The following is a 72,089-nucleotide window of genomic DNA, read 5'->3' on the forward strand; positions in this document are numbered from 1 at the left end:
AATGTGACCTGATTGTGCCATTTTGGAACATGATTCGGCAAGAATGCAATGAAGTCCTGGGGGAGACACCGGGATGGTCAGCAGCCTTATCGCTGCTACACATTTCGGAGATGTCAATAGCGAGATACAAGAAATCGATCTTGCGCCACATACTCAACGCGGCGAAGGCCCTGATCCCGACCTATTGGAAAAAGAAAGAGACACCTCGACTTGAGGACTGGATCTGCAGAGTGGAGGACATTCGGGGGGCAGAGGCCTTACAAGCATCCCTGTTGGGGAGGGGGGACAAACATGCTGAGAGGTGGCAACCATGGGTTGTCTATAGGTCTCAAAACTGATAGACCGTTAGATAGAGTAAGTAGTCGGAGGAGGGACTCACGAGGTGGCATGGCCGTTCTACTCACCCATTCCAACCGTATTGCCCTGGCGACAATACTTTCCTTTACCCTTTCTTGCCCCTTCTCTTCCCTACTCCTACTAGACCCACTACCTTTTCATCCTACTCTGCACATTACGAAACACCACGACAGATAACGTTATACGTGACCGGCAAGGAACCGAGCCGGATAAACATGGGTAACTTATCCCAACACTCCCCCACTCTTGAAAGCCATATGCTCGCCCATAGCCCATTGGACACGCCTAGACACCATGAGAAATACCACACTGCGGATCCATATGGATCAAGGGACAAGCCCAATGTCCTAGTGGGGAAGGTGGGAGGAATCAAGGGTAAGCGCTCAGACAGTGTGAGCAGTGTCACGACCTTTGAATGATCATTGTACATATACTTGATTAGCAATCACCTGCATTACGTTTCTACCCACCCAGTACATCCACGACAGGTCCTCCTGCCCTACTACTGAAGCGGGCTTGCCTGCCCGTAATTACGTATACTTCTGTTATGTCTCGAATGCATTCTCTGATCTCTGACATGCTAACTGACATCAGAAACACAGGGAATATACTGTATATTTAATTGTCCTTAAGAGACCTGCGTGTCTCCACTTGCTAAGGGTACCAGAGAGATCTGCGCATCTCAATTGTCCTGCTGTTATATTACTCTACCAATTACCTGAAACCTGCGCGTTTCTAAACAGTGATTTTCATGTTTATCATATCTTTCCCTTGTATTACCTAAAAACTCAAATAAAAAAAAAAAGATTCTTTAAAAAAAAAAAAAGATTTTTACTAAAACAAGTTATGAAATCATTTATTTGGAAATCCTCTTCTTTTTGCTTTGTTTTAAATTTGCTAATGCCTTTAATAGTTCTATTTTTACTGCATTTGCATCCCGCACATTTCCCACATGAATAGAAGCCATTTTTATTATTTTTTTAAAAAAGTAGTAGTTACTTCAACTTTAGGGTGGTTAAAAGTTAGCATACGTTTAAAACTTGGTGCTCCTCTAAAAGTAATAAAAGGTTTGTCAGGGATCACTTTCAATAGCTCTTTATCTTTTTTAAGAAGGTGCCAGTGTCTGTTTATAATAGATTTCACTTTTTTATTATCATTATTAAAATCTAGGACCAAAGGCATTAAAGTTGAATTATCAGATCTTTTATTTGTATTACATTTGGAAATTAATTCATGCTGATTTAATGTATTGGTCTCTTCAAATGCTTTTTTAAGTAATGTGTCAGGGTATTTCTTTTGTGCAAATTTGTCTAAAACTATCTTAGCTTGTTCTTTAAAAATATTATCATCAGTGCAATTTCTACGGATCCTTTGTAGTTGTCCTTTTGGTATATTGTCTAACCAAGGCGTATAGTGTCCGCTGTTATATAAAACATAGCTATTAGCGTCCACTTTTTTAAAGAATTTTTTTTGTTTTAAGGGTATCCCCTTCTGTATATATCTCCAAATCTAAGAAATTAATACTCTTAGTACTAAATTGGCTATTTAGTTCAATACCCCAGTTGTTATTATTAATACTAATTAAAAAAAATTTCAGATCACTTAAAGTTCCCTTCCATATAAAAAAAAGGTCATCTATATACCTATGGTATGTGACCAGGTTCGCTCCCCATGCCGTACTATTAAAAACAAATGTGGCTTAGTAGAGAAGTAAAACAAGAGATTAAAAATAAGAAAAGGGCATTTAAAGCATTTAAATCGGACAAATCAGATGCATCTTATAAAAGATATAAGGAAGCAAATAATGCGTGCAAAAGGGCAATTAGATTTGCTAAACTTCAAAATGAAAAAATGATCGCTAAAGAGAGCAAAACCAACCCCAGAGCATTTTTTTTAACCCCTTAAGGACACATGACATGTGTGACATGTCATGATTCCCTTTTATTCCAGAAGTTTGGTCCTTAAGGGGTTAAGTACATAAATTCTAAAAAAAAAAACAAGAATGAAAGTGTAGGTACACTAAAAACTGAAACGGGGATGTTAGTTAATTAAGACAAGGAAAAGGCAGGAATTTTAAATAACCTTTTCTCCTCCGTATATATTAAGGAAGAACCCATGGCTATAGATGTGTAAATGATTGCTACTAAAAACTTGCAGAATAATTGTAATTGGTTAACTCAAGACAAGGTGCTGCAGCAACTAAAGAAAGTTAATATAAACAAAGCTCCAGGGCCTGACGGTATCCATCCACGGGTACTTAAGGAACTAAGTGTAGAAATAAGTGAACCTCTGTTTTTAATCTTTCAAGATTCTTTTCTTTCAGGAAGTGTTCCGGAGGATTGGAGGAAGGCAGATGTGGTTCCTATATTCAAAAAGTGTTCAAAATCCTTGCCTGGAAATTATAGACATGTGAGCTTAACTTCTGTGGCTGGGAAAATATTTGAAAGGTTATTAAGGGATAATATTCAAGAATTCCTTGAGAAGAACATGTTTATCATCAAAAATCAGCACGGTTTTATGAAGCACAGGTCATGTCAAACTAACTTGATTGCGTTCTACTCAGAAGTAAGTAGAAGTATAGATCAGGGTGTTGCAGTGGATATGATCTATTTGGATTTTGCCAAGGCATTTGATACAGTTCCACATAATAGATTAGTGTTCAAACTCAAGGAAATCGGTCTAGATGAAAATGCTTGTTCTTGGGTAGAACATTGGCTTAAAAACACAGTACAAAGAGTTGTCATTAATGGTAAATTTTCAAGCTGGACAGAGGTGGCAAGTGGTGTCCTTCAGGGGTCTGTTCTGGGACCCCTTCTATTTAACATGTTTATAAATGATCTTCAAGACAGCGTTGAAAGTCATGTTTCGGTGTTTGCAGATGACACAAAACTCTGTAAAATAATACAATGTGAGCAAGATATTACTTTGCTGCAGAGGGATTTAGATAGACTGGGGGACTGGGCACTCAAATGGCAGATGAAATTTAATGTTGAAAAATGCAAAGTTATGCACTTCGGCGTAAAGAATACACAAGCAACGTATACCCTTAATGGAAGCGAATTAGGGAGAACACGAAAAGGACTTGTGAATTGTTATAGACGACAAACTATGCAACAATGTGCAATGTTAATCAGCAGTGGCCAAGGCCAGTAAGGTATTGTCATGCATGAAAAAGGGCATTCATTCTCGGGGCAAGAATATAATTTTGCCTCTTTATAAATCACTGGTAAGACCACATATTGAATATGCTGTGCAATTTTGGGCACCTGTTCTAAAGAAGGATATTATGGCACTAAAAAAAGTGCAGAGGCGGGCTACAAAATTAATAAAAGGAATGGAACATATCAGCTATGAAGAAAGGTTAACAAATTTAAACCTATTTCGTTTAGAAAAACGTCGCCTGAGAGGGGATATGATAACAATATACAAATATATTTGGGGCCAATACAAACCATTGTGTGGAAATCTATTCACAAACCGGACTTTACATAGGACACGAGGTCATGCGTTTAGACTGGAAAAAAGACTATTTCGTCTAAGGCAAAGGAAAGATTTTTTCACTGTAAGAACAATAAGGATGTGGAATTATCTGCCTGAAGAAGTGGTTTTATCAGAGTCCATACAGATATTCAAACAACTACTAGATGCATACTTGCAAAAACAGAATATTCAATGATATCATCTTTAAATGTAGGGTAATAACTGCTTGATCCAAGGATAAATCTGATTGCCATTCTGGGGTCAAGAAGGAATTTTTTTCCTAACTTGTTGCAAAATTGTGCTTCAAACTGGGTTTTTTTACTTCTTTTGGATCAACAGCAAAAAACAAATGTGAGGAAGGCTGAACTTGATGGACACAAGTCTCTTTTCAGCTATGTAACTATATAAGAAGACGCCAGCGTCCATAGGAAAGCATTAAGAATGCGCATTCAGCCGATGACGGGGAAAGGAGGAGTAGAGTTCCCCGCGCCGAGGGACCCTGGCGCTGGGAAAAAAGGTAAGATTTAACCCCTTGCTCTCCATCCAATGCGGCAGGGGCATCCTCAGAGCACTATAGTGCCAGGAAAACGAGTATGTTTTCCTGGCACTATAGTGGCCCTTTAATTGGTAGGTAGTAAAAAGAAACAATGCTAAAGAAAAAGTGAAAAAAACCAAGACAAAAACTACCAGCAGGTGTCTCCCAGGAGATGCAATTAGTAAGTAATATCGAGGTGAAGCCTTTTCACTGTAACATATAGTGATTATAAAACTTAACTTATAAGGTTTATAGTTAAAGGGATTCTCCAGTGCCAGGAAAACATATCTGTTTTCCTGGCACTGGAGGACCCTCTAGTGCCCCTCTACCTCCCACCTTGTCTTGAGTTAACCAATTACAATTATTCTGCAAGTTTTTAGTAGCAATCATTTGCACATCTATTGCCATGGGTTCTCCCTTAATATATACGGAGGAGAAATAGTTATTTAAAATTGCTGCCTTCACAAAACTCTTCACCAAAATATTAGCCACCCGACTTAACAACCTGATGCCTACACTAGTGCACCCCGATCAAACAGGGTTCATACCGGAGCGAGAGGCTCGAGACAGCACCCCGAGAGTCCTCGCTATACAACATTTAGCGAGACAAAACAGATCCCCACTCCTTCTATCCACGGACGCCGAAAAGGCATTCGACCGAGTAGACTGGACATTCTTGAAAACGGTGATACGTCTCTTGGGGTTTAACGTCAACATACAGAAATGGATCGGAGCGATCTACAGCACCCCGACGGCGGCGGTACGCGTCAACGGAGCCCTGACGGAGTCCTTCCCAATTCGAAACGGTACGAGGCAGGGCTGCCCCCTATCCCCGCTATTGTTCGCACTAACATTGGAACCCCTGTTGGAGGCAATCCGACGAAATATTAATATCTCAGGCTACACTGGGAAAACCGCCACCCACAAGGTTGCAGCGTACGCTGACGACATGTTATTCTTCATTACACGCCCAAGACTCACCTTACCTTGCCTAATGGACGAACTTGAAAAATACGGGCACCTCTCGGGCCTCAAACTTAACCTAAGCAAATGCGAACTGCTCAACATCACGGACCCGACGGGGGAACACAGAGATATAGCCTTGACCTTCCCGTTCCGGTGGTGCCAAACCCAAATGAGATACCTGGGGATATGGGTGATGGCGCACCCCAACACCACCTACCAGAAAAACTTCCTTCCACTCCTCACGCGCATCCAACATGATCTCCGAACATGGAATTACCCACACATATCGTGGTTCGGCCGCATAGCGGTCATCAAAATGAATATACCAGACCTATATTTGTTCCATACCATCCCAGTGGCATTGCCGATGACCTTCTTCGCAACACTAAAAACCGCATTCCTGACCTACGTCTGGAGAGGATGCAGACCACGACTAAGATATGAAATACTATGCAAGACCAGGAGACAAGGCGGGCTGGCACTCCCAGACTTACGCAAGTACCACCAAGCGACAGCCCTACAACGGATACTGGAGTGGCACACTAACCCAAGATACAAACAGTGGGTTACCTTGGACAAGGAATCATGCGGCCGATCCATTTTCGCATCCCTATGGAATCAGAAAACGCCACGAAACAACTATCCCAGCGCACCCTCCCCGGCGAGCCAAACCCTCCGAACATGATGGTCAACAATGAGGAATACGGCGACCATCTCCCCAACACCCAGCCCGATGACCACGCTAACGCACAACCAAACACTAGGAGGAGGACTACCGATCAAGGCCTGGGACTTTCTACAAGGGGCGGACTTCATCCCACTCGCTAACCACCACTGGACTGACCCCCCTGGAACAACTGATGGAAGGCCCACCAACGCCCATGCGCAGATTCAGATACTCCCAGCTGACACATTTCTATCACACACTACTGAACAAACAAGAGGTGCACAGAACCCTCACGTGGTTTGAGGACATCTGCGACAAAAAAACACCAATCCAGAAACCAACGGCGACGCTCTACCAATACCTAATCACGGATGGTCAGCAGGCAACACGAAGAAAATAAAGAAAAATGGGAAAACATCACCGACCAAGTCTTCACCGACGCACAATGGAAAAAAATCTCATCCTTCATCACAAATCTACGATTAGTTCAAAATACCAAGAAATGAACTATAAGCTATTGACATTCTGGTACAGAACCCCACATCGCACATACAAACAACTCAGCTGACTGAATTACACAAAGCTAGGACATAAGACACATGAAGGAGAGGAGGGAGAACAACATAACTGGGATGGACCTGGGAGCCCATCACACACTGAAAACAAACGCCACTCGCTCCAACCACCCACGACTACAAGACAACCTTGTCACGAGAGCTACACCTACATATCAATTACTGTTTACCCAAAAATACACTGCGCAGAATGCAGTTTACAAAGGAGCACAAATTAAGGGATCGGAACCTCGGAGCCCTTAGGAACCACCGACATATGTGCCCATATGGATATTTCATACACATCACTAATACCTTTATATGCAAACCCAACATAGGACCTACGTAACCCACACGATCCATACTGCGAAAGCATATTACAACGAGATAATCCTAAACAAAAAACACAACAGTGTACCCCACCTGAGAAGACCTAATCTCCTCATGAGAAGATAAACCTCTATTAGGACCTGCGAGTCCACTATATTTCAGATATATGCTCTCATATGTGACCTGTGTGTCACCACACTGTATTAAGATACTCAATAATCCTCCTAATTGAACGAAATCGCAACACTCATATGGGACCTGCGAGTCCACACTGCTTTTCGAAGTAATGATGAAAAATATACAATAAAAATATATTTACGAAAACACTTGGGAAAGCCACAAACACCAAAAAAAACAAGTTGCTCACTGCAGGGTACCACAAGCAATTAGAACTGAAAGAGGCAAAGCAACAATACCTAAATCTGACTCCAGATGCTTAAGAAGTATAAATATACACAGTCCTGTAAAAATACCCTGTGGTATTACACTTTGTATAAGTGAATAATAGGTTTCAACTCTAATCTCTGATTATTAAACGGTTAATTGAAATTGCTGCCTTTTCCTGGTCTTCATTAACTAACACCCCCGTTTCAGTTTTTAGGCCGCCATTCGACAAACGAACATGTGGCGGCGACCATTTTAATTCAGCTGAAGTTTTACCTTCTCCAGACTTCAATGCATTCGACAATTTGAATGCCGTTCGACAATTCTAACACCATTCAACAGTTCATTCGACAATTCGAATGGTTGGCGTTCGTCTGTTTGAACTGACTTTAACATGGAAAATAGACTGGTGTTCTATCATTTCACTATAACTTGTCAGAATTCTATACCGGAAGTGACGTTTCCCAGCTGGAGGAGGAGGAGGAGGAGGCGTAGAAGGTCAGGTAGGTGAAATTTTCAGCCACAGTACGGGGAGAAGAGGCCGCCCATTGCGCATGTGAAAAACCGGGACACACTGTGCCTGGACCAACAAGAGGGGGTGTGCGGTAGGGGATGTAACGGGCCAGTGTGCACGCCGGCTAAGTACTCCCGTCATGCACACAGAGCGAGATACACCGCACGTGCGCACCAGCGTCCAGGGAGAGACGAGCATTTATCCAATCTCCCTGCCCCACACTGCAGACGCGCCTACCCAGCAAGGACAGCCTCGCGCACAGACACCGCACGTGCGCAGTATGGGGGTAGGGAGGTCTGATGGTCCCTTTCACTGTCAAATCTCTATACCCCATACTGCGCACGCGCGCACAAAATCAGCTGTGGCTTGCCTGCGGACACCGCGCGTGCGCACTTAGGGGTATAGATATCTGATGGCCATTTGTGCTTCTGAGAAATCTCCTACCCCTTAGTGCGCATGCGCTGTGTCCGATCCTCAAGTGCATCCTGACATCTATCAGGTCAGTCTCGCTCCCAACACTCAGCCATCCGGGGGAGGGGGGTCTGTGCAGTATGGGGGGGGGGGGTTGTGCAGTGTGAGGTGGTCTGTGTAGTATGGGGGGTCTGTGCAGTATGGGGGGGTCTATGCAGTATTGGGGTGGTCTGTGTAGTATGGGGAGGGTTTGTGCTGTATGGGGGGGGTCTGTGCAGTATGGGGTGGTCTGTGCAGTATGGGGGGGTTGTGCAGTATTGGGGGGGTCTGTGTAGTATGGAGGGGTTGTGCGGTATGGCAGGGTTTGTGCAGTGTGGGGTGGTCTGTGCAGTGTGAGGTGGTCTTCTAATTCTAAAATTATGGGGGGGGTGTGCAGTATGGGGGTGGTCTGTGCTGTATATTGGGGGGTCTGTGCTGTATATTGGGGGGTCTGTGCTGTATATTGGGGGTGTCTGTGCTGTATATTGGGGGTGTCTGTGCTGTATATTGGGGGTGTCTGTGCTGTATATTTGGGGGGTCTGTGCAGTATATTGGGGGGGTCTGTGCAGTACATGGTGGGCTTTGTATTAGGGGGCTGTGCGTTAGATGTAGGAGGCAGTCTATTAGGGTGCTGTGCGTTAGTTGTGGGGATGGGTGGTTGTGTGTTAGAAGTGGGGGGGGGAGGGCAGTGTACTAAATAGGGGGCTGTGCAGTATGTGGGGCCTGTGTGTTAGATGTGTACAGCCCTAATTTGACTACAAAACATTTATTTCAGAGATCTCAGACGCCATGGCCTGCTTTTTGCTACAAAAGCCCAGCCATCTAGTCACTCAGCAGGGGTGGATGAGAAACTGCACCCCAGCCAGAGGGACTGTCCCACATCTGCAACCAAATCCGTCTGTCACTGAATTCTGTAATCTCCGTGTCTTTGTGCATTATGTATGTATAGTACTCCCAATTCTTATATTTAATACGGTGTGTCTCTCACAATCTTTGTGTCTGTCTGCTGTAAATATGTGGCACGCAAGTCTGCATGCACTGTGTCTGTTATGCCATTTTACTCTAACCATTATATTTGTGTGTATGTCACAACTTTGACAAGCATGTTCTCCTATGGGGCACGAAGTACATAAAGAGGAATGAAGAAGCCCATGTTTGAGGCTCGCGTCCAGGGTGGATTATTGAAGTGGCACCTGTCATGTGATAAGTTTCTCCTGTTTGCATGGCGATATCAACATTGTGTACTGTGATCAGAGGTAGGTAACCTTAGGCAGTCCAGATGCTGTAAATTACATCTTTGCCAGCATTATGGGAGGTGTATTCCAAAACATCTGGAATACCGAATGCGTATGAGGTATGAGGTTCGTTGCCTCACTGCGTGCCTCGTCGTTCTCCTACTACCCAGCCTTGTTAAAAACACAATATGACAAATAACATTTTCTATTTCGGGTAGTATGAGAGAGAATTCAGTAGCACAACTCTTTTGCTCAGACGTTGAAAGCCTATGATCTTCCCATCTGGCCCACTTGGGTAGTTAACCTTGTGTGCCACAGGTAGCCAAATCTGACCTACTGCGTTGTCAAATGGCCAAGCAACAGTGTTCCTGGACAACGTAAAGTTTTTGTCATGATGATTATTATTATTGTTAGAGGTACATAATAGAGAGAAGAAAAAGGTATGGGTCCCTTGATAATGGACCATCCAACTAAAAGGGCCTAAGCCTAATTATAATTACAGAAAGTTGTTCCCAAAGGATGTTGGATAGCCTTGTTTAATTAAAGAGCTTACGTTTAATATAAGTTTACAAAAAAAAACAAATAACAATTAAAAATGTAGGAACAACATATTGAAACAAGAACTTAAAGACAATGCCCTCTCATGTTTCCAGTGCTAAATCATATAGGGAAAATCATTTATTAGTTGCTAGGGTATTAGTAGAGTGGCATGTCCACTAAAAGTCTTAAAGTAGGAGCAAATTTGTCTCTACACAGGAGGTAGTTAATATAAGTCTACCTGTATCCACAGAGAACCACAAAATGTTGCAACTAGTGTTAACCTCTTGTGCCTCAGTGGCAACACTATATCGATAGTAGTGTTATAGAGGAGAGCTCAATATTATACAGTGAATGGAAGTATGAAAAGTGTAATTCAATCTGGATTGTGCACACAGCATGCACGTTTACCCCCAAGTTACCCAGACACCCTGAAGGATATGACTCCCGACTACACTCTAATGGAACTATGACATGCTGAAAAATATATAGCCGATGTGTAGTTATAAGGTACAAAATCCTACAGGTAGTAACCCAAAATCTGGAGGAGAAAACCACAAACCAAAGGGCGCACAGAGGGTTTGGAGGGGGTTAGAGGTGCACAGAGGGCTGGGAAAGGGGAAAAAGACACACAAAGTGTGTGGGGACGCGTCTCCGAAAAGGGGTTTCAGACGCTCGACAACCATGTACCACTGCCTGCGTTAGGGAGACAAAATGGCCATTCACTAGAGCACGTGTGTTCAGTTAAACAAATCGCAGCCACCAAGGGAAAGCACTTGAGCTAATTAGTTCTTTGAAGTTAACAAGCCAGGGGATGGTCGGGGGGTAAAAAAGAGAGACTCTCGTCATTATTCAGGAAACAGGGGGTGGGGGGAGATGGATAACCGAATGGAGAGGGGAACAAGTCAATTCAAGAACGGACGGTTCACTTGCTGCCCAATAATTTCCACCCCTTGACAAGGTGCCATTTTAATGATATAATCAATGTTATTCACTTCACCAGTCAGTGGTTTAATTGTTGTGGCTGATTAGTGTATAGTGAAATTGATCCAATTTTTGATTACTGTTCGCAATGTATGAGACTCATACAAACACCCTTTCCAGGAAGGCATGTTCCCTTTTAACATTTGCTGACTTTTTTCTATTTTCTTTCTTACTTTTCCTCTATCTTTATTTCTATTAATCAATTGATCTTCATGCCATCTATTATGCACATTATCCACAATTAGATACTGAATCAATTGGAAATAATAATACTTTTATTGGAATAAATAACAATGCTAATATGATGATTCCAGCGAAGTCCATCCATGTCTATCTCCAGCTTTAAATCCTATCGGAAACCCAGTCAAAATCTTTGAATAGCTCCAGCTCTACATCAGATAGTGACTCAGACTCGCCTGGCGGTGTCAGAATGGGGGCGCATGATGTGTACATTCTATTAAAGTAGCGGACGTCGTCTGGTCCCTCGATGGATGGTACGCATGGCGGCCTGACACTCTTAAACAATAATGCGAACCAGTCTATTTGCTGTTAAAAATTCAAAAAGTTTAAGGGAAAAGGATGAGGAAGATAAGTAGTGTGTACTCTTATACAATCAGTAAACTAAGAATATAGAATAATAGATATGAAAATAGGGGTGGCTTTTCCATAGGGACAAGGAGATGCTGGGTATAATTTTCCTATGATCCCTGAATGATTAAATATAAAATACCGTATTTATCGGCGTATAACACGCACCTTATTTTCAGAAGGAAATTCCAGGAAATTTCCCCCCCTTCATCCCATAGTGTCCCCCCCCCCCCTCCCATAGTGTTCCCCCCTCATCCCATAGTGTTCCCCCCCTTTCCATAGTATTCTCCCCCGCTCCCATAGTATTCTCCACCCCCTCCCATAGTGTTCCCCCCCTCATCCCATAGTGTTCCCTCCCCTTTCCATAGTATTCTTCCCCCCCTCATCCCATAGTGTCCCCCCCCTTTCCATATTATTCTCCCCCCCCCCCACCCATAGTATCCCCTAGTGCACTTTCCCTCTTGTCCCATATTTACTTACCTGTCTTGAAGCGTGGGCCGGCTTCACAGCGTGCACCGCGGTACTGGAACTTCAATTTCAGGTACCGGTTTCCGGCGGGACTGAAAGGAAGTGTGCACACAATGTGCACACTTCCTTTCAGTCCCGCCGGAATCCGGAACCTGAAATTGAAGTTCCAGTACCGCGGTGCGCGCTGAACACCGGCCCACGCTTCAAGACAGGTAAGTAATTATGGGATATCGGCGTATAACACGCACCCACAATTTTCCCCTATTTTCAGGGAGAAAAAGTGCGTGTTATACGCCGATAAATACGGTACATGAACTCCAGAAATATTGTATATTTGGTTAAAAATCTCAACTAAAACCTAATATTTATTTAGCTGCTAGAATGTGTCTTTCTATTTGACATACTTTAAAAAAAGGGTGGCTCTTCAGATCCCAGGCATCATTCTCGCTGGCTCCTAGACGGACTTTGGGATCTTTATGCAAAAGCTGTAAAAGAAAATTTAGAAAAATGGAAAATTCTATTTTAACTGAAAAAAACTGAGAATTAAAGGCATTTTCTTGCAGGTTCTGTAAAATCTTCTTTTATGAGCTCAGGCTGTATATGTTAGTACAGAGCTCAATGAACAGAAGGCACCATATCGCCATGGCATCGTGTTCTGGTGCCCGGACATAGCTCTGCCCTGATCGATGGTATTAGTCATGCTTATTATTTCATTCACCACATGGAATTCTAACCGGTTTTATTCTGTAACTAGATCCATGTGTTTGTGACTGCTTGTTGTTCTCTGTTACAATCTAACACACCGAATATTCACACAGGACCAGCTGTGTTTCCAGAGCCTTACAAATCAAACTGCCTGAGCCCACATTCACACACAATGGAATCATTATAGCATGATAAGCCATAAGAGTAGTACTGCTTAGAAGCAGGAACTTTAATCTATCTAAATTAGAAAGCACTATGTGTTGGCAACTTACACTTCTTAATATTGATCGTGCTTCTGCAGTCAGGAACCTCGGATAGTGCGGCGTTGAATAGACAATATTATACCTCACCTCTCTTCTGTTACCTGAGAAGGGATACTAATAGAAAAACTACAGTTAGAAAAAGTGCAGGGTTGGCATGGGATCTACGGTGGGTAATGTCTAATGTAAATGGTTTGCCAAAGCAGAACCAATAAATATAATATAAATAAACTGAGAGAGTATTATAGGGTTAAAATTAAACAAAGTGGACAGCACACTTGTGTGATATGAATCTAGAAAAAAAACATTCACCACAATAGTTAACATTCTAGTGGTGTGTGCGGATAAATAAATAAGGACATGGGCATGTCGGGGGACACAGAGAGGGGAGGAAGGTCAACAAAGCACTGGAGCCAGTGTTCGTACAAGCCCTGTCAGGGAGAGCGGGGAAGCAGGGCAAGAGCACAAGCAAGAGTGTTTGCTGAGAAAGTCACCCAACGATCGTCCAGACACCAGGTGAACCTGCAAGACAGTTGACTCCAGGGATATTTCCATCCCACATATGTTGAATTACCTGAGCCAGTTGCACATAGGCTCATTAAGTGTAATGCAACAATAACATTATTTTTTATATTTATTTTATGTTCAAACTGTATTACACTATTTGGAGTATTTCCCCTTACAGAGACATTTGGGATATCATATACATGGTATATTCCTTATTTTTTTACCCTTACACACCACTAGTGCTCACTATTGTGCTAAATGTTTATTTCATAGATTGATATCACACAAGTGCATTGTCCACTTAGTTTAGTTTTTATGTCTGAATATATTTGTAAAATTGACTGATTGTTTTCACTGTGGAGATTAGCAGCACTTATCGTTACATCTACACAGCGCCTGTTTGTACCATACATCTGTTTTTTTTTCTATAGGGTTAAAATAAGTTTGGATAAAGTGAAGAGGGAGTTATTGGGTTCTGATATTTAGATACACAGTATAATGAGCTGTAGTAGTTATGGTGCTCAGGTTTCCCTTTAACCCCTACCAGTCTACAGTTTGAAATGCTATCACTATTATCAATGGACTGTTTGACATCACACAAGGTATTTTGGTTTATAAACGAGGAATCCTACAAATTGGTAAAAATGAGCTATTCTTACCATTCCACACAGCATTATATAAATAACTGCACCGAGACTCCACCAGTCAATAGATGTTGTGTATGGTTTACCGCAAACCATTTCCGGTGCCATGTAATGCAGGGTGCCACAATATGTTCTGTCTTGTTCTCCATATCCCATCCCTCAGAAAAAGAGAAAAGATAAATGTGCATCGGTAAATATACTGATAGATGTTGACACTTCCTTTCAGTCCCGCCGGAAACCGGAACCTGAAATTCAAGTTCCAGTACCGCGGTGAGCCCTGTGCTGCCGGCCAACGCTACAAGACAGATCTGAGACTTTAACTTATAACAAAAGACTAAGACAACATCAGATGGTACAACATCAGATTCCCAGTAGACAGGAATAAGCCCTATGAAGTATTGGTAATTTTAAATATTTTAGAGTGCTCTCACCATTTTATATTTCACTTTGTTTCACTTGTATATGTGTTGAGTGGTGCACATAGGTGATAGCAGCACCAGATTTTCACTTTTCCCAACACTCTGTTTCTATTGTATGATACAGATAGATGTTGCTGATATACAGTATATGTTATAAGTGATATTAGAATATTGCTGCAAGGAGTTGGTGCATTGCAGCTGCAGATTCTCTCTGTAATTTTGTATAAAGTTTTACATGGTGTTTACGAATCTGTGGCTGACAAGCCAACCAATCAGAGTGCTCTAATGAGAATTCAATGTGTGGGAAAGCCTTTATAAAGGCAATTCCCACTTTAAAGCTTCATATTGCACTAGCCCTCGCAGGACAAAGAAAGATTTATTTAAGTTGTGTCAATTTTATAATTTTGTGGGCAGGTTTTAGCAATTGGGATTTGTAAGTGTTACATTGCAGGATGATGGATACTAAAGTAGCCTTTTTGGGGCTGAAGATAAGATTTACAAGAAAAAAAGACTTCAGAAGAGAAGTATAATTTATTTTCTTTCAAAGATATTAGTTTTAATGCCTCCCTCCCAATTTTATTATAATGAAAGGGGTTGGTAGGTGTAATTCATTGTAAAAGAGGGGATTGGGGACCCAATAGTGACAATCAATTTTGGGGGAGGGTTGGACAATGGCATGTTCAACCCCCATTGTTTAAAGGGACACTATAGTCACCAGAACAACTACAGCTTATTGAATTTGTTCTGGTGAATAGAATCAATACCTTAAGGCTTTTTGCTGTAAATACTGTCTTTTCAGAGAAAATGCAGTGTTTGCATTACAGACTAATGATAACTTCACTGACCTCTCCTCCGATAGCTGTTAGAGATCATTTCTAGGTCATGGCTGCCTAAAATGCATCCAAACATTCAGTGTCTTCTCCCTCTACATGCAGACACTGAGCTTTCCTCATAGAAATGCATGGGTTCAATTCATCTCAATGAGGAGATGCTGATTGGCCAGGGCTGTGTTTGAATTGTGCTGGCTCTGCCCCAGATCTGCCTCCTTGACAGTCTCAACCAATCCTATTGTGAAGCATTGTGATTGGCTCTGGCAACAACTTCTGATGATGCCAGCAGGCAGCTTGCTAGTCTGAGACAAACATCATATGCACAGCTACAGCTTCAGGCTTGAATACAAGTAAGATTGTGCTATATTTAGGGAGGCATGAGGGGCCCAGGGGGGCTAGATGGTGGTTTTAACACTATAGGGTCAGGAATACATGTTTGTGTTCCTGATCCTTTAGCGCTCCTTTAAATATTTAGAGCCCCTACCCAGCACTAATGAATGTGGTGGGGACATTAGGTTCTCCCAGTATAAAATGAGTAGCCTTCCACCAACTGTCGACCTGCATTATTGATTTTTAGCCCCCCACCAAATGCCTACAGGTGGGGATACAAGGGACTATGTGCTCCCAATTATTTACTATGGACATTGGCTGCCCAGTCGCTAGTTTTAAACAGTCCCTATGGCAGTTAAGGGAAGGGGGAGGTTTTAAACTTCCTTATAGTCATATGGGGATCTTAATGGTCCCCACAGGGTTTTTATTTATATATTTTGACCAACTGCAACATAATTAACCCTTGCAGTTGCCAAGGCTTTAACTATTTTCATTCTGGTTTCTATAAATGCCTAGGGGAAAGAATTTTGGAAAATTTGGCTGCATTTCTGACAAAATTCAGTCAGATGGGTTTGCCCCATTAAGTACGAAGCCAATCGGACTTTAGTGAGTAACGGTTTGTGTTTCATACATACTTTTAATTCGGTTTGCAGTTGGATGTTATCTGAAGGTCAGGGGTTGTATTTACCACAAGGCAAACAAGGCATTTGCCTAGGGCGGCACTTTCAGGGGGGGGCGCTAAAAAATGCCACCCAAGCTCCCAGAAAAATGCCTTGTTTGACTCGTATTCTGGAGCTGTCCACCTTATTGTGAGTGAGTGAGTGAGTGTAGCTGTCAGTGTGTGTCTGTGAGTGATAATGGGTGTGCCTGTGAGTGTGTGTGTCAGTGTGTGTATGTAATTTTATGTGTATCTGAGAGTGTGTGCCTGTTAGCGAGTGGGTGTGTGTCAGTGTGTGTCTGTCAGTGAAAGTGTGTGTTGGTTAAACAGTGTGTGCCAATGACTGTATGTGTGTGCCAATGACTGCGTATCTGTCAGTGAGTGTATATTAGTGCATGTATCAATCGAATTGGGGGGGCAAATTTAGATATTAGGGGTGGCCGAATTTAGTCGTGCCTAGGGCAGCACAAATCCAAAATACACCACTGCTGTAGGTAAAGTAAAATTCTGCAACTTTGTGAGAAATGACTTTTGTTTAATATAAACAAATTTTTACCTTGTTTACTAAGACCAAAGTCTGTAATTTTGGCAAATCCATCTATGTCAATTACAATGTTTTCCAATTTGAGATCTCTGGATTTAAAATACAGAAAAATAGTTTTTATTTTTTTCAATATCACTAGAGGCACTTGAATTACATGGTTTTTTTTTTAGCCTTTTTAAAGATTAGATTTAAAGACTTAACTATTATAAGACAAACAGTTAACATAATAACATAACTAATCAATCAAACCACAGACATCATTTTGATCACAATACATTAAAATAACACAGATAATATTTATGGGGACACTATGTATGTATACATTTGTTATACACCTACCCTTAGAAGGGTGACTTGATGCTGTCTTTACAAAATTGTGTCCAATTCAGGTACATATACACATAAAAAATACAGAAGATATAAAATCTTTTACCTGAATTGGACGTACTACACGCAATTTTGTTAAGACAGCATCAAGTCACCCTTCTAAGGGTAGGTGGATAACAAATTTATTGAATGATCCATTCCTAAGGTGAACTGCTGTTAGCGTTTTTCCCTTTCTATTTTACTATACAAATTTGTGGTGGGTGAAAGGGACAGAGTGTTGTAGCGTTTTGCAATTTACCATAATCACTACCTAAGCGCCTGCAACACACAGCTCTTTGTTCACTATGTATGTTTAACTTTATTTTTTCCTGTACACTTACCTGTGAACAATATCGTTTTGATGCAAGAAATCCAGGCCGAGCACACAACACGCCGCATAAAACCTGTAGAAAAGAGAATAAGTTAGTTTCATTTTAGGGAAGGAAATGAAGTTTTTGTACCATTGAAAATTTTGATTCCACCAATCCTGTGTCAATCTGTGCTCAGATATATTTCCTGCAATGTCTTGTATCTTCTGTATTAACAGTCAGCTTAATCTGTTTTTGATTTTGTTTTCAAATTTCTAGTCCACCTTAAAGGAACACTATAGGGTCAGGAACACAACCCTGTATTCCTGACCCTATAGTGTTAAATCCACCATCTAGCCCCATGGTCTCTCTAAATAGAGTAACATCATACTTGTATTCAAGTCTGCAGCTGCCTCTGACCCTGATCTGCCTGCTTGGCTGAGACTGTCAAAGAGGCAGATCAGGGCCAGCACAAGCCAATCACAGCCCTGGTCAATCAGCATCTCTTCATAGAGATGCATTGAATCAATGCATCTCTATGAGGAAAGTTCATTGTCTCCATGCAGAGGCACTGTACACTGTACAGCACTTTCCCATGAAGCACTTCCAGCTGCCATCTTAGGAGTGGCCAGTGAAGTTATCACTAGGCTGTAATGTAAACACTGCATTTTCCATGAAAAGACCGTGTTTACTGCAAAAAGCCTGAAGGGAATGATTCTACTCACCAGAACAGATACAATAATCTGCAGTTGTTCTGGTGACTATAGTGTCCCTTTATTACATTTGGTTAGGATGTCTAGCTTGGTGTCACGAGTCCATGAATATTGGCTGGTTTTCTGATCTCTGCAGTTTGGTGCAGTACCTCATACTGCCAACACCTTTCTGTGGTGCTGTTGCAGGCTGCTGTCCTCAGACTGAAGAGAACTGACTGTCCCCAGCAGGCCTTTCCTTAGGATGATGTTCTCCCTATTTAGTGTAGCCCAGCCCTTTCTGTGTCAATTCATTGGATTTGTTCTGGAGTTGCTCCCTGTGTCCTGCTCCTGGAGATCCTGTGTCCAGAAGGTCAGAGACCCAGAGGCCTCCAGTTTCCTCATATTAAATTTCCCTTTTCTCTTGTTTTGCATTTGTGTTACCCACTTGTTTTCGTGTAGCTAACATACTTGTTATCTTTCCTCATTGCTTTGTATTTATATGGGTATTAATTTCCTACTTACAGTGATTGCTGCTGCAGTCAGCACCCTTTACCAACCAAACTGCGACAATCCGTTTCCATAATCCCAAAACTATTGTTACTTACACAGCTCTGGTTGTGGAAAATGGCTGAAAGTTGTTGTTCCTAATATCGGTCATTAAGTCCCCACCAGCGGCATACTCCATTAAAAAACAAAAATGACCCTGAGTCTGGAAACTTGCCAACATGTTAACAAGGAAAGGATGCTGTACTTCGCTCACAGTCTGTAGGATTTCCTTTTCACATATAAGCCTTGGAAATAAAAATGGAATAATTCAACTAATCACTTTTTTTTTTTTGCTGTGCAAATAACAACATTCATACTTGTAGTGCCACGACAACATTTACAAGCCTAGCAATAAGAAATTGTATAAAGCTTCAGCATGGCATGTAGAGTAAACGCACATTTTTAGAATATAGTAATAACAAGCTAGAGTCATGTCTGGGTATATATTAAGATAGAGGCTTGCTAACGAGTAGCTTGTCCAGACACGGTGACAACTGATGAAGTAACATAGGGTAAGAATGCCAAATCACATGCTAAGCCATTACCCAGAGGAGTACTACTGCATCTAAAAGCTCTACCAGAGTGTCTCATCCACGCAACATAAATTATACGAAAAAAAAAATACAAAAAAAATGTAAGACTAAAGTAAAGTCAATGATAACATTTTTTGACTGAACAGCTGAAGGCAGAATGGGAGTTGGAGTCCTTCAGGAATCCCAGCAAAGCTCATACAGGAGGTGTAATGGCTATATGCTGTAGTGAGTCCCATGTTTAGCCAATTCCCAGTCTCTGGATACGAAGAATAGCTGTAATAGAACGGTGAGGCAAGGCAACTCCATAGCCCCAGGCCTTTGTGTAGGCCTGGATCCCTGATCCACGGGCTTGAGAAATGAAAAAGTTGAAGTCCTTCCCATCTAAGGGACAGCAGAAGAGTGGTATGGTTTATCGCTGATTGCTGGTGTGGTTGATGCAAGGTGAGTAAGCCCTTATTGACCTTCAGCCCAGGAGTATCGTGGAAACGAGGAGCAGTTGCTTGCGGTTGAGTAATGCCCACAGGGTCCTGTCACCATCTCGCGTCTGTCGCCTCTGATCTCGAGATCGGGAATTCAGCCGGGACAGTTTTTCTCGGGCTGTTAGCTTAGGCCAGAAGTCGTTAAAGATAGCTTCCAATATTATCATAGAGTGCTCAACGGGGTCACTCCAGGGCTACTCTGTCATATTTACAGCATGCCCCTGATGGGAGAGTACCTCCACCATCCTGCATTCAGAGTTGCGTTCCAATACACTGCTGTACGATTCCAGACAGGTGACAGGTAGCGCAGTGGGGACCGGGATAACCCCCACCAGCCCAGGGGGGACACAGTAGGTCTTTGCAAGAGAGTTGTGCTTCACAGGTCAGAAGACTGGCCGCCTCTCCTGCCTGGTGCCTTCACTAAGCCTCATCGGCTCCGCCGGAGATAAAGGCATCGGCACCTCTAAAAACCGGACCGTACCATTCAGTGTTAGCAGCTGGTAGGGCACCGAATGTGTTGATTGTGAATGCAGATTGCCTCAAGAATAGGCTTAAAATAGGAGTATTGTGAGGAGCACTGTCAAGATGCAAATAGAAACATTGAATGTGACCAATAAGAACCATTCGGCCCATCTAGTCAGCCCAATTTTCTAAATACTTGTATTAGTCCCTGGCCTTATCGTATGGCTAGGATAGGATTATGCCTATCCCATGTATGCTTAAACTCCTTCACTGTGTTAACCTTTACCACCTCAGTTGGAAGGCTATTCCATGCATCCACTACTCTCTCAACAAAATAATACTTTCTGATTTTATTTTTAAACTTTTGTCGCTCTACTTTAAGACTAAGTCCTCTTGTTGTGGTAGTTTTTCTTATTTTAAATGGCAACCAGCTACCATGAGGCATAGGCCTTGCCCCCAATTAATCACTTTTTTAAAGGCAACTCTTGCACACAAATAAAAACTGACAAATAGTATCACCATCCAAAAAAATAATCAAAAAATTAGGATGATAAGTACCCTCCATTTACTGACCTTGGGACTCTTTTAGTTCCAGTTATGTCTTGTTTTTTTTGGGCTTTTAAAGCAAATTTGCTCTTTGTACGCTTGTACTCAACAAGCAGAACCTGAAATGCAAAATACACATATATATATATATATATATATATTGTTACCTAGCATTTATCTTGACACCTTTTATATTGAAAGTGGAATTCACACCATAACCCACCTTTCCAAATGCTCCTCTTCCCAGCACACAGAGACAATCAAAATCCTGAATGCTCAGCCGAGCTTCTTGCTGAATACTGCAAAGAAAAGAACACGTTTTAAATATATTTAAAATTACATACAGTCCCCTCCCCCATGAAAAAACAAAGACCCAAAACAAAATTCTCCTATAACACACAGTATACGTTAACAGCATTGATGAGAAAGATGAATATCTCAATACCCAGCTGATGATGATGGATTTTCCACATCTGCTTCTGCCAATGGAACAGCGTCACGAACTAAACCCTTTGGTGGTCCAGTGGTTTCTTCTGCAATGTTATCAATATCAATAACTGCATCTTTCTCTGTTGATGTTTGGATGTTTTTTTCCATATCAGTAGCAGCACCAGGTGGTGATGATTCCACTTTCTTATTGTCCACTGCTGACACTTGAGGCGTGTCAATTACTACAGCCTGCTCTGGAGCTGGTTGGATTATCTTTTCTGTATCTTCATCGTCAGCTGGCAGCAATGGCTTCATGCTCTCAGAGTCCTCTACTGGTAGTGATTGAGGATTAATAGCTGCATCCTCCTCTGGAGGTGGTTGGATTGTCTTTTCTGTATCTTCATCGTCAGCTGGCAGCAATGGCTTCATGCTCTCAGAGTCCTCTACTGGTAGTGATTGAGGATTAATAGCTGCATCCTCCTCTGGAGCTGGTTGAATTGTCTTTTCTGTAATTTCATCAACAGCTGGCACCGATGGCTCCACGCTGTCCGTGTCCTTTACTGGCAGTGGAGCATTGTCAGAAATTCTAGCTTCCACTGGAGGTGGTTGGATAGTTTCTTCACTAATGGTGTTGATAGCTGGTAGTGTTGAATCCACATTCTCAGTGTCCACTACTGGTACATTGTCAATAGTTGTAGCTTCCACTGGAGGTGGTTGGAAGGTCTCTTCTGTAATGGTATCAGCATCAGGTGTTAATGGGCGCATGCTCTCAGTGGCTACTGGCAATATAGGATTGTCAGTAACAACATCTTCTTCTGGAGCTGGCTGGATGGTCTTTTCCGTTTCAGTATCCACAGCCGGCGCCGATGAATCCACGCTCTCAGTATCCGATTCTGGCAGCGAATGAGCATCAATAGCTGCATCCTCCAGTGGAGCTGGTTCGGTGGTCTCCTCTATAAAAGTAGCACAGAACATAACTTGAGTATTGTATATGATACACAGAGATCAATAATGGATTAATTGCTTACATCATAATCCAAAAACTCTAAAGTAAAAAGCATAAGAAAAAAAAGAAGGAACACAATCTCCAAGCCTAGAACTTTATTTGAATGTATTAATTGTGAGTTATGGTTTATAATATTACAATAACCAATAATACCAATGTCGTTAATGGGAATGGCATCCAGTGAAAATGATGATCTTCAGGTAGGTATAAGTAATTTAATCTGTGTATACTGTATATGTTATAAGATGTACATCCTGCAGTATGGTTGTTAGAATGGATGTATACGTATCAGTTTCTCTACCTGTAAGATAATGAAATGTGAAATCCCACACTGGTTACTGAGTGCATTCACACTGCTTGACAAGCTTGATGTGTTCTATCACACTGGGGGCTAGTACTGGGGTACAAGGGTTCGCCGCTTGTCAGTAACCAATCAATAATCATTTCTGCCTGATAGATGCCTTTAAAGGCCCATGGGCAGTTTGCTATTTAATACGAGGCATGTTAAACATACACTTACCTTGTTTTGAGGAGATTAATTTCTTAATTGTTTGAAGCTTTGGCCTTTTCTGGGTGAAAGGACTGGAAAACGTCACCTATTCCAAAACAAGGTGAAAGAGTTAACTGCAGGAAGTAAATGATAATATCTTATTTTGCCAAACCAACATAAAAACAGACACACAAATGGAAAAGTAAACAGCTTCAAATCTGTTCTTCTACAGCTAATCACAATAAGTGAAGCCCTTTGTTTAGACAGTCTATAACTTAATATAGTGTCCTTTATCTAAAAAAGTCAAAGATTGCTAAAGATGCTATAAGTGGTAATGTAGGTAATATGACGTATATACAAAGGTTTATTCAATAAATGGCAAATTGCATGAATTGAAAACAGAGTCCCTTTAAGCTAAAAATCCAAGTTACTACTATTGCTGACTTAAGGAATGCTTTCAAATCCCCTATTGTTACCTAAGTTGTGCATTTCAGTTTACACTTCAGTACAGTTTGATTTATATTTATACACTTATTCACTAAGTGTGAAAATCCACTATCTTTTAATTGTAAAGTTGTGTAACGTAATCATTCTTTTGTTTTCTGTATTATTACATTAAAATATAACTATAAATTTATCGTGGCCAGAGATTGATTCTCACCTTGATGAAAAGGGTGCCCTGTGGTTCCAGTTGTAGACACAGTTCCTGTTTGGGGTTCAACAGGAATTCTTCCAACTTCAGAGTCTTTGTGGCACACAGTGATCTCTGATCATGCCAATATAAGGATATTTCTAGCTCCCGAGACTATGTAAAAATTAAATGAACAATAGATATTTAAACAAAAAAAGTTTTTGGCCAATCATGTTTTCGTAAGGAACCATTTCCACACATTTAAACCACATTTTACCATTTTCACATTAAAAAAAAACAAAATTATTTTTCATCAATATATTGAGGTTAGTAAATGAATAGATATAAATTTGTTTAAAGTGTTATATTCTTTGCCCTATTACTAGCCACACTACTAGTCTTCCATGTGTGTGCTTGACACAGCAGGACTTGCTAACTTTGAGAGATTAATCGCAGTTCATTCCAGGTCAGGTGTACAGAGCATTAAGCAGACCCAGACGTGGTGGGTATGTAAACATAAAATCAGTTTGCACCTATACATTTTCTATCCACATGGCAAGCTTGTGTATTGGGGAAAATAAGCAATTAAACAACGTGGTTAGTTAATGCTTGACAGAATGCCTTTAACTAAAAAGTTATAAAAAGTCAAGGTGGCAAATGTTTTCTAAAATATGCAATATATCACAGATTGTTTAAAAAATCCTTTAACAATATCTAGAGAAAGATAAACTAACCCAATGTTAAACAACTCTACATTTTAACTGTCTGACACATTAAGGTCCTAAAAGGTTTAGAAATAAGAGTTCAATTAGACAACTCTTTACAGGATTTGAAGATTTATAACGTATTAATTCTACCTGTGGCCAAAAATGAATTCAAGCTAAAAAAAATAATACACGCATGCCATATGTACCTTATCTAAATCCAGTTTAAATGTCTTATTCCAGGATGGGTTAGAAACAGTTTTCCAACTTGTTGAACCCACTGGAATATGATCGATCTTCAGCTGAGTACGGACTTCACCTGTAAGGAGATTTCAGGAACTAAACTTAAAAGGCTAAGAGTATTTTAATTTAAAGAACATTTCTACGTAGCTTTGGTCAATACACAGACAATATAAAGGCTCATCTATTAGCTTTACACAAAGCTCTAGAGGTTTGCTTTCATCAAAGGAGTCTAATCTCCTGTATTCTGTAAAAAAAGCAAAATAAAATAAAAAAACTAGACAACTTTATAGTCAGCCAGGTAATACAGTCTGAATATAAGCAAAGAGATATATGTGAAATAACACTAGAACCAATTCACTAAAAACATGTTGAAAATGATGTTCCTGCTGTCGGTCTTTTTTGTCTAACAAATAATGTAAAGAATGGAGTTTGTACGATGAGTGAGTCCAAGTTTATATGTGGGTAGAGTAGTTTGGTGTTGACCTGCTACAAATTTTGAACAGGATATAGATCGATATTGTGGTTTTGATTTTCATTTGGATAGCGATGTTTATTGTAAATACATATTGGCCACAGATTTGGAAGAATTGTTTTACAGAGGTGTCTTCAATAAATAATTTGTGTAACCAATCCAATAGAATCAGGTAAGTGAGTTTACGATAAATAAGGCCATTGTAGGGCATAAGGCCCGTCTACCAACTTAAAATGTAGTTTGTGAGCTGCTGTATAGAGTAATGTTAAAAATGTCTTATTATGGAACAATGGCCATCAAACGATCTGAACAGGTGTTGCAATGTATAATAGTACGGCAAAGTAGCAGTAAAAAGCTTCTTTTTCTTTTTAAAACTACTTTGCTATACATTGCAACACCTGTACAGATTGTTGGCTGACTAAAACGGTCTACTTGGTTTTTACTTTGGAGCAGCGCCATTTTTTTTGTAAATCTCAAGACTGAGATATCTAATGGATTTCCCTGATTCTGAATAGTCTCACTACGCTAACACGTGGAAACCTACAGCATGACAACAATGTGGGACTAGGAGGTTTCCCACTGCAGCCTCGGTTTGGCACAATGGAAGAGGTCCCATGCTGCAGTCTTGGTTTGGCACACTGGATTAAGGAGGTACCATGCTGCAGCCTTGTTTTGGCACACTGGATTAAGGAGGTACCATGCTGCAGCCTTGTTTTGGCACACTGGATTAAGGAGGTACCATGCTGCAGCCTTGTTTTGGCACACTGAATTAAGGAGGTACCATCCTGCAGCCTTGTTTTGGCACACTAGATTAAGGAGGTACCATCCTGCAGCCTTGTTTTGGCACACTGGATTAAGGAAGTATCATCCTGCAGCCTTGTTTTGGCACACTGAATTAAGGAGGTCCCATCCTGCAGCCTTGTTTTGGCACACTGGATTAAGGAGGTACCATCCTGCAGCCTTGTTTTGGCACACTGGATTAAGGAGGTACCATCCTGCAGCCTCGGTTTGGCACACTGGATTAAGGAGGTACCATCCTGCAGCCTTGTTTTGGCACACTGGATTAAGGAGGTACCATCCTGCAGCCTTGTTTTGGCACACTGGATTAAGGAGGTATCATCCTGCAGCCTTGTTTTGGCACACTGGATTAAGGAGGTAACACCCTGCAGCCTTGTTTTGGCACACTGGATTAAGGAAGTATCATCCTGCAGCCTTGTTTTGGCACACTGGATTAAGGAGGTAACACCCTGCAGCCTTGTTTTGGCACACTAGATTAAGGAGGTATCATCCTGCAGCCTTGTTTTGGCACACTGGATTAAGGAGGTAACACCCTGCAGCCTTGTTATGGCACACTAGATTAAGGAGGTACCATCCTGCAGCCTTGTTTTGGCACACTGGATTAAGGAGGTATCATCCTGCAGCCTTGTTTTGGCACACTGGATTAAGGAGGTCACATCCTGCAGCCTTGTTTTGGCACACTGGATTAAGGAGGTCCCATGCTGCAGCCTTGTTTTGGCACACTGGATTAAGGAGGTACCATCCTGCAGCCTTGTTTTGGCACACTAGATTAAGGAGGTATCATCCTGCAGCCTTGTTTTGGCACACTGGATTAAGGAGGTAACACCCTGCAGCCTTGTTATGGCACACTAGATTAAGGAGGTACCATCCTGCAGCCTTGTTTTGGCACACTGGATTAAGGAGGTAACACCCTGCAGCCTTGTTATGGCACACTAGATTAAGGAGGTATCATCCTGCAGCCTTGTTTTGGCACACTGGATTAAGGAGGTCACATCCTGCAGCCTTGTTTTGGCACACTGGATTAAGGAGGTACCATGCTGCAGTCTTGTTTTGGCACACTAGATTAAGGAGGTACCATCCTGCAGCCTTGTTTTGGCACACTAGATTAAGGAGGTACCATCCTGCAGCCTTGTTTTGGAACACTAGATTAAGGAGGTCCCATCCTGCAGCCTTGTTTTGGCACACTGGATTAAGGCGGTAACATCCTGCAGCCTTGTTTTGGCACACTGGATTAAGGAGGTACCATCCTGCAGCCTTGTTTTGGCACACTGGATTAAGGAGGTATCATCCTGCAGCCTTGTTTTGGCACACTGGATTAAGGAGGTCCCATCCTGCAGCCTTGTTTTGGCACACTGGATTAAGGAGGTCCCATCCTGCAGCCTTGTTTTGGCACACTGGATTAAGGAGGTACCATCCTGCAGCCTTGTTTTGGAACACTAGATTAAGGAGGTACCATCCTGCAGCCTTGTTTTGGCACACTGGATTAAGGAGGTACCATGCTGCAGCCTTGTTTTGGCACACTGGATTAAGGAGGTCCCATCCTGCAGCCTTGTTTTGGCACACTGGATTAAGGAGGTACCATGCTGCAGCCTTGTTTTGGCACACTGGATTAAGGAGGTACCATCTTGCAGCCTTGTTTTGGCACACTGGATTAAGGAGGTACCATGCTGCAGCCTTGTTTTGGCACACTGGATTAAGGAGGTACCATCTTGCAGCCTTGTTTTGGCACACTGGATTAAGGAGGTATCATCCTGCAGCCTTGTTTTGGCACACTGGATTAAGGAGGTACCATCCTGCAGCCTTGTTTTGGCACACTAGATTAAGGAGGTCCCATCCTGCAGCCTTGTTTTGGCACACTAGATTAAGGAGGTCCCATCCTGCAGCCTTGTTTTGGCACACTAGATTAAGGAAGTATCATCCTGCAGCCTTGTTTTGGCACACTGGATTAAGGAGGTACCATCTTGCAGCCTTGTTTTGGCACACTGAATTAAGGAGGCTTTCTTGCAGCCTTGTTTTGGCACACTGAATTAAGGAGGCTTTCTTGCAGTTTATACTCCACATATATTGAAGTGCTACAGTTTCCTATGAGGTTTGCTACATAGACCCTCCTGTGTTATACACCCCTGGGTATGACATTATGTCAAGGATTTTACTGGTGATCTGAGAGGTGGGCCTATCTTATTTATATATTTTTTGTCACACTATTCCATGTTTTCTACTATACAGTAACGTTTGTGTATTATTGTATTTGTTTAATACTATTAGCATTTATTATGAATGTACAGGATTACATAATAATGTACTGTTATATATCACAATGTCATTGTTAGATACATGTAATAATAATATTTAATGGCAATTAAATTGATGATAAAAAATTAACCCAAAACAGTGCATTAACAAATAATCAGGAAAGTCCAGAGCATAAAATTGAAAGTCAGGCTGTGAGCTGTGTTCAAGTCTCAGAATGGTAAAGCCGCAATCCCAAAGAAACAATGAAATCATCAATGAGTAAAGTAGTCGAGATCTCGTCTACTGATTAGATAAGACGATAATGTAAGGGGTGTTGTGAGCCAGTATTCTCCCCATGGACCAGGAGGACGTTTCAAAAGGCAACTTGTAACTTGTTTAGAGGAGGATATAAAGTTGACAGATAGGATTCCCAGCTTGAAGAATCTTTGGTAAATGTTTCCTTCACTTTTAAAGTTTAGAGTCACTTCATTCAGAATTTGTAAAATAATTTGTTGGAAAAAGGCAATTGCGGAGGGATATCTGGAAATATGTTTTGTAAAACTGATCTCCTTGACAACACTTTCAGTATTGTGATTGATTGGCAGGGTCTTTGTGAAGGACGGAGAATCCTATTAGATAATAATATTTGTATTTCGCCTCCATTCTCCCCAAACAGGAACATTACAGAGTTAAAGGATCCAAGATTCCTATACAGACCTTGTCTAACCATGTTACTGGACCTTGTCAAATGTTACTGGACTATGATTATAAATTCTGTCAGTAAATGGTGGGATATGTAGTTTAACAATTGTAGCAGGGAAAGGTTCGATACCCCAGATATTGAGCACTGTTATTGAGCGTCACTGTACACATAACGGGATTAATAAGATAAAAATCACTGTACTAGAAAAGTCAAAAGTCTCTTGGATGTTCTGATTGCTGCCACGGTTGTTTCTTCTGATCCGGTTCATTAATAAGAATCTTCCTCGACGTGGACTCCTGCCAGGGAGAACATCTGACGGGTCCTTTAGTCTGCCAGGTACATTCTCCAGAATACCGTGACAGCCCTTTACTCGCACTTTCAGAGTACCTGTCAAACAATCAGAATAAATATTGTAACAATGGCTATTACACTTTCACATTGATGTTAAAGAAAACTTTGTGTTTGGTCTAAGTAGCACACACAGAATATGAAATGATTAGGCAGCTTTTACATCTTTATCAGAATATAAATCAACCAAAACTGAACTTACAAACAGATAAAAACTCAGTAACTTCAGTTAGTCCCTGCTTGGTAGTCAGACAAGGTTTATCTCACTGGTGCCATTAGAGAGGAAACGTATACTATTTGCATTATTAGATATTTCTAAACACTCACAGGAGTAATTCAGAACCAAAATGCAACAAGTCCACGCTATACAAGTTGGAACCCCTCTATGCAAAGTGAACAAGGAGTCCACGTCTGGATTAACCTTTACACTTAGTGGGACTCTAAGATAATAAAAAAAAAAAGTAAAACTGAATTCATGAGAATACCAAAAAAGTGCAAATTCTCAGTAACATGTCATTTTCACATATTCAGATGATTATAAACTGTGTCTTAGACAGTAAGTAAAGTCATTTATCTAATTTCCCATTAGTAAAATATTCCTCAAAGTGTAATGCTTAACTTGTTTACTTAGTTTATGCTATTAATTCACTCAATAAAAAGTTATGCAGAAAGCTAGCTCAGTACATTTGGAAGAATGATGCTAAGAGTTACATATTGTTATCATTTAAAATGTCACCGGTCACATTTAAACTTGCATACACGTCACATAGAATAAATCCTGCTGGAATATCAGTAGACTAACTGTGAGTTTCCTCCAGTCAGACTTCACACAGATGGAAACATGCTCGGATATTTCAATGTTAAATATTCTTGTTTCGTTTATTCCCAGATCTTTCAGAGACAAAACAACTTGCCGGTTAGTGCTATGGACTTGGATTTGACTGAACCAAGGGACAGTTCCTCGGTGGTTATACTCTTCCTATGGTGGCCATCAGGAAGTTCTTTCACTCGTTCCTGCAAGGAATATTTAAGGAGGTCCAGCTTTTCATTTGACGCCTGTAGTATTGATTGTGCCTGTTAAAAAGTGAAAAAAAAAGATAAAGGATCAACAGAACGACAGACATTATCTGCTGGCAAAAATATCTGGAAGCTGCTGTCTAACATGAGCTGATGTTCAAGGTTAGACACACAAGTCCTACAAGTGTGGCTCATACTTTCACTGTATTTATAAAGGGTGTTATAATTCCACATCATGTTCAATGTATAAAACTCAGGATTAATCACTAAAGTCTGAAATCTGAACTGCAAATATTTAAACTAAAAATAGTGATCTGGAGAAATTCCATCTCGGCTTTAGTCAGAGCTTATCTAGGTTTGTTTCAGTTTGGTAATTCAGATTTTTATTTCCTACAAATCAGTTTATTGAAAAAAACCCGTATTTAACTTAAATGCTGAATGGAAAAGAAAAAACTAGTTAGCATAGATTTCCATAGATTGATATTATGCTATTGGCTTTTAATAAAACTAAATGGGAATTAAACAATTGGGAGAATTGTAAATAAAGCACCATAGAGACATAATAAAATACAGAACAAATGGACCAATAAAGACTTCAAACAATTAAGGTCTCAGAAGAGAGAATATAAATTATTCATGAAGCAGATTCTGTTGGCGCTTTATAAGTCATAATACTATACCATGGCTACTTGGCTAATGCCAATAAACTGCAACTTCCAACCCCTTGACAGACATTGGAGGCCCATTATTCATTCTGGGGATGAAATGGTTAAGAGAATACACTTTGTAACTGACCTCAACAAGCGGCTTTCCATCCAATTTCTGGGTGGCATGTTCGGCTCCTTCAGCCACGGCACGCTCGATCGCAAATCGGTGGCTCAACTCCTCAATGCGTTTCTCCAATGGACTTATTGTAGGTGTTTCTAGGACACAAATTATTAAATTTTATTATATTAATGGTAAAAAGGAAATCGACATGGTAGTTTCAGGTGTCACAGTATTAAACGGGTAATTTCTATAAGGTTTCTCTACATATTTCTATATGTCTCAGTGCACTGTTTCAAACACAAAACATTTTAACCGCTTTCCGACCACAGACAGAAATTTCCCATCAAGCTTGTCATTGCCTAAAGGAACCTTGATGGAAAAGTTCTGTCATTTATTAAAGTTAACCCTGGATCACCGCAATCGCGGGGTTAACGCTCCTCTGGTCTGTCTCGGTATTCAACGCAGACTGGGAGCCCCCAATCGCACTGTCCCTGCAGCTGTGATCGCTCTGACAGCCTCTGACTCTTCCGCGGCCAGTGTGAAGTGCATGGAGACGGATCAGTGATGATCTGCTTCTCCCTGTAAATAAAAGTTTTTAAGTTAAATCCCACCCCCTTTCACCTGCTTTAATATAATTAACCCCTTTCATGCCAATTGATCACTGACTACAGTTGCCAATTGGCAGGGACTACATTTTACAGTCATCAGCTTTTTATTTTTTTAAACCCTGAGGGTTAATTTTTATCTTTTTGAATCCTCAGGGGTTATATTTATTCTATTAATTCATTAAAATATTTTAAAATTATATATTTAGCTAGCTGGGGTGGGCGGAAAATAGTGGGGAATTGGTGAATTCGGTGTTAGGCTAGCTTGCCTGCTAAAGAGCTCCAAAGTGGGACACGGACACATCAAAACACCATGAAAATTCACACTTAAAAACCTGAACTTGTCACGTCTCGTTTACAGCACTGTAACATCACAAAATAGTGTCTAGGTCATACATTGGGCATATTGGTTTACTCAGAAGATGTAACTGAGCATACTTTTGGGGATATTATGACAGTGACACATATCAAGTGTAAGAAATATATTTTTTCCTTTCACCACAAACATTGGCATAAATTCGTAAAAAAATGGTGACAAGTTAGGGCACAATATACGCCATATAAAATACCCTGGGGTATCTGCTTTATCAAATGAAAGCCCTTTGTGGGGTTATTTAAACAGTCAAACTGCTATAATACTCCAAAATGAGACATAGGCCCGTCAAATCATTATATGAAAATTCTAATTATAGAAACTGAAATAGCCTTGTCTCTTATATGGCATTGTAGATTCACAGAATAGTGCCAAAGGCATACAATGGGGGTATCGTTATACTCAGCAGATGTAGCTGAACACAATAGCACACACTAGCTTTACGAAATACACATTACAAAACCGTTGTTATTGGTGTATATGCCAAAATAGAGAAAAAAAACACTTTTACTCCAATATTTAGCAGAGATTGGCGATGAAATCGCTACGTTAAAAGTGTCAAAATAATCTTGGGTAAATAGCCTGTTATAATAAAACACAGTAAAAAAGGAGGAATATTGGTAAAAGCTGCTCAAATCACCAAGTGTGAGTCACTCCAAATCACACAGAAAGTGTATAAAGCAATATCGTAAATAGTATAGTGAGAGCAAGTAATTATACACCAAATATAAAATAGATAAAATATATTAAACAGGCAATATTACCATATGTCTTGGATGTCCTAAAAATATAAAATAAAGGACATAGTATAGCCTGTATAAAATGAATGAAATGAAATAAATATAAAATTGACCACTCACGTGGTGCTGAGCCTTAAATAGCGGCTCAGACTATAAGCGCCTTTTTATAATTTCCTGGAGACCGCAATGCTGGAAAGGCAGGTTAAGTTTATCTCTGTCAGAATCCCCTTGTGTCAATTGATGAAAACCAAGTCAGGAAGTACAGGAACAAACTTTATTTGCATAGCATAGCATATAATGGAATCTCCCAAGAATATTGCACTAACGCGTTTCGACCGTTATAGTCTTTATCAAAGTGCTGTAGTGTGAAACAAATTTAGCGTTTAAATACATTAAAAAAGGCGCGCATTGTGATTTCTTCGCCGGTTTACTTCCGGTTTCCGGCTGTTACTCCTCGTCATTTAATTTCCGTCTTCCGGTCACGTTGCGTGTCACAGGGCATTTCCGGGTCAGCGGTCATGTTCCCTTTGCGTTCCAGCGAAACTCCGGTTCCGGTCAGCATCAATGAGTTTTTCTCAAATATCTTTTGTACCATGTCCATAATGTAAATAAACAGTGTAAAGAACATCCATTTTATACATATTTATCCATGCTTTGTACTGCTATTCGGAACTTTGGTGGGGAAGCTTATTGGAATAAAATATTTTACTAATTTTAACACAGTAAAAATTATTGAAAAGGATTACATATATATAAGAATATGTCATATCACGGAATATATAAAAACAGGCGAAGAAATCACAATGCGCGCCTTTTTTAATGTATTTAAACGCTAAATTTGTTTCACACTACAGCACTTTGATAAAGACCATAAAGGTCGAAACGCGTTAGTGCAATATTCTTGGGAGATTCCATTATTTGCAAATAATACAAGAAATAACATTTGAATCATAGCTGAATTCCCTTTGTCTGACACTTCCAAGAGCTGTATGTTTCCCCATAAACCTAGCTTTCTATAAGAGAGCAGAACACAAACCACATTCACAATACACAGAACATATGACATCACTGAACCTTTACCTTTATGTTGGAGAATCAACATGCGCAAAATTTCTATTTTTCTTTTGCTGTCATGGAGTATTTTCTGAGCATCACTGAGATGTTTCTGATCCTGTAAGCAGAAAAATCAAATGGATAATTAAGATAAACAAAGACTGGACGTTTAGGTTTATTACCCCACACCACCATGTATACATGAGCTAAGTTTCATTTTCACTGTCCCTTAAAACCCTTTTGAAGAGACAATGAAGTCACCAAGGCGCTTAATCTCAGTGAAATGGCCTGGGTGCAGAGTTCCTTTCCCTTTTAATCCTGCAATGTAAAACAGTGCAGGTTTTTTTAGAAGTTATTGCTAGGTTAAGTTCACCTTTAAAGGCTGTCATACTGACAATGATTAGAGGTGCTTCCACAGCAACAAGTAAAAATCGGTCATGTGTCGCGGAAGCTCATAGAAAAGCATCAGATCTCCAATGCAACCCAGGAGGAACATTGGATTGGACCATCAAGAATGATGCCACGTTTCCTCACTGATGTTGCGGGATGTAGAGAGGTGGAAAGGGTAAGCAAAACTTTACTATTATTTTGTATTGCACATGAGGGGAGGGGGACGATGACATGTATTTGACTAAGATCCAGCGCACTCATCCATTCACCAAATAGCAATCTCAAGGCTCATATAATGTAGTCGCTTTATTTAAAAACACCTAACCTGGGCAAAAATAATGGGAATTTAGTTACAGTATATGATCATACATTGCATAAGCCTGCCACAACGTCAATGTACCCCATTCTTGGCTGGTCCTAATCTAGCAACCTAATGTATGCTCTTATGAGATTAATCCACCTCAACTAGGCAAAAACATTGGAGTTGTGGCAGGCTTATGCAACATATGATCATATAATGTAACTAATCCCCCATTATTTTTGACTAGGTAAGGTGATTTTAAATAAAACGGCTACATGTTAATACTTAAATTATTGTTTAGTGAGTGCGCTGGATCTTGTATGTTGTATGAATTGGCCCCAGCAGCACCCTTATAAGTATGCATGTTTAGATGAGTGCCTCCCTCTTGGTTTCTTGTATTTGACTAGGGACAGGGGCACCTCAGCATTAGGGATACAGGTTTGTATTTCTAACACTGTAATGTTCCTTGCATTTCTCCTCTATTGTTGGTCTTCACCTAGAGATTTAATATATTTCCCTCTTTACCACCAAATTACTTCACATTTTCAGAACGGACACACTATTTACAACAACGGCAAAAGGAAAGCTAACAAAAAGGATTTTGCAAATGTGGAAACTATACATCAACATATTGTACCCCTCCGCTATTAACAAACTATTTTAAGACATCATGGTAGATGGAGAGGATGTTAGGGAATACTCGTTTACCAATCTTTACCTTGATCCCTACCTTATCTGAAATGCCAGCCCCTTCTAATTAGACAGAATGTGCTCTCTGGGACGTTTCAATTTATCCTGTATTTTACTTTCATTCACTCTTATGGTATTTACTTATGGCTGCCTATTCCTTGTACATCCTTTATATCCTTTGCTATCATGTCTTTCCACGTTTTTTTTTCTCACCCACGGTTTTGTTTCTTATTTCTCTTTCACCATCTATCCACCCCCCAATATGTCTTGTAAATACATCAAATCAAAATAACTAAAAAAAACGAGAGTTGTGTATATCTTTGTACTTAAAAAAGTGGAAGGAAGAGCCTTGTACTATTCAGCTGAGAGAGAGCCGTAGGCGAACTCCACAAAATGATGTATTTTAATTTCAGTCCGATCCAGGAGCAGAAAGAGTCCATTAGCTCCTGGATCCCCAGCCTGCTATCAACTAAAATTAGCTAGGATCCCATCACGAGTGGGAAAAAGTCACACATTGCAGAAAGTGGAAGGAGTTTTCTAAAATGCAAATAAATAAAGATATAGTTTATCTTTAAGATAAAATAAAATATGCCAAACATACTTTGGAGCGGTCGGTAGAATACGCCTTTATCAGCTTTTCTGCTTCGCTCTTAACTTTGTACTCATCTTCGAGTTGTTTCTCAAAAGTGGCTAACTTGTCCTCATCTGGTGAGGAGAATGAATCACTATCAGAAGCAACTGGAATCTGGGGACCATCTGCAAATTAATAATAAGACAAAATAAGAATTACAAATGGCAGCAGACAGTATCACTCAATCGAGGTTAATGAAAGACAGACATCGAACAGTAAAACCACGATAGCTGAAGCCAGTCATGATAGCAGCATCTAGTCTACAGTAAGTCACAAAGTGGATATAAAAATGGTGTAAGCAGGTTAGTGATGGGTAGTTTGGTTACTTTAATGGGATATGTGATATGTATCCAATATATATTTATATATTTACAACACACACACACACACACAAAGTGTTTTAATGTACCTGGGTGTGCCCCTGCTCCTTGCTCGATAACATCGATTACTTGTGTTCCGCTGACCTGAAAAGGCAGAAATTAAAAGAATCAGAAAAAGTCTCTTTGCCAGACGAACAGGATCACAAGTTATTTGTGGCTCTCAGCGTGGTTACTATGTGCTGGATTGTCTGCGAGGAATCTCTGGTCCTGTCTGGTGTGGTAGACTCTGCTTCTATTGATCTGGTGCCGATTGCCTGTTCCTGTGCTGCTAGTATTAGTGTCTCAGTGCTGTTTTTCAGTCCGGATATATTTATTATATACATATACAGGATATATGTGTGTATAAGCATCCTAATAACAATACTCTATAGTACTTTCACTTGACATACCACTAACTGAAATGAATAAGGGTCAAGGAATTCATACCACAAAAACCGATACAGTAACCATATGCTGTCACTGTGCTTTGGACATTAAAACTGGAGCCATGAAAGGGTTAAATATTGAAGAAAGAATAAAATGATAGACCTGAGTGTAACCTCCCCAGTGTTCACCATTACTAATCAGATAACATGTTCAATCTGTATTCTCTTTATCCCCCATCCTGGACTACACTGGGGAATTGGTTAACATAATAAAACTCAGTTAATTATATGTAGAACTGGAATCTTATACAGAAAATCAAGTCTTTTACTTACATCACAGCATACACATGGAAAACAGGAAAAAATTGTTCTACTATTTGCCATCTTTAGCCACGTGATCACCACAGCAGCTAAGCAGTGACTACTGTTTAAGCAGTGTGTACTGACTGAACTGTGCTCAGCAAGGATGATGTCACAGTGATGTCACAGCGAACAATCAGACCAGCTGTAGCTATCTCTGCCTTTCAATACTCCGTATAGGAGGAAATGCCCTAAATACCTAAAAATATAAATAAAATGCATTCCCCAGTGGAAATTAACGGTATATATATATACATACACACACACAGTGAGGGAAAAAAGTATTTAATCCTCTGTCGATTTTGAACGTTTGTCCACAGACAAAGAAATGATCAGTCTTTAATTCTAATGGTATGTGTATTTTAACATTGAGAGACAGAACAGAACAAAACAAAATTGCAGAAAAACGCATGTCAACAAAAGTTATAAATTGATTTGCATGTCAATGAGTGAATTAAGTATTTGATCCCCTATCAATCAGCAAGATTTCTGGCTCCCAGGTGTCTTTTATACAGGTAAAGAGCTGAGATTAGGAGCACTCTCTTAAAGGGAGTGCTCCTAATCTCAGCTCGTTACCCGTATAAAAGACACCTGTCCACAGAATCAATCAATCAGATTCCAAACTCTCCACCATGGCCAAGACCAAAGAGCAGTCCAAGGATGTCAGGGACAAGATTGTGCACCTACACATGGCTGGAATGGGCTACAAGACCACCGCTAAGCAGCTTGGTGGTGCGATTATTTGCAAATGGAGGAAACACAAAATTACTGTCAGTCTTCCTCTGTCTGGTGCTCCATGCAAGACCGCAAAAACACAAAGCCAAGGCAACAAAGGAGTGGTTCAGTCTCCAGACGTTAATCCCATAGAAAATCTGTGGAGGGAGCCGAAGGTTCGAGTTGCGAAATGTCAGCCTCGAAACCTTAATGAATTAGAGAGAATCTGCAAAGAGGAGTGCGACAAAATCCCTCCTGAGATGTGTACAAACCTGGTGACCAACTACAAGAAATGTCTGGCCTCTGTGACTGCCAACAAGGGTTTTGCCACCAAGTACTAATTCGAAGAGGTCAAATATTTAGCAAAACATACAAAAAGATGGGGTAGACCGCCAACTCCAAAAGAGGAGGTGGGATCTACTCCAATCCACAGATACCTCCAAATGTAAGTATAGCTAAAAAAATGGTGGGGACCTTTATTGACAATCAAAAAAATATATATAAATTCAATTAAGGTAAAGGCAAAATTGCTAGATACCCAAATGAACTCCAAAAAACAACGTGTAGCAATCATGAGAAAAGTGAAAACTTCACCTAGTTAAAATACCCGGTAACTAATGGCATGAAGACAAAACACAGGTAATTAGGGGCTAAACGTAGCTCATACTATATGGGCCTTAATAGATCCCCAAGTAACGTCACGTTAACCCCAGACACCTGATGGTACTGTTGGAAACACCTCTAAAGATAGTGAGGACCCAACCCAATAGCCAAACACAAAAATCCCAGTAACTGTAAAGGAGGTAGAAGTCACTGGATAGGTTCCTATGGGTACTGGTCTACTAATTTAAATCAGTCGCAGAGGCGGTAGCTAGTGGACCTTACTAAGTATAAGTGGTAAACAGCCGGTATACTGAAGTGGCTGCTAGTAGCTGGGTGCAGAACTCAGTTGATCCATAGAAGTGAACGAAATTGGAAAAAGAGGATGGACTTCCCCCCTAGTACATACCAAATTGCACCAGTGAAACCCATATACGGTAAAACGCCCTGAATGAAATAGCCTAGAGACACTGCACCCTAGTATGCCCTAGCCAGCTCACTAACTGAACTTAAAAATGGCAAAGCTACCTGCTGCTTCGAGGCATCCTCAAGCTATCCCTCATAAGTAGAACAGAGGAGCACAGTCCACTAACTTCGTTAGGTACACATAAGTACAGGCATCATGGTAACCCAGTTAAAGATAAAAATAAAGAAAAAAGAAATAGTTCTAGCAAATAATATGCATCGGCATGGTACAGCTCGAGGCGCGTTTCGGCGTTTACATACACCTTTGTCAAGAGCAAGCCGGTAATTGAGAGGAAGACTCCTTATAAAGGGACGGAGGGAGACCCCTCCCCTTGTCAGCGTCCAATACGGACTGGTGGGTGGATCAGGAGGCAAGACTGGGCGTGTGAAAATTCCCTCTCCCCGCCCATACTACCAATCAAATGGCGGTAATTTTCCAGTTTTTCCAGTTGAGCTATTTTTTTGTGATACTTTTAATTCACTATAACTGAATTATACATAACAGTGTAGAATCTGCATTTGGCCACAGCAATAGGCAACATGCACAACATCATCTAGAGCAGTGCTCCCCAACCTTTGTATCGCCGCGGACCGGTAAACGTTTGATAATTTTTCCGTGGCCCGCTTGTTTTGATTTAATAAGACAAAAAAAAACCAAACAGTCACATATATTAAAAAAAACACGCAGACACATACATAGTCAGAAAATCACAAACACAGTCACATAAAGACATAGACTCAAAATTGTGTGTATGTGTGTGTGAGCGGTGCAGTGTGTATGTGAGGGTGGCAGTGTGTGTGAGAGTTGCAGTGTGTGTGTGGGGGGCAGTGTTTGTGGGGCAGTGTGTGTAGTGTGTGTATGGGGGAAATGTTTGTGGGGCAGTGTGTGCAGTGTGTGTATGGGGGCAATGTTTGTGGGGCAGTGTGTGTATGGGGCAGTGTGTGTAGGGCAGTGTGTGTAGTGTGTGCATGGGGGCAGTGTTTGTGGGGCAGTGTGTGTAGTGTGTGCATGGGGCAGTGTTTGTGGGGCAGTGTGTGCATGGGGGCAGTGTTTGTGGGGCAGTGTGTGCATGGGGGCAGTGTTTGTGGGGCAATGTGTGTAGTGTGTATGGGGCAGTGTTTGTGGGGCAATGTGTGTAGTGTGTGTATGGGGCAGTGTGTGTAGGGCAGTGTGTGTAGTGTGTGCATGGGGGCAGTGTTTGTGGGGCAGTGTGTGTAGTGTGTGCATGGGGCAGTGTTTGTGGGGCAGTGTGTGCATGGGGGCAGTGTTTGTGGGGCAGTGTGTGCATGGGGGCAGTGTTTGTGGGGCAATGTGTGTAGTGTGTATGGGGCAGTGTTTGTGGGGCAATGTGTGTAGTGTTTGTGGGGCAGTGTGTGTAGTGTGTGCATAGGGGCAGTGTTTGTGGGGCAGTGTGTGTAGTGTGTGCATGGGGGCAGTGTTTGTGGGGCAGTGTGTGCATGGGGGCAGTGTTTGTGGGGCAATGTGTGTAGTGTGTGTATGGGGCAGTGTTTGTAGTGTGTATGGGGCAGTGTTTGTGGGGCAGTGTGTGTAGTGTGTTTATGGGGCAATGTGTGTAGTGTGTGCATGGGGCCGTGTGTGTAGTGTGTGCATGGGGCAGTGTTTGTAGTGTGTATGGGGCAGTGTTTGTGGGGCAGTGTGTGTAGTGTGTTTATGGGGCAATGTGTGTAGTGTGTGTGTGGGGGCAGTGTGTGTAGTGTGTTTATGGGGCAGTGTGTGTATGGGGGGTAAGGAGGCTTTTTTAAAATTTATTTAATTAAAATTAAGATATTCATGTCCCCCCTCCCTTCTTACCTTTACTGGGAGGAGGGGGGACATTTCTTAGTCCCTGGTGGTCCGGTGGGGATTCCCTGGTGGTCCGGTGGTGGTGAGGTGAACTCTAGCCCAGTTACAGGGCTAGAGTTCACTCTCGCGAGATTTGGAGCGTTGCCGTGGTTACCGCGGCAACGCTCCAAATCTCGCGAGAGGAGGACCCGGAGGAGCTGCAGGTAAGAGCTCCCGGGTCCTCTCTCACTCCCCTGCCGGCTGTCAGCACAGTGCCTGCAGACTGGGGAGGGAGATCTCTGATCTCCCCTCCGGTCCGCAGGCACATTGCAGGGCTGGCACTTGGGCAATGCCAGCCCTGCATTAGCCGGCAGGCTCGCACACCCCACACCCCTGGGCGGCCCGGTACCGTTTGATCCACGGACCGGTACCGGTCCGCGGCCCGGGGGTTGGGGAACACTGATCTAGAGCACCAGATTGCTCCCACATCATCATATTGCACCCACAGCACTTTCCACATCACAGCACCAGGTTGCACTCACAAAACCTCCCACAGCACTTTATAAATGCCAGCAATAATAATAATAATAGAGAGACCCCTCTCCAGGGCACATTAACAGAGGCCATCTCAGTATTAGAGCAGAGCTTTCCAAACTTTTTACGTTGGTGGCACACTTTTCAGACACGCATCCTTTTCCGACACGCAGTTCTGTGCTCTCAGTGAGCGATTCCTGTCAGACCAGGTAGGGGAAACAGAAGCTCGACAATGCTACACGAAGTGATAGCAGGAGGGTAACGTTGTGCAATGTGCTCCCCTTCCTGTCGGACACCTCTATGCGACACACTCAAATTGTGTGGCCGACACACTAATGTGTTGCACCACAAAGTTTGGTAAGCTGTGCATTAGATAGTCTCTTTTAGAAAAAAAAAAATCTATCTATCTTCACCTGTGCGTCTCTTAACACCACTTTTGTGTTTCTTATCCCATCTTTAGTCTTAACTCGTTTTGTGTATCGTACCACCCGTTTATTGTGTTATCCTCCATTTTTTCCCCATTCTGCCCAAAACCTCCTCCATATTCACCCCACACCTTTTGTCCCTTTTCTCATAATCTGCCCTCAAACCTTCACCTTTTTCTATATTCTCCAAACTTTGTGTCTCCTTTCTCAGTCCCCCGTCCCCCAACTTCTCTTATATAATCAGACATTCAACAGTATTTTAATCGTATTAGCTGACTTTTCATTAGACACACGCCTTCCACTTTCTTCATATCCCACCAACCTCTGCCCCTTTTCTCATATCCCCTCCACACACACACACACCTTTAACTTGCTCCATATTTTGCCCCACACCATAAATTTCTCCATATGAACTTCACCTTTTGTCCCTTTTCTAATTCCTCCTCTAGAGGATTCAAGGAGGACTGAAAGGAGGAGCTAGCAGTGGCGTCGCTAGGGTGGGGCATCCCTACATCATGCTGTGCCCCCCCAAAAGGGCAACTTGCTGGCCATGTGTTTAAATTCTATTCCCTCGGACTGTAACAGTCTATTACAGTCCGAGGGAATGCAGTGCTGGGTATTGTCTGTGGAAAGATGCTGGGGCACTGACAAGCTCCGCCCTCAAACCAAGCCCCGCCTACTGCACATAAGCCCCACCCCCGCAGTTCAGCAACACCCCTTGCTGCTGTGTGTGTGTGTGTGTGTGTCTGTCTGTCTGCTAGTGAGAAAGGATGTGTGTTTGTGTGTGTGGACTCAGCAATCTGTGTCTGTGTGTGTCTGTGGATGGACACCGCAGTCTGTCTGTGTGTGTGTGTGTCTGTGGATGGACTCCGCAGTCTGTGTGTATGTACTCAGCAGTATGTGTTTGTGTGTGTGTGTGTGTATATGTATGGACTCAGCAGAATGTGTTTGTGTGTGTGTGTGTGTATGTATGGACTCAGCAGTCTGTGTGTGTGTGTGTGTGTATGGACTCAGCAGTCTGTTTGTGTGTGTGTGTGTGTGTATGGACTCAGAAGTCTGTGTGTGTGTGTGTGTGTGTGTGTATGGACTCAGCAGTGTGTGTGTGTGTGTGTGTGTGTGTGTGTGTGTGTGTGTATGGACTCAGCAGTCTGTGTTTGTGTGTGTGTATGTGTGTGTGTATGTGTGGACTCAGCAGTCTGTGTTTGTGTGTGTGTGTGTGTGTGTGTGTGTGTATGGACTCAGCAGTCTGTCTGTGTATGGACTCAGCAGTCTGTCTGTGTATGGACTCAGCAGTATGTGTGTCTGTGTATGGACTCAGCAGTCTGTGTGTCAGTTTATGGACCCAGCAGTCTGTGTGTCTGTGTATGGACTCAGCAGTCTGTGTGTCTGTGTATGGACTCAGCAGTCTGTGTGTCTGTGTATGGACTCAGCAGTCTGTGTGTGTGTCTGCCTGCTAGTGAGGAAGCTTTTGTGTGTGTATGGACTCCACAGTCTGTGTGTGTATATGGATACAGTGCCAACTATGGCACTGTATCAAGGGAAATGTGTTTGTTTTTTTAATAATCCCTGGTGGAAAATAATAAATCCTCCACCAGGGATTATTAAAAAAACAACAACACATTGTGTCGGGGGTGGGGCTTAACATGCGGCAGGGGCAGGGTTACACTGCAGCGACGGCGGGGTTAAATGTGCCCCCCTACTTTTGTCCCTGGACCACCATGTGCCCCCCATAAAAATGAATCCTAGAGACTCCACTGGGAGCTAGACATGATAGCAGGAGTATGGGGAAGGATGAGACATGCAGGACAGCAGGATAATGGGGAAGGAGGAGCCAGGCAGGACAGCAGGATAATGGGGAAAGGAGGAGCCAGGCAGGACAGCAGGAGAATGAGAAAGGAGGAGCCAGACAGGACAGCAGGAGGATGGGGAAGCAGGAGCCAGACAAGACAGCAGGAGGATCTAGAAGGAGGAGCCAGGCATGACAGCAGGAGGATCCAAAAGAAGGAGCCAGGCAGGACAATGGGAAAGGAGGAGCCAGGCAAGACAGCAGGAGAATGGGAAAGGAGGAGCCAGGCAAGACAGTAGGAGAATGGGAAAGGAGGAGCCAGGCAAGACAGCAGGAGGATGGGGAAAAAGGAATCAGGCAAGACAGCAGGAGGACGGCAAAAAAGGAGACAGCAGGAGGATGAGGAAAAAGGAGCCAGGCAGGACAGCAGGAGGATGGAAAAGGAGGAGCCAGGCAGGACAGCAGGAAGATGGGAAAGGAGGAGCCAGGCAGGAAAGCAAGAGAATGGGTAAGGAGGAGCCAGGCAGGAAAGCAGAAGGATGGGGAAGGAGGAGCCAGGTAGCACAACAGGGAGATGGAGAAAAAGTTGTCAGGCAGGACAGCAGGAGGATCCTATGTGAATACGTTTTCCCCTCAGGATGTACTGCAAATCGGCAATAAAGTATTACATGCATTTACAGTAAAATAAACACTGGTACCTAGTATGGATACCTGGATGGACAGGGTGCACTTCTCTTGCTGCTACCCCACTGGATCCACATCACCTGAGAACAGAGCACAGCACAGAAAAAAAATAGCGGCCTTTGCATTGCTGGCATTTTTGCAAATCGGCACCGGCCATACTGTGGCGAAAGTAACCTTGCCACTCGTTTTTGGAGGGGCCGGTTTGCCAGCCTCCTGCCCTGCGACTATGGCCCTGGGATGTATTGCGCTTTACAAACTATATTTGGGCATAATGGATTTTTGTATGCTGTTCCTGGCCCTTTAAATACTTTGGAGTAGTGTTACAACTTTTAAACTGGCACTTCGAATGCAGTCGAAGTGCCGAAGTCGTCGACAAGGCCGCCATTCGACAAACGAACACGTGGCGGCGGCCATTTTAACTTATTCGAACGCGGTCAGGTGACCCATACCTACTTCGACACCGCGGCTGGAGACTAAGTCCCGTTCGAAGATGCGAACGCTCGTTCGAATGGGACTTAGTCATTTTCTCGTTGTAAAATAGACCGACCACACAGCCCAAATCCATGGAACTGTTTTGGGCATGAAAATGTGCCTGCGGTCGGTCACAAAGGACTTGCGACTAACTTTTGAACTAATGGAAGGATTTGCATGATTTTTGAGTATGTTCATATTTCAAGTATGCTGATTATTAATATGTGAAGATGAATGTATAGTTTTAAAGTTATAAAATGTATATAAATGTATAAGTTTTAGCTTGGAGATAATTGAGTAGATACAGTAAGAAACTCAGAGAAGAGGAAGGAGACGTCTGTCACTCAACAAGGTAGGTATATCTATACAAACCAAGGTAGGAGAGTAGTCGAAAAATAATAATACTTTATTAATAACACAAAAACATAGTGTAAAAACTAGAGCACAAACAGAAGAATAATCACTCCACCCTATCCATAACTACTAGTCTAGTCCAATATGACAGACCGTAGTGGTTGGAAGGGAGGAGAAGGGTATCAGGGGAAGGGGAGGGGGAGTGGGTAAGAGGAGACTAGGCTAAATAAAGTGTAGGGTGCCTAGAAAAAAGTAAAGCTAATTCCAATTCCTACAGTGTAATAATAGCAATATCGTAGATGACCAGTCAGGATCACTAATAATTGAAAATAAGATCTGTTGACTGGATCATTAGGCATAATGTGACACTATAGTTGTTGGCCACTAGGGGTCACTAGAGAAATAAATCCTAGACCTATTGGTTTACTTCATTCACAAAATAATATCAAGTGTCAATGTGTAAACAGATAGAAACATTACAGTATCGGAAGATTGAACAAAGTGTAACATATCTGTCAGTATTGCAATTTGCTGGTACTGACAGAGCACTACAACTGAATAAAACCGTTGCGTGCTTGGTTACTCCTGTGCTGGAGTTTGGTTTACTTAATTCGCAAAATTGTATCAAGTGTCAATGTGTAATCAGATAGAAACATTACAGTATCGGAAGGTTAAACAAAGTGTAACATATCTGTCAGTATTGCAATTAGCTAGTACTGACAGGGCACTACAACTGGTTAAAACCGTTGCGTGCTTGGTTACTCCTGTGCTGGAAGGGTGTTAAGTGCATATACGATCGTGCGGTATTAACACCTGGCAAGGACAGTTATTTATTAGGTCTACTGCGTGGTCTCTTACTCACCGTGCTTGATAAGATTATATGTATCAGATTGTACAATATAATCACAGTATCTAGTTTGCAACGGTAGTATACTCGATACGTGATGTTATCTGTTACTCCTGTGTGACATACAATTTAAGCGTACGATCTGTCAGTGCGCTAACAGTGCTTAAATTAGCAAGTATAGCTCATATGACACAATAAATAGATTTAGAAAGACATAGAATAGGAATAGTGCCTTCATGGGCACTGGTTATAGTAAAGAGAGTATGCCAATAGAGCGGCACAATAGTAAATAGGTAAAAGATATTGCATATACTGTGGAATAGTTTAGATGAATCAGTACCCAGATCGGTATGATAATTACTTTCCAATTCATATACTGTGGAATAGTTTAGATGAATCAATACCGGTATGATAGTTACTTTCCAATTTAACTTGGTCGATATGTTAGATTCCCAAACGTTAAGTTCTGAAAGGATTATTAAGTATGATCGGTAGGTAGTATCCTCAGCTAACACACTCGGTCTATTATCTGCCTATAGGGCTGTTAAACAGCCAAGATAAACTTTAGTAAGGCAAGTGCTGAGACCAGATCGTCAGATACTTGGAGGAATAGAGCCTAAGTGGGGAATGACGGAAAGTAGACGACGATGTCAAGATGATGTCGGTGTAAACCTGACGCGCGTTTCGCCTGGATTAGAGGCTCGTCAGGGGGAACTTGCTCCCCAGGCAAGTAAAGTTTAAAAAGCCCGCCCTTAGTTCTCATTGGTTGTCTCGGAGCACAGGGGGGAGGGGGCTTGATGAGCTGGTACGGTGGCCAGGAGTGCTCAAAACGGATATATCAAACTTCTATAGATCCCTTAGTGGAGGAAAAGTTCCATAATTAAGGGTTTCTAGCAGTACCCAAATAGGGCATATGTAACACTATGTAGTGAATGCTAGTAGTACACTAGCCAGTCTGCAGACTAGATGTATAAGGTCTAGCAAGATAATGAGCCCATAGATATAAAATGTATAGATAGGCATGCTAGGCTCATGCTATAGTAAAGACTGCATACTAGAAAAAATAGTATACTGGTGCCAATCTTGAGGATGATGTAATACATATTCTGATAACTGAAAACATGGACATTAAGGCAATAACTAAAAAATGATCGTCATCATTAATGATAGTGGACTTAAGCCCGATGTTGAAAGCTACTTAATTTATGAATGGTGTAAAACTGATTTCCTCATTTAGACCGAGAAGAGCCAAGGTCTTAAATAAAAAAATCCATTGCGATTCTTTTTGCAGTAGAACTTTATTAAAGTTGCCCTTCCTAGGATTGGGAAAGAGTTTTTCAATTGCTTGAAATTTCAGAAATTCGGATTTGCCAGCATGGAAGTTCTGGATGTGTCTTGCCACTGGGGATGGACGCCACGTGTTGTAAAATTCTGCGTCTGAACTGCTGAAACGTTTTTCCAATGTATTGGATTCCACAGTTGCATGTGATTAGATAAATAACCCTAGTTGTGCTGTAGTTCATGGTGATATGGGTTTGTGTATACGTAGTTGATTTTGAAGGTAATATGAATTGGCAGACCTTGCAATGGCCGCATTTGTAGGTTCCCTTCGTGTCTGTTAGCCAATTCGTGGCTGGTGAGGGAGATGATAAATGGCTGCGAACCAATTAATCTTGTAAATTGCGAGGTCTGCGTGCTGTTACAGAAGGGTAGTCAGGTAGCACGTTGGATAATTCAGGGTTATGTAATAATATGGGCCAGTTCTTTCTAAGAATCTTGGACATAGGTGCCCAGCCCTGATCGAAAGTCGCGATACAGCGTGGGGCCTTTTGTTCCACTTTGGGCTTGGTGGAATGAAGACTTAAGTTCCTATCCACATCACATACCCGCTGGAATGCCCTTTTTAAAACTCGGTTCGGGTAACCAAGTTCCTTAAAGCGCGATCTTAATATTTTGCATTCATCGTAAAAGGTTTGGTCAACCGAGCAGTTGCGCCATGCTCGTCCATAAGGAATGGAAGCTTTTAATTTATATGGATGGTGACTATCCCAATGTAACAGACTATTAGTCGAGGTGGCTTTCCTAAATAGTTCTGTTTGGATAGTCCCGTCTTGTTGTAGCAAAATCTTAAGATCTAAAAAAACTAATTCATGCTCATCAATAACATGAGTTAGTTTCAGATTGATGTTGTTGTCATTGAGAGCCTTCACAAATTCTTCAAAAGCAGGAACAGAACCTGACCATGAGTAACAGATCATCTATATATCTGTGCCAGCTTATAATGTATTGATGAAAGTGGTTAAAACGGGATGTCAAAACAATGCACTGTTCCCACCACCCCAAAAATAAGTTGGCGTAAGTATGGCGGTCCCGGAGATCTGTAGATAATACTGGCTATTGAAAACAAAATAATTATGTTTGAGAATAAACTCCAGGGTGGCTAGAATGAATGTGATTTGGGGCTCGCTATATGCAGCGTTATCCAAAAAGAATCTGCATGCTCGTAGGCCTGCCTCATGTGGAATGTTTGTGTACAATGTGACCACGTCCAGACTTGCCAGCTGGGTATAAGGTGGAACTGTCATGTCCTGTAGTTTTCGAAGTGTGGATTTGGTGTCTTGTAAGTAGGATGGTAGTTTAAGCACCATAGGATGAAGAATTTTCTCAATAAATTTACTGAGGGCTTCGGTAAGGCAGTTATTCCCAGATACAATGGGTCTGCCAGGAGGGGGACGAATGCCATTGTGTAACTTTGGCAGACAATAAAATGTTGCGATGGTAGGATTTTTGTGCGTTAACAAGTACCGGAATTTGTCTTGATTAATAACCTGTTTGACCAAAGCGTAATTTAGGAGTGTCTCTAGTTCACCTATAAACAGACTCGTGGGGTCAGAGGGAAGGGTTTTATAGTGAGTAGAGTCACTCAGATGTGCCATGCACATGGTGACATATTCAGACCTGTTCATAAGAACTATATTGCCCCCCTTGTCGGCTGGTTTGATAATAACCTCTGTTAGTTGTTGTAAGTTTATTAAGGCCTTGCGTCCCATATAGCTTAAATTGCTTCCAGTTGAGACTTGGTCAGTAACTATAATACCGATCTGGGTACTGATTCATCTAAACTATTCCACAGTATATGCAATATCTTTTACCTATTTACTATTGTGCGGCTCTATTGGCATACTCTCTTTACTATAACCAGTGCCCATGAAGGCACTATTCCTATTCTATGTCTTTCTAAATCTATTTATTGTGTCATATGAGCTATACTTGCTAATTTAAGCACTGTTAGCGCACTGATAGATCGTACGCTTAAATTGTATGTCACACAGGAGTAACAGATAACATCACGTATCGAGTATACTACCGTTGCAAACTAGATACTGTGATTATATTGTACAATCTGATACATATAATCTTATCAAGCACGGTGAGTAAGAGACCACGCAGTAGACCTAATAAATAACTGTCCTTGCCCGGTGTTAATACCGCACGATCGTATATGCACTTAACACCCTTCCAGCACAGGAGTAACCAAGCACGCAACGGTTTTAACCAGTTGTAGTGCCCTGTCAGTACTATCTAATTGCAATACTGACAGATATGTTACACTTTGTTCAATCTTCCGATACTGTAATGTTTCTATCTGTTTACACATTGACACTTGATATTATTTTGTGAATGAAGTAAACCAATAGGTCTAGGATTTATTTCTCTAGTGACCCCTAGTGGACAACAACTATAGTGTCACATTACGCCTAATGATCCAGTCAACAGATCTTATTTTCAGAGCTGTAACTTACCTTTCTTGCAGCTCCTGTCAGCTTCCTCCTCCTCCGCGCCGTCCGTTCAGCACCTCTGTCAGCTCCCAGTGTAAGTCTCGCGAGAGCCCGCTCTCGCGAGACTTACAGTGTGAGCTGACAGAGGGAGCTGCACGGACGGCGCGGAGGAGGAGAGAGCTGACAGGAGCTGCAAGAAAGGTAAGTTACAGCTCTGCCAGCCCCCCTCTCCCCCCACTGAACTGCCAATGCCACTAGACCACCAGGGAAGGAGCCCCCCTCCCTGGCCAGCTAGCAAGCAGGGAGGGGGGACGAAAATAATAATACAAATATTATTAATAATAATAATGAAAAAATATTAAAACAATAATAAAAAAAATAATAATTAAAAAAAAATTATATAACAAAAAAAAACAATTAGTATTAAAATAATAAAAAAAATAATAAAAATGGCCACCCCCACCAAGGCTCTGCACACAGCATCACACACACAAGCACACTGCACTCATACACACACACTGCATTCATACACACACTGCATCACACACACAAGCACACTGCACTCATACACACACACTGCATTCATACACACACTGCATCACACACACAAGCACACTGCACTCATGCACACTGCATTCATACACACTGCATCACACACACACACACACACACACACACAGCACTGCACTCATACACTGCACTCATACACTGCACTCATACACTGCACTCATACACACTGCACTCATACACACACACTGCACTCATACACAGCATTCATACACACACACACTGCATTCATACACACACACACTGCATTCATACACACACACTGCACTCATACACACTGCACTCATATATACACACACTGCACTCATACACACACACTGCACTCATACACACACACACACACTACACTCATACACACACACACTGCACTCATACACTGCACTCAAACACACACACACTGCACTCATACACACACACACTGCACTCATACACACACACACTGCACTCATACACACACACACTGCATTCATACACACACACTGCATTCATACACACACACTGCATTCATACACACACTGCAAATAAATATTTAATGAATATATTTTTTTTAGGATCTAATTTTATTTAGAGATTTACCAGTAGCTGCTGCATTTCCCACCCTAGTCTTATACTCGAGTCAATAAGTTTTCCCAGTTTTTGGGGGTAAAATTAGGGGTCTCGGCTTATATTCGGGTCGGCTTATACTCGAGTATATACGGTAACTCATTATAGAAAGGCTCTGCACTCACATAACATTAAAAACAAGTTGCGGGGATATTTATGGGATAATAATAGTAAACAGTGCACACTATTTCAGTTAATATAATCAATTAAATTTTCAGTATAACATGAATATGCAATACAAATGGTAATATATTTTCCAACGGTTAACACAGCTTAGAATCTACAACATTAGTTGTCAAGAAGATTTATGATGGGCTTCACAGAGAAAAAGTTTCACACAGAAAACAGAATTCCTCAGAGTGCAGCGTAAGGTCGTAACAACTTTAGCTGATAGTTAGAATAACCCTTTCAATGCTGGCTAGACCTCCTAGGTAATTAAGATCTATTCTTATGTAATTTTAGATAAAATAACATTTAACACAGTTCATTAGTCACTTCCTGGAACCATCCAATAAAAGAAATCTATCAAATTCTACAAGCTGAATTTTAATTTGCCTAAACAGATACTCTATCTTCTTTTAAAATAAATCAATACGCCTGGATAAATATCACGACATGCTATCATGTGATAATAATCACATTAATATATATAATTATTATTAATCCCATCTGCAGATTGGGATGCTATAACCATATATATTCTTTTTTTTTTTTCAATGTCTAAGTTTTTATTAACAATTTTTCACATATTCAGCATAAAATGGGAGATGATGGGGTACAGAAAGGAAGAAGGGGGGGGGGGGAGGGGATACAGCCTTTTATTAAAGTCAACATTGGTTCTTGATAACGCAGATCAAGTATTCAGATTGTGTGCGAACCTTTGCTGGAGGCACCAGCGAGTCCAAATACATGTAAATATATTGCAAGACAGATATTGTAACAGTTACAGATATTGTGACATTAATCCTTAATACTGTGGGTAAATCAATACATGTACTTAAAATTTAAACAACAACATATACTGTAAGTGAAGGAGAGTCGTCTGCCCAGTTCGGGGTAGAGATCTATCTGTAGAGCGATTAGCTACTGGTGTGTGGTGGTATGCCCTCGGAAGGCTCCTGTTGAGCTCTGAACTGAACCCATCTGTGCCAACGTGCAGAGTATGTATGTTCCCTATTGTCAAGGCGGCTGGCCATCTGTTCGTACCTACTCGTCGTGTCAATGCGAGTGATAACTTCTGAGAGGTTAGGACTGTGTGGTGTTTTCCATCTATAGGCTATTGCTGTTTTTGCCGCTATGAGGCAATGGGTGAATATGTGTAATTCGTCTTCCCTAAGAGAGTGTGGGAGGATATGTAGGAGGTAGTTTTCCGGTGACTTTGGGACGGCTATGTGTAATTTCTGTACTAGAAGCATTTCCACCTCGGACCAGAATTTCTCTATGATCGAGCAGGACCAAAACATATGGAGGAGCGTGCCTATTTCATTGTGGCACCTCCAACAAGTTGGGGAGGTACTCTGGTAGATATGTGCTAAGCGTGCGGGCACTAGATACCACCTCATTGCTAGCTTGCAGAACGCTTCCCTGTGGCTAACGCTATGTGTAGCTCTCTTTATCTGGCCCAATGTTGTCGTCCAAGAGGCTTGGTCTACCTGTATGTTCAGGTCTTTCTCCCACGCTTTCAAGTAGGAGGGTGTATCTTTAGTCCCTGCGTTCATGAGGGAGTTATAGCAGAGGGAAAGTGTTTTGGCGTTTTGTAGTCTGCCTAGGCATTTGAGAACAAATGGTGGTGGTCGTGTGGGCCTGACTCTATGTAATTTGTGAAGTTGTATTATATTCTTTATGCGAAGATATGTAAATAGTTCCCTAGATGGTAGGTTAAATGATTGTTGTAGAATTGGATATGGTATTACGCCTTCCTTGTTAAAAAGGGTGCTGATACGGTAGATGCCGTGCTCTGTCCACTGATCAAGGTTCAAGTCTGGTGTGAGGTGAGTGAGTGTTTTTAGGGGCGCTGCGTACAGAAGGTCTTTACAGATGTCTAGGTGGAGCAGTGTCTGATCCCATATACGGAGTAGATTCGCCGTTGGGGGTAGTATGGAGGTGTTTTTCGTTCGTAGGTCTTGGCGCGCCCATAGGTCATCGGCCACCGTTTTTCTTGGCATGCAGGCGTTTTCCAATGCTAACCATAAGGGAGGTGTTTTATTTTCTAGAATCGATATGCCCTGTGCCAGGATTGCTGCCTTATAGTATAGCTGTATGTTTGGTATGCCAAGGCCCCCTTCTGAGAATGGCCTCCATGTTAATCTTTGTGTAATTCGTGGAGGTTTTCTCTTCCATATGTAGGCGTTAATTGTAGATTGGAGTCTTTTTATTATCGTGTTTGGGATCGCTATTGGGAGGGTGCGGAAGAGGTATAGGATATGTGGTAATATCATCATTTTAACTGTGCTTATGCGACCTAGCCATGAGGCCCCTTTGTCGTCCCACCGTTTGAGTTGGAGGTCCAATTTTTGCACAAGGGGGTCGTGGTTTACTTTAGTGACTAATGAGAGTGAAGTAGGCAACTGGATGCCCAGGTATGAGATTGAGGATTTGCGCCAGTCGAAGGGGTATTTGGCTCGGAGGGATAGCAGTTCGTCGTGTGGCAGACGAATCGCTAAAGCCTGCAATTTTTTTGCGTTGTTTTTGTAATATGACACTTTACCGTAATTGTCTAGTAAGTGTAGGAGATGAGGGAGGGAGTGAGATGGTTCAGTGATGAACAGCAAGATGTCATCTGCAAACAGTGCAATTTTTATGGGTCCTAAGGGGGTATGAATCCCTTTGATGTCGTTCATTTGTTTTATGTGTGTGATCAGTGGTTCTAAGCATAATATAAAGATCAACGGGGAGAGAGGGCAGCCTTGTCTTGTGCCATTGGTTATTGGGAACGGCCTTGAGAGGAACCCGGTGTTGTAAACTTTGGCTGTGGGGTTTGAGTATAGAGCTAATATGCTTTTTTGAAATGGTTCAGGAAACCCTAGTTTGGTCAGTACTGCTGTCATGTACCCCCAATGTAGGCGGTCGAACGCTTTTTCAGCGTCGAGTGCCAGCAGTAAGCCCTTTTGTTGGGAAGTATGCGCCCATTTAATTAAATTCAGGAAGTGTCGTGTGTTATCTCCTGGCTGTCGAGATGGGACAAATCCTGCCTGTTCAGAGGAGGCTAGATCTTGTAACATTGGCTTTATACGTGTCGCCAGGAGTTTCGCATACAGTTTGGTGTCTGCGTTTAATAATGAGATCGGCCTCAGGTTGGCACATTCTGTGGGAGGTTTTCCAGGTTTTGGCAAGGTTATGACATGAGCTAGGAGCATCTCAGTCGGGATGTCCCCCGTGTTTTTGATGTGGTTGAATAGGGTTGTAAGATGTGGTAGGAGGTGTGTGGCCATTTTAATGTAGAAGGAGTTTGAGAAACCATCAGGTCCCGGCGCTTTGTGTTTGGGAAGCGTTTTAATGGCTTGTAGTATTTCAGCTTCCGTGAATGGTGCCAGCAGGGAGTTTTTTTTGTACGTCTGTGAGGGAGGGGAGGTCTACTAGTCCGAGGAAGTCTCGGATTTCCGAGTTGGAGGGCTGGTGAGTGTTCTCTGCACTACCAAGGTTATATAGTGAATCGTAGTAGGATGCCAATTCCTCCACTATGTCTTGAGGATTATAGAGTTTTGTGTTTTTTGATGAGGTCATGTATGGGAGTTTAGATTGTAGGCTGCGGGACTTCAGTCGGCGTGCCAATAGTTTGCCGGCCTTGTTGCCCTGCATGTAGTGAGTTAAGTTTAATTTGCGCATGTTCTGTTCCAAAGCGTGTAGGGACATGGCGTGTAGTTCTGCTTTTATTCGGGTACTTAAGGCAGTTAATTTTCTAGAGGGGTTATGTTTGTTTTTAGTCTCGGTTTGTTTGAGCTCCTCTAGCAGGCGCTCCCTGGTTTGGTTGGTTCTCTTTTTGCGTATTGCCCCCGCTTGTATGAGTAGACCTCTCACTACCGCTTTAAGGGCCAGCCATTGTGTTGGGACATCCGTCCCATCTGTAGCATGATCTTCGTAGAACAGTTTTATAGTATCGGTTATTTTGCATGATAGTGGGACATCGTTTAGAAGGGATTCATTTAACCTCCATGTACTTCTGCCCCTCACTGGGTATAAGGTTTTGAACGTGGTGATGACCGGAGCATGGTCCGACCATGTTCTAGTGCCAATTTCTACATCTGCTACGTTTTGAAGTGTTATGTTGTCTACTATACACATGTCAATCCGCGAATATGCGTGGTGGACATGTGAGAAATATGTGTAATCTTTCCCACTCGGGAATAGATTGCGCCAAGTGTCATAAAAGTTGTGCGTGTGGAGGAGTGTGGACAGTTTGCGGCTAAGGGATGTGGCTTGGTGTGAAGGCTGCTTGTTGTGAATTCTCTGTATATCTAATTCGGGATCTAAAGTGCAATTAAAGTCCCCGCAAATAATGGTATGGCCTTGCCTGAGTTTTTCTACCTTGTTGAGCGCTTTGTGCAAGAAGGGGGTTTGAGCTTCGTTGGGGGCATAGAGGGAGGCTATTGTCACCATAATCCCATTCAGTGTACCTACTAAAATTAATAGTCTGCCTTGTGTATCCTGGTATAACGCAGACTGTTGAAATACCCAGTCTTGGTGAAATAGTATAGAGACACCTCTAGACTTGTGGGGTGAGAGCGCGTGGTATATTTGTGGATAGCAAGGAGGGCTGAATTTCGGAGGCTTTTTTATACAAAGGTGAGTTTCCTGAAGACAAACAATGGCTGCTTTGGAGTTGTGTATTTCTCTCATCGCCGAGTGTCTTTTGAATGGGCTATTTAAGCCATTGACGTTCATGGAGAGACATTTGAATTGGTGTACCATTAGTCGGGAGATGGGGGGTCGATGCATAGGTGTGGTAGCTGTGAGACTTGTGGTGCCGTGTGTTGGGTCCAGCATAGGCTGTGGGGTGATATAAAGCCTGTGTGGTGTCGAGTGTATGTGGTGCTCCAAGAACCAGTTGGTATTTGACTACCAGGGAAGTAAATCGAGTGCAGGCTGTGGGGGGTAAAGAGGAGGGAATAACATAGGGAAACATAAACAAAAACATACATTGTACAAATAAAGAATAAACCAAACTCTCTTCTATGAGAGTATACCCATGGATGGGCTGGAATCTTAACCTGTTCAGTTCCAGTGGCCATCCTGTTGCGGGAACGTGTGGGGTAGACTCGCTCCAGAGCCATAGTTGTGGTGGAGAATGAAATTTCAGCACATGTGTATGTGCAGGTGAGGTATTAGGTCGATATTGTAATGCCTTGTAATTCGGCATCAGGACATTGGGAGGGCTATCGTGGTCACCTCTTTAATATATGGTAGGGTGTTGGGGCATAACTGCGTCTACTAGTGGGAGATATTCATGTAACATTTCAACATAGTATTTTTTTTTTTTTTCTTGTTTTTTTTATTTTTTATTTTTTTTTCGAAAAAGCTGGAGTCTGCCCGGTCCCCTCCCGCCAAGTTGCATACCATGACCTATGGAGTTTTAAGCATCAGTACTTCTGTATGTACTGTGTTTGGCCTTAGTCATTCAACTTAGGAGTACCTTCAGTTGTATGAGTGTCACCAGCCATTGGGTGTGATAGAGTTAAGGGCGTGCGTTCATTGTTTATTGTCGTGTTTTCAACTGGGTCCCCTAGGACAACAATTGAAGCATTGGTATGGCCATGAGTTGTGGGAGTCATTAAGATATAGTCTGATACCGGGTGCTACTGTCGTAACATACTTCAGGGTGCTTTACAAAGAAGTTCGGGGGAAGGTGTGACATTTCGGTGACACGCTCTATACTTTAAACCCTGTGGTAGCATTTTTCGTCGTATCATATAGCAACCCCTGAGATCGTGGCATTGATCTTTTCGTATGAATAGGCCCATGACAGGCAATTTCAGGTTATGCCTTATTGAGCTCTCTTTGAATACTGTGGGAGCGCCGGACTCTATGTGTCACTTATTGAAGGAGACGGGTTATGGTCAGGTACCGGACATTGTGCCCCGTGTTGCATTAATGGGGTCCAGAGGGTGTGTGACCTAGTGGAGTGATAGTGTGTCCACCTTTGGGAGCTTTAGGTCCCGAAAAACACCTTTTTGGGATGTGGTTGTTAGAGTGGGGTGGACGGGTCGGTGCCAGCTACCAGCTACCGCTGTGGTACCATATATGCATGTACTTGTATAATGGTGCGGGGAGTGGAGTGACACGCCATTAACTTACGTTTCATATAAACATCATTGAGTACGTTTTTTCATTTATAACCCATATTATTATATGTAGCTGCAGGGTTCAGCCTTACAGTAGTGGAGCCTATTGCCGGCGGTGGCCCAGTGAGCGTTAGATAGATTAAATGATTGCACCCAAATATGCATAGTAGTAACTTAAAAAGACAGGTACAACAAGTAGTGATCGGGGGTTTCATGGGGTGTTTGTGTAATCCATACGTGTCATATTGTGTACATTCTGTTTGGGCGATGGTGTGAGCGCAGACATGGGCACTCTTTGGGCATTATGTTCCCCATTAGTATTGCTGTGGGTGGACGGGGATGATAGGTTGGTATCAACCTTTAAGTACTATCGCCCTTTCCCCACGTTAGTGTTGCGGTTATGGTTGCGGGAGGGGGGTTAGCATAACATCAATGTCTAACATACAATAACTCATTTCTAAACATTGTAGATACTTATACCATCGTAGTAGACCGCCGTTTGTCATCATGTGGTAACAGTCCTTAAGTCAGTCTCTTTGTCCTGGTGCCTCATGGCGGGTTAGCGTTGGTGTTGTCCCACCATCTTCCATTCCGGTTGAAATCGTTGTGGAGATGGTTCTGTTGTCTTGGCCGGGCTTTGTGGGTCCCAGAGGCCCCAGTCTTTCAGAACGGACAATCCCTGATCCGGGTCCGCCATGACATGTTGCTTGCCGTTGCGCCATACTAGGAGTTCTGTGGGGAAACCCCACTTGTATGCTACTTTATGATTCCGCAGCGTTTTAGTAATCGTGACAAAGTCTCTTCTACGCGCCATAGTCAGGGCTGAGAGGTCCGCATATAGTTGAATACCTTCATATGGCGGAGGTAAGTTTTTCGTCGTTCTCGTCGCTTGGAGGAGGGCCTCTTTGGATTTGTAGTGATGAAACCGGGCGATTACGTCTCGTGGGGTGTCCGCCGTGAGGCGTGAAGGCCGTGGTAGACGGTGTATTCTATCCGTGGTAGACGGTGTATTCTATCCAGTTCCCATGCTGTGCCCGTTAGCGTCGGCACCATTTCTGCACACATGGCGACAACATATTGGGTAAGTTGGTCTGTTGTGACAGACTCTGCTATTCCCCGGAATCTTACGTTGTTCCTTCTCGACCTATCTTCCATGTCTGCCAGTTTCTGCCATATTTTGGCGTTGTCAGCTTCCAGCGCATGAAGCTTATCTGCTGCTATGTTGTGGGCTGAGCAGAGTTCCTCGGTCTTTTGCTCCAGGTGATCCGTCCGGTCGCCAAGCTCCGCTATTTCCTGATGGATACCAGAAATAATGGTGGTAAAATCTTCTCGGATGGTAGCTCTTAATTCTTGCAGCATGGATTTAAGGTAGAGCTTAGTAACCTGCCCTTCCAGATCAGGGGCTATTGGTTGGTCGGGGTTTGTAGCAGGCTCCTCAGATATATTGGCGGGAACTGTCTCGGCGCCATCTTGGGACGGTTTATGCTTATCTCTTCTCGGCGGTCGGGACGGGTCCGTTAATTTTGTTTGCTTCGAGGGGGACATCGTTGTGATGGTGTGATCGCCCTCACTGTTCTACCTCCGGTAGGGGTCTTTTTTAGTCGGTTTTGTGCTGTTAAAGTGGCTTTGTGGCTCGGTATGGAGAGGAGCTCTTACCCCATGCGACCGTTCTAGCCGGAAGTCAGACACGCCCCCACCATATATATTCTTTAGTAACTAAGATGTCTGAATATCGAAATCTGATCGTGATTTATCTAGTCATATATCATGCTATTAGAAAATTTCAATTAATTTAAATTAATTAAATGAAGCCAGTATAATTACCAGTTAAGTAGAAATTCTCACCAGATGTTCTCAGGTAGTTAAGTGTCAAGGAATGTTTCTTTCTCGCTCTGACTCTGCTTGCTACTTACTGCTTGCTTCCGACTTTCTTGATTACCTCTCTCTTCCTTTTGTCTTAACTTTTAAAGGAACAGATTCTCTGTTCGTCACTAGGTGGTAGACCAATAGAAACATTGGAGGTGTGATTATCTTCTAAATAACAATTTTAGTATTTGGTCTATAGAGGGCAGTCTCGTCCCACTAAACATACCTATCCAGGAAAGAGTTAACTTTTCCTGGTGGCTATTTTGACGTCATTTTCCTTATCTTTATGGTTATTCATAATTTAAGTTTTCTGTCAGATCAAACCGTTTTCTTGAATTTTCTTCAGACTATGTGTCTGCAATTCCTACTGTAATTTCTAATATGACCGTTCGTAAACTATTTCTGACCCCTTCAATACAATGGGATCTTGTTAGATATAGAAAGTAAAATTTAATTATTTAATCTTCTCTGTCACAAATGTCTGGGTTTTAGAATTATTCTATTCCATTAGCATTTTAGACAGTCTCTTATCACTTGGTTTGTTTATACTATACATTCCTTTAGCTCTGGCAAGTGGTTAGTTACAGAAGGGATAGAAATTTCGTGTCTCTTTGTTAACTTGAAAATAACAAGATGGAGTCTGGTCTGTTCAGAGTGACTTCAGAATATACACTTTTAATTTCTATCATAGCACAAAATGTCTGCCGATATAAATACCCTGACAAAGTGCCCTTTAAAAACAAAAAAATAAAATAGTCAGAGCACTATATCAGTTTAGTATATATCCTCTTTTTATAAAAATGGCCATTGATTTCCAATCAATCCCAGACGGGGTCCCTCCTGTACTATATACGTGTTTGGTAGTGTTTGGTAAATGGCTTGAAGGTTTAGTAATACATCTACAAATTCGATATTCCTGGATGGGAGGCGGTGTCGCACATGAGAGCTACCCACATTGTAAATAGTTTCTTTCCCCAACATCATATGTTATAGGTTTCAATACAGACAAGCAGGTACTGTTTAGCCACACAGTCACCACCAACCTTCACACACACACACAGCACAATTCTACAGATCCACAGCACAACATACCCCATATGTTACATAAGATGTAATAGCATAATAAAGAGTACATGGGGTGGGAGAAGCCAACTCCTGAGACGTGGGAATAAATCTATTTAACATATGTGTATGTAATGTATGCCTACATAATATATGAATATGTGTATAATTACCCAAATTGAACAATAGAATGCAATTATATCGATTTTTTGTTACTGTCTAAAGTTGTAAAGTGCTGTTGAACAACTACGATGCCACTTAATACACGCTTTGACGTCATCAAAGTTGTTGTAACCTGTGTATCAATAACAATTGTAAAAGGCGAGTTCTAATATGTACCAGAGCCTGTTTCATATTTTATGTTGCCCTAAAGGCACATTATACTATGGGTTACCATTTTGTTTATTGTACTGCGCTCTATATTATGTGTTTAACTTATTGACGTACTACAAAACGAATGACGATGTTATGAATGTACCGAAAACCGGTCAATTATGTCGACAAAGTAATACCTGCTTTATAAATTCAATTTTCCCATTTCTTTTCTGTACCCCATACACTTTTACAAAAAACAATTGTTTCTGACTGTCCTGGGACAGCAGGGAGCGGTGGCCATCTTTGATGTGGCGAATCATGGCAGTACCCCAGTTTTGTTCTCGCAGAACCCTAGGGTTCCGCGGAACACCAATTGGAAAACGCTGCATTAGAATGAAATAAATGTAATGTTAAATGAAAACCACATTCATTTATCACATTTTCTTTTTGCCCCCCCACAATATTATTTTAAAGGCGCCAACAATTTCAGCTGCATTGTACAACAGATTCACAAGATATATAAATAAATTAAAGGGACACTCCCCTGCCCAAATACAAAATAAATAAAAATCGCTGTTTTGTAGATATAGCCCATATGCAAAAATGCATATGTTTAATTAAGCATTTTTGCTTGCGGTATATCAAAAATCAGCTGTAGATCCTTTGTCGTTCTCTATGTTGTTCTCACGCCAAAAAAAAAAAAATATCAATAAAATACAAGTTGAAAAAAAAAATGAAAACAGTTTGCTAAACCTGCAGACCTCTTGTCAGCATCCTTTGCAAGCTCCATCCCCCCCCCCCCCCCTTCTAACCCCGCCAGACTTTCTGTGTCTGTCCAATCACAGACTTCCCAATGCAGCTCGATGAGAAGTCTTTGCAAGGCAGGTGTTCTAGGCAATTGCTGCTTGGCTTGGCTTGGCTTGGCTGACAGAGGGTGATAGGACTGGAAGAGAGTGATGGAGGTGGCTGGACTGGCAGAGAGTGATGGAGGTGGCTGGACTGGCAGAGGGTGATAGGGATATAATAATGAAAAGAGGAGCACAACCAATAAAAATGCAAAAAACTTTATTGTACAGGCACACATATAACAAGTATCAACAAGGACATCATAGAGTGTCAATATACTTAAACATATCTACCCAATATGTAAGCAATGACTAGGACCAAAGAAAAAAAGATCAAAAAGAAGAAAATTCTGATCTAAATAAATCAACAATACGTGGTGTAACCACTGATGCAACAGAGCAAGGTTATGATACCTGTAGAAGATAGTGAACCAAAAAATACATAACAAACACAGACCCTATCAAGGAACATGAGAAGAGGGTGAAATAGCCCGCAATGTTTCGGCACTATCAGCCTTTATCAAGGGAGCATGCTTCGCCCTCTTCTCATTAAGCTTTTTGAATTTTTATTGGTTGTGCTCCTCCTTTCATTATTAAATGATTATATTAGTAGCTCTTTGGAAATGGAGCTTTTGGAGTGAGCACCCTTTTTGTGTATTAGTTTTCTTAGTCCACCGTTAATGGCTATTAATCGGGTGTGCCTATCTTTCTTTTGTTAATACAGATGGTGATAGGGATGGCAGAAAGTGGATGGCAGAGGGTGATGGGGTGGCAGAGGGTGGATAGCAGAGGGTGATAGGACTGGCAGAGGGTGATAGGCCTGGCAGAGGGTGGATGGCAGAGGGTGATGGGGTGGCTGGGCTGGCAGAGGGTGGAACAGACGGTTACTCACCAGACTCTCCGGCCGCCTCTCACAGAGAGGCAGTGAGTGAGAGTATGTATGTCAGAGAGTGTGTGTCTCAGTCAGTCAGTGAGCGAGTGTGTGTCTCAGTCAGTCAGCCAGCGAGTGTGTGTGTGTGTCTGTCAGCCAGCGAGTGTGTGTGTGTGTGTCAGCCAGCGAGTGTGTGTGTGTCTGTCAGCCAGCGAGTGTGTGTGTGTCTGTCAGCCAGCGAGTGTGTGTGTGTGTCTGTCAGCCAGCGAGTGTGTGTGTGTGTCTGTCAGCCAGCGAGTGTGTGTGTGTGTCTGTCAGCCAGCGAGTGTGTGTGTGTGTGTGTCAGCCAGCGAGTGTGTGTGTGTGTCTGTCAGCCAGCGAGTGTGTGTGTGTCTGTCAGCCAGCGAGTGTGTGTGTGTGTGTCAACGAGTAAGTGACATGAGAGGGCGGCAAAATGGATCTTTGTCTAGGATGTCAGAAATCATTGCACCGGCCCTGCATGTAGGCTCTAAAACTTACCTTTAATCCAATGCCTGGTCAGTCTCTTGGGACCAGACACTCCGCCCTAGAAAAGATGACTGTTGTCCAATCCAGTGGTTCCCATAGAAGAGTAGTGGGGAGAGGGGCACAAGGGAAAACTGGAAAAATTCTCCAACTATTCAGCTCTTTTTGATATTCTAGTTAACATTTGCAATTTTCTTATCATTTCTCTAATATTCCTGTATAGCGAATTAACCCATGAATATTTACAATATATAAGGCAAACTTACTAATACAATGTCCTTTCCATTTCCGCTGGGAGTTCAGATTACTGAGTTACTTACGGCAAATCGTCCTTGATCAGCTTATGAAAGGATTGTTGAGGCAGTGGAGTTCCTTCCAAGATAACTTTCCTAGTGTAAAGAGCAAGACATGTCAATGAAGGTTTTTAATGATTTAAAAAGGTTTTACTAAATAAAAAGTTTCATTAATCACCACAAAAACGGTTGCACCCGTGTATCACTTTCATACTGAAGTCTTCACATTCTATTTATTATAATCAGTAGCTTACACACAAAGGAGGAAATCTTGGCACAAGGATTTACACTGCTGGAGTCTGCAAGTCCATACTGAATTATAAAAACAACCGAGACGTAACAACACATTGGTTGGGACAGCTGCACTGTCATGCCATTCCCCAATCGCTCCTCTTCTCTTCCTCGCTCAGGATCTGTTCTTTTTTCCCAAACTGATCTAGTTTTCTTTAAAGGAACACTATAGTCACCTAAATTACTTTAGCTAAATAAAGCAGTTTTAGTGTATAGATCATTCCCCTGCAATTTCACTGCTCAATTCACTGTCATTTAGGAGTTAAATCACTTTGTTTCTGTTTATGCAGCCCTAGCCACACCTCCCCTGGCTATGATTGACAGAGCCTGCATGAAAAGAAAACTGGTTTCACTTTCAAACAGATGTAATTTACCTTAAATAATTGTATCTCAATCTCTAAAGTGAACTTTAAATCACATACAGGAGGATCTTGCAGGGTCTAGCAAGCTATTAACATAGAAGGGGCTAAGAAAATCTTAATTAAACAGAACTTGCAATAAAGAAAGCCTAAATAGGGCTCTCTTTACAGGAAGTGTTTATGGAAGGCTGTGCAAGTCACATGCAGGGAGGTGTGACTAGGGTTCATAAACAAAGGGATTTAACTCCTAAATGGCAGAGGATTGAGCAGTGAGGCTGCAGGGGCATGTTCTATACACCAAAACTGCTTCATTAAGCTAAAGTTGTTCAGGTGACTATAGTGTCCCTTTAAAACATAATTAAACATAGTTATAAGAGCTTCCAAATCACACACAGAAGAGAAAATAGCAGAGCCAGTAAAAAAATGTAATTTAAAAAAAAAAAGGGACAAAACTTTTTTTAGATACATACATGATAAAAGGAAAGTAAAACAAGGTTTAGTTAGATTTAAAACAAAAGAAGGAAGGTATGTAGAAGAGGATAAAGGTCTAGCTGACTGCCTCAATGAATATTTTTGTTCAGTATTTACAGATGAAAATGAAGGAAATGGGCCTCATTTAGGGAAAGGACAAATGAGTCATATGTTACATGTGAGTTTACAGAGGAAGAGGTTCTATTTCAACTGCCAAAAGTAAAGACAAATAAGTCAATGGGACCTGATGGAATAAACCCAAAGTTATTAAAAAAGCTTAGTGGTGTACTAGCAAAACCATTAACAGATTTATTTAACCAATCATTGTTAACAGAAGTAGTCCTAGAAGATTGGAAGTTTGCGAATGTTGTGCCCATTCACAAGAAAGGTAGTAGGGAGGAGTCGGGCAACTATAGGCCAGTAAGCCTTACTTCAGTAGTGGGGAAAGTTATGGAAACCATGTTAAAGGATCAGATTGTTGAACATCTAAAAACACATGGATTTCAAGATCAGAGACAACATGGGTTTACTTCAAGGAGACCATGCCAAACTAATCTTATTGATTTATTTGATTGGGTAACTAAAATAATAGATCAGGGTCTTGCAGTAGACATTGCTTACCTAGATTTCAGTAAGGCTTTTGACACTTGCACATAGAAGGCTTATCAATAAACTGCAATCTTTGGATTCCAATATTGTTGAATGGGTAAGGCAGTGGCTGAGTGACAGGCAACAGAGGGTTGTAGTCAATAGAGTATATTCAAAGCATGGGCTTGTCATCAGTGGATCGCCGGCGGGGGATACCCACCGAACAGGCAAGTCCCTTGTATGGTGGGGACGTACTACGCCGCCCGTCGGGGATTAGAGCCGGGTCCCCAAGGACGGCATAGTACGCCAGCCGTCCTTAAGGGGTTAAATGAATGAGCTTACTATCCTGAAATCTGTCTAAAGACACAAGCAGGATATGAATTCATTTTCCATTTCCCATTAACCTTTTTAAATATAACCAATACCTGCATAACTTGATTTTAACCATCAGTCACGTTCAGCCATGCCTTTAACGTGGAATATTTCAAACTGTGTGCAAATCAGAAACATTACAAAAAACAAAAACTAGCAAAGAGAAATACAGACCTAGGAGAATTGTTTTATTATTGAAAATGATATCAAGCCATATCATCTTCACCTTTATTTCAATAAAAAAAAAAAAAGGAGGACAACACATAACAGTATAAAGTAATCTGCACACAGGGGATACGTTTCCTACGTTCGCTGTTTAGAAGTGACTGGAGAAAGAAGGGATTGGGGGCAGGGCTGGACTGGGGACACGAAGCAGCCCTGGAAAAAAAAAAATCTATGGCAGCCCCATAAGTCATTGTGCACACACATATCTATATACACACACCGGTATATATATATATATATTATTGGAATATTTATTTTTCAATTCAAAATATTAGTCCTTTTAGGGTAATTACAGTTGCAAGAAAAAGTATGTGAACCCTTTGGAATGATATGGATTTCTGCACAAATTGGTCATAAAATGTGATCTGATCATCATCTAAGTCACAACAATAGACAATCACAGTCTGCTTAAACTAATAACACACAAAGAATGAAATGTTGCCATGTTTTTATTGAACACACCATGTAAACATTCACAGTGCAGGTGGAAAAAGTATGTGATCCCCTAGACAAATTACATCTCCAAGAGCTAATTGGAGTGAGATGTCAGCCAACTGGAGTCCAATCAATGAGATGGGATTGGTCACAGCTGCCCTGCCCTATAAAAAACACACACCAGTTCTGGGTTTGCTTTTCACTAGAAGCATTGCCTGATGTGAATGATGCCCTGCGCAAAAGAGCTCTCAGAAGACCTACGATTAAGAATTGTTGACTTGAAAAAGCTGGAAAGGGTTATAAAAGTATCTCCAAATGCCTTGCTGTTCATCAGTCCACGGTAAGACAAATTGTCTATAAATGGAGAAAGTTCAGCACTGCTGCTACTCTCCCTAGGAGTGGCCGTCCTGTAAAGATGACTGCAAGAGCACAGCGCAGACTGCTCAATGAGGTGAAGTAGAATCCTAGAGTGTCAGCTAAAGACTTACAAAAGTCACTGGCAAATGCCAACATCCCTGTTAGCGAATCTACAATACGTAAAACACTAAACAAGAATGGATTTCATGGGAGGATACCACAGAGGAAGTCACTGATGTCCAAACAAAACATTGCTGCACATTTACAGTTTGCACAAGAGCACCTGGATGTTCCACAGCAGTACTGGCAAAATATTCTGTGGACAGATGAAACCAAAATTCAGTTGTTTGGAAGAAACACACAACACTATGTGTGGCGAAAAAGACACCAACATCAAAACCTCATCCTAACTGTGAAGTATGGTGGTGGGGGTATCATGGTTTGGGGCTCCTTTGCTGCGTCAGGGCCTGGACGGATTGCTATCATCGAAGGAAAAATTAATTCCCAAGTTTATCAAGACATTTTGCAGGAGAACTTAAGGCCATCTGTCTACCAGCTGAAGCTCAACAGAAGATGGGTGTTGCAACAGTACAATGACCCAAATCATAGAAGTAAATCAACAACCGAATGGCTTAAACAGAAGAAAATACGCCTTCTGAAGTGGTCCAGTCAGAGTCCTGACCTCAACCCGATTGAGATGCTGTGACATGACCTCAAGAAAGCGATTCACACCAGACATCGCAAGAATATTGCTGAACTGAAACAGTTCTGTAAAGAAGAATGGTCAAGACTTACTCCTGACCGTTGTGCACGTCTGATCTGCAACTACAGAAAACGTTTGGTTTAAGTTATTGCTGCCAAAGTCAACCAGTTATTAAAGCCAAGGGTTCACATACTTTTTCTACATGCACTGTGAATGTTTACATGGTGTGTTCAATAAAAACATGGCAACATTTAATTCCTTGTGTGTTATTAGTTTAAGCAGACTGTGATTGTCTCTTGTTGTGACTTAGATGATGATCAGATCACATTTTATGACCAATTTGTGCAGAAATCCATATCATTCCAAAGGGTTCACATACTTTTTCTTGCAACTGTAAATTATACAGTAAGGCATACTCACATGCAGACACAGCCAATCTTACTGATGCACACAAATAAGCTCATTGACAGACAATCTAAATGACACACACAGACAAGGTTACTGGTACACACACAAGCTTACTACAGACAAGCTCACTGCATACACATGCTCACCACAGATAGGAGCAGACATACCCATGCTCCCTACAGACAAGCTCACTAACACACACACAATCCCAACAGACAAGCTCACTGACACACATACAAGCTCACTCACTAGCCGGCACACACAAAAACTCACTAGCAGGTGCATACACACAGAAGCTCACTCCCTAGCAGATGCGCACACACATACACAGAAGCTCACTCACTCACTAGCAGATGCGCACACACATACACAGAAGCTCACTCACTAGCAGATGCGCACACACACAAAGACATCCACACACACAGAGGCAGGCACCCACACACACACAGGGACAAGCAGACAGCCACACACACCCCAAAAGCCTCACACACACAGGCAGATAGCCACACACTCACACAGGCAGATAGTCATACACACACACAGGCAGACATTCATACATACACACAGAGGCAGACAGTCACACACAGTCATACATACACATAGAGGCAGACAGTCACACACACAGGCAGACAGTCATACATACACACACAGACAGTCACTTACAGACACACTGACCTGCTTCTTACCTCCACATCCCTTGGAGCTCCTGGAGACTGGTTGTTGGAGAAGCAGGGACTCCTTCCTGCTTCCCATGCTGCATTAACCAGCCCCCCCCCCCCCGCCGCACGCTAAGCCCCGCCCCAATTATTATTATTATTCCGTCCGGCCATGTGTGAGCTGTGCCGGCCGCCTGGCTCCCCCTGCTTTCATGGGGTCCTGTCCGCACAGCTCACACGTAGCCGGCCGGGATTACAGGAGCCTGTTCAGTTTTGAATGGGGCTGTCAGCCCAGCCCCAGGTGCCGAGGCCCACCGGGAAATTTCCCGGTATCCCGGTAGGCCAGTCCGGCCCTGATTGGGGGTATTCTTCACGTGACAGCTTACAGATTGGTGAGTGCAGGCAGACACTTAGCAAGAACACCAATCATTCTACTTTCAATCTTCCACCCTGTGACACAAAAAAGTTAAATAAGGTTTGACAATGTTAGAGTTTATGAGTTTCTCTTTACCGTACCAGGTGTTGTAAACCTTGCCATGCATTCCCCGGATATCACAGCCAAACGTCATGTGTCCCCTGAAAGTAAATATCACTGCAAGGAACTTTGACAGGAAGAAAAGAATAACAGATCCCGAGAGAGGGGGAGAAGAGGAAGAGATTGAGGAAAGGTAAGTTCGGCATGACAGTGCCGCTTTAAATACATTGACTTTCCTTGAAAATTGTCACATTTTTTAAAATCTTATAATGGCAGCACAATTAGAGGCTGGTTATAAAATGGAGCAAACAAAACTATTTTAGAGGGATTTCACCTTTATTAATATGAATAATGGTTAATAATAGTCCTTACCTTCAGTCAGTTGTGTCCTATCCAGTGTGATGTTTGCTGCAAACAGATGTGAACATAGTTGTTATAACAGAGACAGATAAACAGTGACAAACAGGTACAACAACACATAAAACATTATGTATGTGTAAAATGTGTGGGAGTTAGCAGAATTTGGCAAATTGCTGTTGACACTAATTAGGCTACTATCTCTCAATTCAGAGACACTAACAGAGTTATTTACTAAAGAGGGAATTAAAGTAAATTTCAAATATAAGGCCAGAGAAGCTGAACTGGAAGCATACATTTCTTTCCAGCTGAATTTTCCAGTGTGGGTATTTTGATCTTAAAGGGGCACTATAGTCACCAAAACATCTTTAGCTTAGAGGAATCCAGAGGAATCATTACCAAATCTTATTGAAAAATTTCGTGAATACAGTAAAGTCTCTAACTACAAAATTAATATAGAAAAATATATGATTCTTCCTACAAATATAAAAAAAAAGATCAACACAATCTGCTCAAAAGTCTCTATAATTTTGATTGGATTAAACATAGCTTTTCATATTTAGGTGTTAAAATCACCCCCAAAAATCTAAATAGACTACGGTACGGTAATTGAAATAAACTTTCTAGAGATGCTAAAATCAACAAACCCTTCACTTAAAGAATGGAGGAAGGTGGAACTATCATGGTCGGGTCGCATCAACCTTGTTATCAGTATCATTCTCCCTAGATGGTTATATATCTTCCAAATTATTGGCTTATGTTACAATCTAGCCTAACAAATTTCATATGGAAAGCAAAGCAACATAGGATTAGCACAAAGATTCTATCAATGAATAAGAACAAAAGAGCTATAGAATTTCCAAATATGAAAAAGATATATCAAGCCAGTATAATGACCCATATATACCAACTACAAATCCAAAAACATAAATAAAAGAATGAATTATGTTGGATCATAATCATTTATCTTCAATTATATGGAATGCAAAAAGAAAAAAATGTTAATTTCTTATCTAAAACAACAAAGTAGTATTAAGTGAAATATTAGAATCCTGGATAACTATCAAAAAGATAACTTAAGAATTTCCTAGAAATTAAAGGAGTACTATAGTGCCAAGAAAACAAACTTGTTTACCTGGCACAATATGGTCATTAGGCACCCTCACGGCCCCCCTCCCGCTGGGCTGAAGAGGTTCAAACCCTATGGGGTTTTGGGTGACACTGGATGTCTCCATGCATAGAGTGAGCATGTCCAGTGTCAGGCGACCAAAAGTTGAGTTAATCAGATGAGAAATGAATTAGAAAACTGGAGGATCAGACAAATGAGTGGGTTGTAGGTATACAGGTCATTAACTTATGGTAACAGAAGAGGAACGACTTATTTGGAATTTTGGTAAACAATACAGTAGCACTGGGGATAAGGCCAGAAGAATGATTGTCTGTATGCACTTACCTGGTCCTGGGAGCTTCTCTCTCTTTTCTCCTGCGCTGCTGTCTTCAAAGAGCGCGGGGAGGAAGTGACATCATCGCGTGTGACCTCACTTCCTCGAAGCGCTGGGAGGGGAGCGAGAGAGGGAGGGAGGGACATCTCCACCAAGAGGCAGCAAATGGGGGCCTACGGCGTTGGCATAGTGGGGAAGCCAACAGGCCCCCTCTTTACTAACACGGGTCCCAGCTCATTCTGGGACATTAAATTGTCCCAGAATGAAAGTGCCCGGGACACGGGACAGACCCATAAAATGCGGGACTGTCCCGGACGATCCGGGACACAGGGGCACCCTACCCACATCTGTCTCAGTATATTAACCCCTATCTGTCTCTCTGTCTCAGTATATTAACCCCTATCTGTCTCTCTGTCTCAGTATATTAACCCCTATCTGTCTCTCTGTCTCAGTATATTAACCCCTATCTGTCTCTCTGTCTCAGTATATTAACCCCTATCTGTCTCTCTGTCTCAGTATATTAACCCCTATCTGTCTCTCTGTCTCAGTATATTAACCCCTATCTGTCTCTCTGTCTCAGTATATTAACCCCTATCTGTCTCTCTGTCTCAGTATATTAACCCCTATCTGTCTCTCTGTCTCAGTATATTAACCCCTATCTGTCTCTCTGTCTCAGTATATTAACCCCTATCTGTCTCTCTGTCTCAGTATATTAACCCCTATCTGTCTCTCTGTCTCAGTATATTAACCCCTATCTGTCTCTCTGTCTCAGTATATTAACCCCTATCTGTCTCTCTGTCTCAGTATATTAACCCCTATCTGTCTCTCTGTCTCAGTATATTAACCCCTATCTGTCTCTCTGTCTCAGTATATTAACCCCATCCGTCTCTCTGTCTCAGTATATTAACCCCTATCTGTCTCTCTGTCTCAGTATATTAACCCCTATCTGTCTCTCTGTCTCAGTATATTAACCCCTATCTGTCTCAGTATATTAACCCCTATCTGTCTCTGTCTCAGTATATTAACCCCTATCTGTCTCTGTCTCAGTATATTAACCCCTATCTATGTCTCTCCTTGCTCTCCTACTTGTGTCCCCTCCATCCCTCACTTACCTGATCTGTTGGCTGATTAAAGGCTGGAGCTGAACTTGCTGCCTGATAGAGTTCAGAGCTGCTCCCCTGCGGAATCAGAGAGTAGAGAGAGGGGGAGGTGATGTCACCTACTGGCCGGCGCCGGTATTGCAGTGGAATTTCAATCAGCAGCTCTGGGAAACCATGGCAACCGTGCTAGGCATCCCGTCACCATAGCAACCAGGGAGGATGTGAAATGCTGATGTCAACATACGTCAATCAGAGTACTAGCCGAGCAGGAATACTTCAGAGGCCCCTTTGGAGGTGACTACAAGAAGGTATTTATTTGAGGAGGTTTTTGGATAGTAATGTCACTTTTATTATAATTTTCATAGAGCAGATCTATTATATGCATAGTGAGTATATACACCAGAGCACTATCACTTTAATTATTTAGTCTAGACACTGAATTGAATTGTGTTTATCACATTGATATTGCATTATATATTCACAATGCTCTTACAGCAGATTATTAAAATACACTTTAGCTTATTTAGCACTAGCACTATTTAATCTGTCTCCACGTTGGAATTAGTGTAGGACCCACCGATATTGGGGTACTGTGAAGTATTGGAGGGTTTAACACAATATGGCAATACGGTGGAACTGAATCTTCATATTTGTTCGCTAAGATGATTTTGCAAAACATTATTTTTTTGTGTGCGCTGTACTTAATCTGTAATATAATAATAATAAGAGCTGGAATACTAGCTGGTCAAGATTACTAGCAAAGCTGGAGTACTAGCCTAGAGCTGGAATACTAGCCGAGAGCCACAGTACTAACCAAGCTGGAATACTACCCGAGAGCTGGAATGCTAGCTGAGCAGGGGTATGAGTACTAGCCAAGAGCCGAATTATTAACCGAGTCGAAATACTAGCCAAAACCGAAGTACTAGCCAAGAACCAGAGTACTACTCGAGATGGAGTGCGAGCCAACAGCCAAAGTACTCGCCAAGAACCAAAGTACTACTTGATCTGGAGTACTAGCCAAGCAGGAGTACTAACCAAAAGTTGAAGTACTACTTGAGCTGGAGTAGTAGCCAAGAGCGAAAGTACTAGCCAAGCAAAAGTACTAGCCTAGCAAAAGTACTAGCCGAGAGCCAGAGTACTAGCCAAGAGCCGAGGTAGTAGCCAAGCTAAGGTACTAGCCAAGAGTAAAAGTAGTAGCCAAGCAAAAGTGCAAACCATGAGCCGAAGTACTAACCAAGAATCAGAGTACTAGCCAACAACCAAAGTACTAGCCAAAATTAAAAGTACTAGGCAAGGAAGAATACTACTCAAGAGCATAAGTGCTAGCCAAGCAAAGTACTTTCCTAGCAAAAGTACTAGCCATGAGCCAGGAGTACAACCAAAGAGCAAAAGTACTAGCCAAGCAAAAGTGCTAGGCGAGCAAAAGTACTTGCCATGAGCCAAAGTACAAGCCAAGGGCCAGAGTACTAGCACAGAGCTAAAGTACTACCCATCAGCCAAAGTCCTAGCCAAGACCAGGGGCGGACTGAGAACCCTCAGGGCCCCCGGACAAAATAAATCAAGGGCCCCCTTACAGACCCCACCCATGCTCCGCAGC

The 72,089-nt window shown here is 41.9% G+C and overlaps 1 protein-coding gene across 1 annotated transcript; it reads right to left on the reverse strand.

Annotated features, from left to right (window-relative positions):
* Window positions 1-11,335: 11,335 nt before the first annotated feature.
* LOC134582618 (serine/threonine-protein kinase N2-like) lies at window positions 11,336-47,528 on the reverse strand. The gene is made up of 19 exons (XM_063439283.1): window positions 47,157-47,528; window positions 35,912-35,966; window positions 35,473-35,627; window positions 33,518-33,608; window positions 30,747-30,874; window positions 29,849-30,008; window positions 28,788-28,973; window positions 24,548-24,625; window positions 24,348-24,457; window positions 23,465-23,608; window positions 22,834-22,909; window positions 21,324-22,260; window positions 21,046-21,177; window positions 18,918-19,103; window positions 17,654-17,716; window positions 16,959-17,035; window positions 14,181-14,323; window positions 12,454-12,534; window positions 11,336-11,539 (listed from the first exon to the last, which is right to left on the reverse strand). Exons 1-19 carry the CDS (start codon window positions 47,526-47,528, stop codon window positions 11,336-11,338), a joined length of 3,378 nt encoding a protein of 1,125 aa, XP_063295353.1.
* Between the last annotated feature and the right edge of the window lie 24,561 nt (window positions 47,529-72,089).

Source organism: Pelobates fuscus, chromosome 13 (genome assembly GCF_036172605.1).
Source record: "Pelobates fuscus isolate aPelFus1 chromosome 13, aPelFus1.pri, whole genome shotgun sequence".
NCBI lineage: Eukaryota > Metazoa > Chordata > Amphibia > Anura > Pelobatidae > Pelobates > Pelobates fuscus.

Coding starts and splice junctions, on each gene's coding strand:
- LOC134582618 (XM_063439283.1), bottom strand. CDS start 47,528: ATGATCTGTTACTCATGGTCAGGTTCTGTTCCTGCTTTTGAAGAATTT. Junction 35,628..35,911: donor AGGAGCAGGGGCACACCCAG/GTACATTAAAAC, acceptor ATTAATTTGCAG/ATGGTCCCCAGATTCCAGTT. Junction 30,009..30,746: donor ATGGAAAGCCGCTTGTTGAG/GTCAGTTACAAA, acceptor ACTTTTTAACAG/GCACAATCAATACTACAGGC.